At 44.1% G+C, this 60,948-nt stretch overlaps 1 protein-coding gene across 1 annotated transcript; it reads right to left on the reverse strand.

Annotated features, from left to right (window-relative positions):
- Positions 1-2,437: 2,437 nt before the first annotated feature.
- Positions 2,438-57,992, reverse strand: Fam102b (family with sequence similarity 102 member B). The gene is made up of 11 exons (XM_036190563.1): positions 57,538-57,992; positions 34,584-34,704; positions 29,947-29,976; positions 25,417-25,533; positions 20,978-21,024; positions 17,800-17,903; positions 12,891-12,986; positions 11,899-12,088; positions 11,664-11,791; positions 10,850-10,919; positions 2,438-6,846 (listed from the first exon to the last, which is right to left on the reverse strand). Exons 1-11 carry the CDS (start codon positions 57,672-57,674, stop codon positions 6,804-6,806), a joined length of 1,083 nt encoding a protein of 360 aa, XP_036046456.1. The 5' UTR covers positions 57,675-57,992; the 3' UTR covers positions 2,438-6,803.
- Positions 57,993-60,948: the final 2,956 nt, after the last annotated feature.

A 60,948-nucleotide genomic window follows, 5' to 3' on the forward strand; every position in this document is an offset into this window, starting at 1 on the left:
ATCCCCTGGAACTAGGGTTGCAGACAGTTGTGAACCACCATGTGGCTGATGGGAATTGAACCTAGATCCTCTGGGAGAGCAGTTGGCTTTTTTTTTTTTAGACAGGGTTTCTGTGTAGCTTTGCGCCTTTCCTGAATCTCACTCCGTAGACCAGGCTGGCCTCAAATTCACAAAGATCTGTCTAGCTCAGCTTCCCGAGTGCTGGGATTAAAGGCGTGCGCCATCGCCACCTGGCACTCTTAACCATGGAGCCATCCCCTGGGCGACAAGTTCTAAGCACAGTAATTCAAGATGTTTATTCTCTAATGATTAAACTGCCGTGTAGCCCAGGGGATGAAGAATGTGACTTTGTAAGAGGCAGAATTTTACCTAAACATTTGCCCGAATAAGTTCTCGTCGTCACCCAGCAGGGTCCACTTTGACAGACTATATGTGAAACTTGTTACCGACCACGGTCTCCAACTCGGGCTCCCAGTCTGGGCAGCTCTAAAACTTAGCTTTCTGCGATTACAACAAAACAGTTGGCCAGAAGTGGACCGTCAGAAGCCAAAAAGCAAGATTAGTACATTTAGAGACTTTCCCAGGACTCTGGCCTGTGATGGATTAGGTCTTTGTTTTTGTTTTGGCCGGTGGTACTGTCCATGTGCTGAGTTTTCCATCATGGAGTCAGTTGTGCTAAGATCTGGAGGCCTGTTACACCTGCCGAATTGTGTATACATTTTTGCCTGTAATTATCTTTTTTCCTGTCCATTTCATTCTGTATTCTGTGATTCAGGCTGGCATTAGCCGAATTATTTAAATCAGTTTCTTTGCTCCTAGAAACACCACAGCCTAGACCTACACCTTCACCTTGACCCACTGGACTGTGGGTGTTCCCCGAATGACCCTTGTGTTTCCACTGTGACGTCTGTGTCCTGGCCTGGCTCTGTGGGTGCTTTACCGTGGTTTTCATTCAGTGCTTCCTGCTGGGTCTCCTCATGGACCTGCACTTTCAGAACCTTTCATTAATCCCACACCAAAGCAAACATTTCCTTATTTAAGCAGCACGGGGAAAAGACTTCACACATATTTCTGGCAGATATTTTAAATTATTTAAAATTACTATTGAAAAAATATCCAATGTGACTCCCCCGCCACCTGGTTTTATTCTGTGGAATATATGTGCAGAGAATCACTGGGGAGTCACTGAAGGTCAATGCCACGAGGTGGCGCACTTTTCCTCAAGTAACGCATACACTGAAGCTTTGACTGGAATTATAGCTAAGATACAATGCAAAGCAAAACCAACACCAAACCAAGCAAAACACCCGCCTCGGCTACCAGCTCAAGAAGACATCTCAGTTTAGCAGAGTTGTAATCACATAGGAATGTGTCTGAAGCAGTTCCTACAGGAATACCTCTGACTGACATTTCCTAGTTACAGGGTTTCACAGAGACAGACAGATATCACAGCTCCAGGCAATGTCTAAATTTGGCCCTGTCCAGTTTGCTTTCTAACTGTTACACAAACAATTAGATTAAGCTGACCAAGGATTTTCTACCTCACCCACATGGAATCTTTCAATGACATAGTGCTATGACTAGATAAGCAGTGTCTTAGCCTGCTTTCTCTGTTGCTGTAATAAAGGGTTTCTTGGGCTCCTATGTCCACAGCACAGGGCATCATCATCAAGGAATACATGGCAGGAGCTGAAGCAGAGGCCATGGAGGGACGCTGCTTCCTGGCTCGCTCCCCATGGCTTGCTCAGCCTGCTTTCTTACACAACTCAGGACCACCTCTCTCCAGGACTGGGCTCTCCCAACTCCGAACACGAATCAAGTAAACATGCTGCAGACTAATCTGGCAGAGGTGTTTTCTCAAGTCCCTCTTTCCAGGCGACTTGAGCGTGTGTCAAGTTGAGTACAAACTAGCTGGAACACAGGTTGAAATGGGTGGAGGAAAGAAAAGGAGAAAGGCCAGGAGACAGGAAAACCACCAGATGCTGAGAAAAATGGGAACTCCAGGCTGGAGACACAGCAGAGAGGGAGGTCAGAGGCCCTGCCTGGTTTTGCTATGATCTAGCACCAAGTTATCCTGTGTCGTGGGGATGGGTTTGGAGACTCTTCCCTATAGTGTCAATATTGTATCCCCTCCCACCACCAAGAAAGATGCTTAGTGGTCAAACCTTTTATGAGCTGCACTGTCTAGGGGCCCAAATGATGGGCAAAAGGATCTTTACTAACTTTATTAACTTTCAGTTGCTGTTTCAGCATCAAGAGAGGGGAGGGCTGGCATTGCATTTCCTCCTATGCCGTCGTTCTAACCAATGGTCAGGTCTGTACAAGCATATGGGTGACTTGATGTAATTTTTTAAAAACCTAATTCTTGACATGCACAAACCCCCATACACATAGATGAAAATAATAAAAATAAAGTCTTAAAAAGATTAAGAGCATCTAGACTTTAGAGATACTGCTTTTTATTGAACGTGTATAAGGTCCACTTTTACATTATTACAAACATTTTACAAACAAGATTTGATTTTGTTATAAAACATTTCCTGGATTTTTATCACTGTATAGTTAAAACATAAGACAGAAAATATATAACTATGAAGGTCATTCTCCAAGTATTAGAATACTGACGGAATCACTTCACTTTCTTTGTTGAGTGTTAAGGACCAATCCCAGGTCTTGCACATGCTGGAATGTTCCTTACCACTGAGCTATTCCTCAGCTATTAATAACACTCTTCATAAACACTGTGTAAACTTCCAAATGATTGAAATAATACAGAGGAAGGTAATCCTCAAGACATATTGTCAAAATTAATCAAATCCTTCTGTAGACTGTCTTTCCTTACATTGATGTGGTCAATGAATATTGGTGAAAGAATTATGTAAGATAAACACATTTGAAAATACAGAACACATTGTAAATCAAAATGTTTATCAGCTTTGCTGTATGGGGAGACCACCCCTACTACCATTTAAAATAGTTTGTGTCTACATTTTCTGATGGAAATCACATGGAGAAGGGAATACGGCCTTATTTCCAGGGTAGTCTTAACTTAGGCTTACAACAGGAATATTTCATTCTTACAGTCAACTACTAACATTATGCACAGTACCTAACTAAGCCAATATGTACAGCTACCCTACTTGATATTCACAGGATGTACCATCTAAGAGAACTGAATTTCTAAGACGCCCACATGAAAGACTTGTGAAGAAAACAATACAATCCCGTCATACGAGCCCACTGCATCTCTCAGAGATTTGTTATAAACACGGAAGCCTACAGTTTCAGAAGTGCTTCAGTGAAATGTTTAGTGAAACTGTCAGTTTATACTTCAAAAGTGGTTTATTTAACATGGAAATCTGAGAGTCTGGAATTGCTTCTGGATGCTTTGACATCAAAATTACCTGATTTGAAAAAAAAAATGTTTTTTGAGTAAGGGTCTTATTTTGGGCTCATGATTACCACGGAGCCCAGATTGCCCTTGAACTCAAGTATATCAGTTAGCCCAGACTGCCCTTGAACTCAAGTAGATCAGTTAGCCTAGACTGCCTTTGAACTCAAGTAGATTAGTTAACCCAGGCTATCCTTGAACTCAGAGCTCTTCCTGCCTCAACCTCCCAAGTGCTGGGATTACAGGGGTGAGCTGGGATTTGAATCTGTTTAGAATAGAGATTAGTTGAAGATATTTTTTTTCCTTATAGTAACAAAGGAGTTAAGTGGTCAACTTCTGTGGCTCACAGTTTTATACAAAAAGAACAACAACAAACAACTAAAAAAACAAAAACATACACAGAAGAATCTAGTTTGGATATTATTCTCATGGACTTATGCTGGAATGAGATGGTGGAATTTAGGGTTGTTGGTCAAACCTTTAATATTGAAAGTGTTAATCTACATTAGTTGTTTGCACTCAGAAACCTTTAATACCACCACAAAAGGGAGTCCACATTCAAGTGTAAACCAATGGCTCAGGGCCTTCTCTGCCTTTTCCTCCGCTGCACATCCTGTACGGTCTTGTCACCAGCCTGTCGCAGGAGAAGCTCTCTTGTGCATTCTTCTGAACAAGGTATGTTAGATGCTTCCTTCTCATCACAAACACTAGCGCTAAAGAGTGCAGGTAGACTTTTCTCTAGCACAGAGGAAGAAAACAATTCATCCCTACAAAATTCTCCAAGATTGGACTTGAAAATTTGACCTGAATAGTAAAAAAATAATTTGTTAGGACTCCACTTTTCCAAGTCTATTGCTTTCTAAACTCAAGGCAGAATTAAAAGTAGACTTGGCACTCAGTAGACAGCAGAGCCTTGTGGCTGAGAGCTTGACACTAGATGCCCTGCAGAGAGTAAAGATTAGACAGGCAGACACTGTGGCAACCCTTCACATTCTGATCGGACTGTGCTGAAATAGGAATGCAGGACAGACCCCAGAACACCAGGGCAGGAGAGTCCAGATTTCTGCTGACTATAGAGTCACAGCCAGCCTTTCCCCTTCCAACTCAATGCTTCTACTTATTAAGTGATTTTTTTTATTACTTAACAATACGTAAATCAAGATTATTTAGTAGCTGCTAAAATAAAAAAAGGTATAATTTTCTACAATTTTCAAGATCTCTTCACATTTTTACTTTTCCTTTTTGAGATAGGGTATCATACAGCCTCATTTGGCCCTCAACTCCCTGTGGAGCCAAGAATGTTCTTAAACATCTGGTCCTCTTGTCTCCAGCTCCCAAGTGCTGGGGTTGCAGATATGCACCACCATGCACAGTTTATGTACTGGGGATTTAACCCAGGGCTTTGTGTAGTCTAGGCAAATTCTCTACCAACTTAGCTATATCCCCAGGCTCACACATTTTATTTTTCTAAAAGAAAAAAAAAAAAAAGATTCTGTATCGTTTAAAATACCAAGACCTAATCTTGTGTAAAGACAGAGGGCCAAGAGCGGTAGCAACTCTTTCCTGATTACAGCACCTTGTGTGTGTCTGACAAGCAGCCTTCGTGAACCAAGCTCACAATCCAGTTATTATCACCTTTAGAATCCAAACTCATTTGCAGAAGTGCCAATAAAAATATAGCCTAGAAATTATTTTTAAAATAGAAAAATATGCTTTTAAAATTGTCAGAATAAACTTCTCTAAATAATATCTCCATTATCTGCAGTTGAAACTTTCTTTGATCTTTTTGTAACATACAATGGATCTTCTCACTTGAAAACAGCATGTCCTCATCTATTTCGACAGCATCTTCCCTGATAAAGATGTTCATGCCAATGTCCCAACCTCCGAGTATGTCTTAACATGATTCAGAAAATCCTTTCTCTTAGTATTCAAAATATTCTAAAACAGGGTGTCATCTTTTTAAAAAAGTCAGCATGTACTTGTAAAAATAGTTTTGGATTAATGTAGACTACTTAATTCTTGAGATATTAAAGTAAAAATTCTAACAGGAACAATTCCACTTTTTTCCAAACTTCCCAATCTGGATATTCAAACATTGTATAACTCTATCCTTCTTTTGTTCAACATAAAAAGGTCTTGGCCAGAGTAATTCTGTGCTGACCCACTGTGTTTCTCAGACATGATTGTGTAGGTGAGGTCTGGGCATTGCTGGCCCTGTACCCACCTCATGTTTCTCTTCAGCAAAGGGAAGTTTAGCTCTTTCCACAGGATTACCGTCAAAACCAGAAAAACTGCAGCTTGTGTGCTGGGCTGTTAACATGGATCCAGGCTAGATATTTGTACCCTAAAAGCTGCATTAGAGGTACATCACCGTCTACCCTGGCTTCAAACAGCGACATTCTGACACAGTAAAGAAAACAGGCTCAGGCCAAAGGGCTAAAACAGAAAAGCGCCAGTTCCCATGGCATCAGTGACATCCAGCAGCCATTCAGACGTCTATCCATTAACACTGCGTCAGTCACGGAAGTCCGGCTTCCTTAGGAAGGGTGCCATTTTTCTGATCACCTTACAGTCTTCCTTCTGATCTGACTGCTGAGACCAGTGAGTCTTAGTACTGAATGGATAATATATCAGCTTTTCTCCTAGCTTGTCCCTGGTAGCCTAACAGACTGATTATTAAGCTTACTTGACTCTTACAGAGTGTTACTGGGGCTTTTGCAGTTTATCTAATATTAATGACAAGGAACAATATATATGGAATATTCAAAGCTTTCTTTCCGCCCAACCATCTCAGACTTGGACACACCTATCATTTGACTTATGTCTGAATACGTTTAGAATTATGAAGTATTTAAAATGTTTAAGTTGTAACATTTTCCCAAAGCACGGATACTTTCTGTCAATTATTGCATAAAAGGAGTTAATACACTTAGTTCAATGCTATATGTAGTAGGACATGGAAGATTTACTTAATAGGAATTCTAATTATTTTGATAGCATTTATGGGTTTAAATTGATTTCACATACTGTCTCCTAAACGTAAAATTTAAAAACAGAGCCCAGACCTGTTGAGCACCCCTGCCTTGCATTTTTACGCTGGAATACCAGAATCACTCTCAGATGTGTCCAATGTTGTTTTCCTCTGAGGTGCCTGGAACATACAAGCAGACTGGGTGCTGACCTGGGCCAGGCCTTCAGCCTCCATTCACATGCTCCCTCAGTGGGTGAGTGGCTTGGAATGATGGTGGGGGTGCTTTGAGAAGGAATCGGCACTGCTTTCCTCTTCACAGATGAACTTCACTTTGAAAACAGGTTCATTGTTTTTCTTACATGCTTGACCTAAACACTGTGAAACACTGGTTGTCCACACCTCGCGTACACAGGAAGCTTCTGTCTGCTGGCGTCACCTCTAGCGTTTGATCACAACCTGCTCATAGGCTCCAGATCCTACCCTGAAACAGCAGTGAGGGGATACTTTCAGAACTTGAACTGTAAAGGTGGCAACTTAGGAATACATTTTCTCCCAGGTACATACACTAGGTGGTTCTCCCCATCTCTTTCTCTCTCTCTCTCTCTCCCTCCCTCCCTCCCTCCCTCCCTTTCTCCTCCTCCTCCTCTTCCTCCCTCTCCTCTCTGTTTTAGAGACAGGGTTTCTCCCTGCAGCCCTGGCTGTCTTGGAAGACCAGGCTGGTCTTGAACTCAGAGATCCATCTGCCACCATCTAAAGTGCTGGGTTTAAAGGTATGTGATGCCACAGGGTGGCTCCAGGTGGTTTTCTATTGAGTTTATTCTACAAGGGTTAAATGTTTCACACACAAGACAATCCTAAAATCAGTCTCAGCTAGGGCAGTACATAGGCTTTTCATGAAATTAACGATGAGAGTCTTTAGTTATAATACTGTAGGCCTTAATATCTTTCTAGAAAGTGGAAAGCTTTTCTTTCTGTTCTCTCTCCCTCTGTTTCTCGACTTTCTCTTTTTCAGACAGGGTTTCAAGTAGCCTAGGCTGGCCTATCCCTCTCTATGTAGCCAAGGATGGCTTTGAAATACAGTTGTTCTTGCCTCAGCCTTGAAAGTGCTGGGATTCTGAGTGACAGGGCTCAGGGTGCCTTTAGTCAATATGCAGATGGCTCTCTGTACGGCCAGCATTGTGAATCCACATGTGATGGAGATGGAAAGGGGAAGTCTTGAAGAGAAGGGTTTTTTCTCTAGCATCTCGGTGTAGAAGACTGTTGGCTGTCCCCCACCTCCACCTCTTCTCTTCTGCATAGCTTAGCTGGAGACTCTTTCCTCAACTCCTCTGTGGGTAGGTGTGGCCACGTGATTAAGTTTTCCTACTGGAACCACCAATGAAGAGCTATAGTAACTTCTGTCTCTCTAGCACACAAGGAATCCTTACCCTGGGTTGGTAGCTACCCCAGCAGTCCAGGAAGATGAAATATCATTGGCCTGGCCATTGCATTCTTGGGTTTCTGTGCTACAGCCTTTACTGTAATATGCCAGGTACAAACTGACCTCTAACAACGAAATAGACTAAGTAACTTAATTTGCAAGCTTTGTGAATAAGCCCATTCTGAGATGGCTTATGTAAGTAATGTCCTCATCAACAGGAGACTTAGGAGACTTTCTGTGGCTGTTGTTAAGATGGATGCACTTAGGACCTTAGTTCCGTGAAGTCAAAGAAGGAGCAAGCCTCTTCCTGCTGTTGTTTCTTGGTCTGGCAGAAGATAGGTTCGCACCAGGTCTTTTAGATGGCAGTTAGCTTTAAGCTTTTTTTTTTAAAACTCATGTTCACACAAACTCTTTTTTTTTAAAGGTTTATTTATTTATTATGTAAATAATAATAATGCAGTGTTCTGCTGCATGCATGCCTGCAGGCCAGAAGAGGGCACCAGATCTTATTACGGATGGTTTTGAGCCACCATGTGGTTGCTGGGAATTGAACTCAGGACCTCTGGAAGAGCAGCCATTGCTTGTAACTGCTGAGCCATCTCTCCAGCCCCCTGCTTTAAGCTTTTGAATGGGTCATAATTCTGTCTTTTCTCAGAAGCATTTTGGGTGATCAGGGGAACTTTAGTGGCAGTGCTGCATGGAGCTGAGGGTCTCACTGCTAAAAGTTAGCAGTAGGTACCTATTTCATTTGTCAAGGTATCAGAAATCCTCTCTCCCTATACCCAATGCTTCACTTGGAGTGTACAGAATTTAACAATCCTGGAAGCAACCATGATGGCTGGACTCCTCCCTTGGAGGCCTCCTATGAGGTGTTTGTGGTATGCCTTTTTCCTCCAGGTATACCACAACTACCTCATTTCTTCCTATCACGCAGCAGGGATACCCCTGGCACTGTAGTCATGGCAATGAAATAAGCTGATACAGTGACAACAAGATCTATGGGAGTGAGAATGGGCTTGGGCTTTCAATACATGCTTGTAGAAGGAAGGAAGGGAGGGTCACAAGACTCTCCTGGGACCACCCACCATTCCCTCCTGTGTGTGCTCTTGGAAGATGCTCGGGTGTGTAGGGGCTAGCTGAAGCTGGGCTCCTGGGGGGCTGTCAGCCATGATGGAGTACATTTTCTTGGTGATGGAGCTGTCATGAGTCACCCTTGCTTTTGTAAGGCTGGGAAGCTCACCAGCTCACCAAACGGGATGTGGGCAAAATTGTTAGTTTGCTCTATTGCACTTTATCTTAGCATAGAGAAGATGAGAATTGGCATTTGAATGTCAGGGTACCAGAAGGAAGGATGTATGTGTGGGAAATAATGGCTGGAGAATTTTCAAATCTGATGAAATCTATAGGCATGGATATCCAAGAAGTTCAGTGAAATCAAAACAGAATAAACACAGAGAAACACCCAGTCACATCTCACTCCAATGTCTAAGAAACCAGTGACAAAGAGAAAAATCTTTCCAGGTGTGGTGGCACCTGCTTCAACCCTAACACTCAGGGAGCAGAAGCAGGTGGATTTTTGTGGGTTTGAGGCTATCCTGGTCTACATAGTGAATTCCAGGCCAGTCAGGGATATACATTGAGACCCTGCCTCAAAAAATAAAAAAAATAAAAAAATCTTAAAAAAATATCCAGATAGAGGCTGGGGAGATGGCTCAGCAGTTAAGAGCCATTCCTGCCCTTCTAGAGGACCTGAGTCCAATTTCCATGATTTACACTGGTGTCTTGCAACTGTAACTGCAGCAGGATATCCAATGCTCTCTCCTGGCCTCTGTGGATTTCCCCTCTCCCCTGCCTCGGCCAACCCACCCCCCCCCCCACAGCATACATTACATGCAAATATACATAAAAAATAAATCTTTAAAACAGCCAGATATACAAATTACATAGGGAAAATTAAAACTAGAAATGGACGCAGACTTCTTGTTTGAGGAAAGTGAAATGTCCCTAAGGTCAAGAAAGGTTAAAAGCAGCTTTGCTGTGAGTGGGTGCACAGCTGTTCCCAGAGGTAAGGGCACTGGCTGGAAATGCTTGCTCTGTTCTGTCTAAAACAGTAGGCTAAAGTCCTTTTCTAAATAGGCTTTTTATGGTACAATTGTCAGTGCTCTATTTGTCCAATACATTCTAAAAATACATTTAAATAAAGTAACAAACTAACATAGAATATAATGTTGAAGACATGCAGGAAAGGAAAGAGGATTCCAGTAATAACCAACTCTTCTCAAGGGTGTACAAGTGTTGGTCCTATTTCAGCCATGGCACAATGAAAGCTGTAACCTTCGTCCTTTACTTGAGATTTTTTTCCCCACAGATCCAGGGCTGGCATCAGACTCTCTATGTAGCCCAGGATGACCCTGAACTCTTGAACTTTCTGCTTTCACTTCCCAGGTGCTGGTATTTTACGAGGAAGCTACCAGGCTTGTTTAGGTCACTCTTGAAGCTGACTGGAGGGCTTTGCTCTTGCTAGGCAAACCTTCTAACAACTAGTGACATTGCCTCTCCTGTGGATTAGGATGGTCTGTATTTTTTGTTTGTTTGTTTTTGGTTTTTTGAGACATGGTTTCTCTGTGTAGCTTTGTGCCTTTCCTGGAACTCACTCTGTAGCCTAGGCTGGCCTCAAATTCAAAGAGATCTGCCTGCCTCTGCTTCCTGAGGGTGCATGCCTTAATCCCAGTACTTGGGGAGGCAGAGCCAGGTGGAACCTGGTCTACACAGCGAGATCTAGGAGAGCCACCAAAAATACATGGAGAAACCCTGTCTCAAAAAAACAAAAACAAAAACAAAACAAAACAAAAACCCAAAAAACAAAAACAAAACCCCCCAAAAACAAAAAATAAAACAAAAAAAGGGGGTTGGGACTTTAGCTCAGTGGTAGAGCGCTTGCCTAGCAAGTGCAAGGCCCTGGGTTCAGTCCTCAGCTCCAGGAAAAACAAAAAACAAAGACAACAAGCAAACCAACAAAAGGATGGTCTGTATTTTAGCAGGATGTTAACTGTGGATGACATACCTGTTCGGAAGGTGATGGCTGCCAAAGGTTGTACTTCCTCCAGGCCCCACAAATAACCTCAGGCCTTCTTCTGCAACACATAATTGGAATGCTTGTTAAGCATACGGTCAGAAGACTACCAAGCAATATGCACATTGTAGTAGTCCACATTTTACATTGATTAAATGTATCAAAGCTCTGAAAGAGACCACCGGAGCGGCAGTCTACAGCTCCTTCTCACCAGCTTCCCAAAGCTCTTTTTCTTTGAACAGGAATGACAGCTCTTTCTATAAATTTTCATGCGGTTTAATTATTTCTATTTCCAGCCAGTTACACAACAAAACAGTCAACTGCTAAGTGTTCTCTTTTCCACCAGCTTCAGTAATTGCACCTTTCAAGTTGGTGGCATATAAATTCTCAGTTTCTGTGGAAAATTAGAGGAGACTGCAGGATTCTATTCACTACTGTTTGAAGACCACCACCCCAGCCCTCCAAACTGGGTCAGGGACCTGACACTCATAAAGTGTATGGACATGGAAGCTTTCTTTAAAACTGATCTGTTTCTCCTTTTCCCCAACCCTCAGTTCTGGGGATTGAACCCAGGGCCTCGTACATCCTAGGAACTGGCTGTACTACTGAACTACATCTCCTCCAGCTGATTTCTTCACTCGTTTGTTCCTTTTCCAGCGTCACCAGCCTTCGTCAAGACAAGCTACGGAACTATCTTTGCTTTGGTGGACAGGGAATGATTCTACACGCGGGCAGTGGCAGCCCGATTGTGTGGGTTGACGCAGCTGTGGACCACAGCACCCGTCTGCATCCGTTCTCCACACACCTTCTGCACTGGAGTCGAGGCTGAAGTCCTGACTCTGCAGGATTTTCTCCACAATGTCATCCGCATCCACTCTGGTGTCGTCAACCCGCTTCAGCTGAGACTCGACAGAATCCTGCTTCACCGGGCACCTTTGAAAAGAAGCACAGTTTGTTTCCACCTTTTGTGTTGATGTGTTGTGTTGTGTAAGAACATAAAGATGTTTTACACATAGCAGTGTCACCGTGTGGGAGGGTACCTGGTGAGCTTCTCAGAAGCGTCTTCTTCCTTGTCAGCTGGGTCAGGGTTTGGTTCAGCTGTGGTTGGCTCCATTTCATCACATGGCTCCAGAATGCTTTCAATTCCTGTTGATGTGCTGCCCACGGAGGTATTTCTCCTGTGGCAGAACTCGGAGAAGCTGGACGACCGGGAGTGACATGTGCTATACCCTGCCAGAGGAAAAAGCACTTTGGCTATATTAACACTATCAGACACACTACAATCTAACTTTGTCTTTCTGAATGTGTACACACATGTTGAGATGGGTGCATGCACATGTGTGTGCAGATGCACATATGTGAACGTGTGTAGAGAGGCCAGTAGTTGATCGGGTATCCTCTGTCACTGGCCACCTTACTTTTGAGACAGGATCTCTCACTGAGCTTAGAACTTGCTGATTTGGCTATCATGGTCCCAGAAATCCTTCTGTTTTTGTCTCCCCAGGGCTTAGATTATAGGTATGAACTGTCATGTCTGACTTTCCTGTGAGTGACTGAGCTCAGGTTCTCAGGCCTGAATGACAAGCACTTTACATCTATCATCTCCGAGGTGCAATTTTTTTCACCCCACGTTAGAGTAACTTCAAGTTTATTATTGAATTTTATTTTGTTTGGGACAGGCACCTGCTGCTATACAGCAAGCAGAGGCTGGTCTTGAACTTGCCATCCTTCTCTCCCAGCCTCTTCACTGCTAGGATAACAGGTGTGGACCATCACACTTGGCTTCAAAGCCCTTACGAAGAGTGATTCTCAACCTGTGCCTCACAATCCCTTTGGCAGACATCTATCTCCGAAAATATTCACATGACAGTTCACAACAGTCGCAAAATCACACTTATGTAGCATCGAAAATAATTTGATGGTTGGGGGTCACCACCACTCGTGGAACTGTGTTAAAGGGTCACAGCATTAGGGAGGTTGAGAACCAGTGATCCAGAACAATAAGGAGTCGAATCCCACTGGGGGCCTCTACCTGATACTTTGGACTGCTGGCTTGCATAGCTTGATGTTCTAGAATGTCCCCAGGCACCAAGTTCATCTGGAACAGAGGCACTCTTTGCTGAAAGATCTGTAACAAGTCACATGATGTTACTTTAACAAGTCAGTGTCCAATTTGTACTTTAACCTGCAGATTTTATTAATTCACAAGTTCACAATCAAGGAAAATGCATTGTAAAGTGATAGATTCCTTCAGATTGGTACAATGAAAACAACTACATCACAAGAAATGAAAGAATACGTAAATAGCTTAGTTCATTGGAAAGTTAGAGAGTACTTTCGTAATGTTTACTAGCAGTGTGTCTTAAAACCGTTAGTTGTGTGTGTGTGTTCAACATTTTTCTTATAAGTCAGTCTTATTCTTACAAATTCTCATGCAACTTCTGGATTTTGGTGGTTTTTTTCCCTTTATTTATTTGACAGGGTCTCATATAACCCCAGTTATCCTTAAGCCCACTCAGTAGTTGAGGCTGGCTCTCCTTGATGTCCTGAGTGCTGGGATCACAGGTGTGCAGCACCATGCCCTGACCCTTTAGTGTTTTTGTGTTTAGGTGGTGTTGAGGAGATCGCCCGTCTTCAGAATTCACATCAGCAGTGAATCAAATGTCTTTAGTCTTCAATGTCAGCCTTCCTGTGTGCTAGGCTCCACAGGGGACAATGCTGTGACCTTCATCAACACAGCATAGGGTGGAGTACCCAGGATGAAAGTTCTTTAGAAACTGGTTATGAGGCTGGAGATGGCGCAGCTGTTTACAGCCCTGGCTGCTCTTCCAGAGAACATGGGTTCAGCTCCCAGCATCCACATGGCAGCTCACAACCACCTGTAACTCCAATTCCACTGGAACCAATACCCTCTTCTGGCCTCTATAGGCACTGCATGCACATGGTGCACATACATACATACATACAGACAAAACACCCATACAGTAAAAATACAATCAATAAAATCTCAGAAATAGAGTAAAAAACAGAAACTGATGATAGTACATAGCTTGAAAGTAAATAGACAAAGCAGTCCCTACTCATGCTCATAGACTAGATAGCAATTACGTATTTGTAGACCCAGCCTTCCTGCACAGGAGACAGAACTGTGACTATTGAACACTAGTGGAAACCACTTGGAAACCAGAACTCTTGTTAACCTAGGAGCAGAAGAAAGGCAGTTGAGTGTGAAAGTTACCACAGCGGTAGGTCTCTAAATGAGCTAGAAGGGGACAGAGTCGGGCCAACAAATGCTGCCAAGCGTGCAAGCTACTGGTCCTCTGCAAAGACTGCTCATGTCCAGACAGACTGCAAGGCTCCCAAGTATCTACCTACATCAGCCCTAAACCCAAAGGTTAGCTCCAATAAAACCCTCACCAGGAGACAGTTCATAGAGATTCCTGGACACCCAAAAGTCTACTCCAGTGTTTGGCTCAGAACTCAGCCACCTGTCTCCTGGTTTCCAAAGTGCATTCAATCCATATAAAAGTTTATTAAGCTCTTATCAAATCAGTGTCTGTGGTATAGATGAAACGGAGGCATTGGGGACACAAAGTAAATGAGATAAATCATGCTCAGAATTCGGAGATAGAAGCAAAGAGAATACAGTGTGTCCAGCATTAACCAACGGAGGTATTAAGAACTCCAAAGGCCAGTGCACACAATACTACAGGGGAGGAGACCTCAGAGAGAAGGATCTGCCAGTGTAGGAGTCTTTTAGCTCGCTGAGGAGGGAGGAGCATAGGGCACAACAAGCTTGTAGATCAGCAAATGGTTTGGTGAAGTCGGCACACAGAGCAGTGGGGAGATGACCAATGGGAAAAGAGACTGAGAACTTGAGCACAGGCCAGCTGATGAAGACCTTTCTGGGAGCTGAACGAAAGGTACTTTCAGTGATACTTCAGTGACTTTACGCCAGGGCATGCCACTGCAGGCTATACTGTGTGAAGATCACTTTAGTAAAGGGAGGAGCAGGTTGGGGTGAAGAGCAAAGGTTTCCATTACAAGCCAGCTGAGAGCGGGGGATGTTTAGCACAATTGGCGGAATTCAACCACTGAGCAGAAGTTTGTGCCAGGATACCCCAACAGTGGGAGAAAGAACTGGGCAAATCCGTACTGAGTATGTGAAGTTGACAATCAATAGTCATCACATTCTGGCCTGCCCCTGGTCTCTGGGATATCAAGACCCGATCACAAAGAACCTAAAGTCCGTCTGGGGAGAAAGATGAGCTTATAGATTTCAGTAACGATGTGTGGCGTGAAGTGGACCTTCCCCAAAACATTTGGAAACACATATTTGTGAATGGAAAGTATTTAACACACATTTATACAACCGTATTACATTTATGAGACTGTTAAATACAGGGGTGTAGATGACATTGCCCAGAAAACTAAGTAGACGGGACCAGACCCCTGTGGAATAGCAACCCTGGAAAGGGTGGGGGTGTTTTTATGCCTTAGTTTCTGTTTTTGAAGGACTAGGGACTAGATCCAGGGCTCAAGCACACAGGCAAGTGTTCTGTATCACAGCTACAGCTCCGGCACTTTAGGAAGGTTCTTTTTAATTTTTTTGTTATTATTTGAGAATTTCATGCATGCATATAATGTGTTTTGGTCCGATTCACCATCTATCCCTCCTCTCCAATTCCTCTTGTACTTCTCGATCACTTTTCCCTACCAACTTAATGGGCTCTGTTCTTAAATTCAACGAATCCACTTGTGCTGTTTCTATGTGCATGAGCTTAGGACCATCTATTGGAGCATGGGTAGCCTCTGAGGGGCCACGCCCCCGAAGAAAACTTACCTGCCCTCCCCCAGCAGCAATCAATTACTAACAGATTCTAGGCTTAAAAAAAACCCCAAAAACCCTCATTACATTGATTTACCTACTTATTTAAGTGTGTGTGCATGTATGTGTGCACATGTGCATACACACGCATACATGTGTGTCACACAGTATACACGTGGAGGCCAGGCCAGATGACAACTAACTAACTAGCTGGTGGCAAACATCTGCTTCTACCAGTGGGTCCTGGGGATGGAACGCGGGTCATCAGGATTGGCAGCAAGCATCTTTACTCACTGAACCACCTTGCTTGCTCAAGAAATCCCTGAGAAGCAGAAGAGGAAAGGTCAGGAAGGTAGGCGTCAAAGGAAGAGAAGGCTTCAGCGAGGAGTTAGTGGCTGAATCAGATGGGAGCAGGAAAAAGGCCCACAGGAGATGGCAACCACGTAACTGTAGACATCAAGACAGGACACAAAGCAGATGGCAAAGGAATTTAACAATAAACGGGCACTGTGATGGCTAACTCTCACTGTCAATCAAGTCATCTAAGGGACCCGTATCTGGCTGTGGCTGTGAGGGTGTTTCCAGAGAGGGCTAACCGAAGGCTGAAAACCTACCCTGAATGTGAGCAGAGCCATTCCCTGAGCTGAGGTCCCGGACTGAAGGAGAAAGGGAAAGAGGAAGTAGCTGGACATGAGCGGTTCTCTTTCTCTGTCTCCTGACTGTGGGCGCGATGTGACCAGATACCTCCCACCCCACCGTTACTTCCCCACAGTGACGGACTGCATCCTGGAACTGTGAGCCCAAACATCCTTCAAGTTCTTCCGTCACAGCAAGCCAGTGATGAATCCAAGCAGTATTGCTTTCTAGAAGTTTGTCTGCATAACTGATGCATGCCTCAATTACGTATTCTCTTGATGATACTTCTCCATGTCTGTGTGCCTGCTTGCCTGTCTGTCTATCTATCCGAAACTGGACTGCTTGAGTCTAGAGGACAGCAGAAGATAGGAAGACAGATATTAACCTATGAGAAGGATGATAGGTCTACTTTATATTTTCTCAGCATAGACAGCAGCTCGAGGGAGGAGTTAATGGAAAGATTAACAGTATCCATAAGACCAGCTGATCCTAAATCAAGAAATCCATACTCACAATTACTTAGGAGAAACCCTCTCGCTGCACATTTGAGAAGGTGGTGAAAGTGTTAATCCTAGCGTGTCACCTTTCTTTCCAACAATACACCCTGTTCCCATCATTTGGGAGCTAGAAGGAAACTCTTTGGTCCCTTCCCTGCAGCCAGGTTGGCACGCTGCCTCCCCTGCTTTTAGCAACCACAGTTGATTCTGCCTCGGCTGGAAGACTGTCTAGGGAAGTGGATCTCAAAGTGTGCTCGGATCAGCAGCAGCAGCAATAGAGGAGCTGAGCTGCTGTGTAGTCCCAGGGCCTCATGAGGATCCACCGAGTCCAAGACCGGCTGCCGGTGCTAGCGGGGTGTTTTAGCACCCTCCACCCCCAGGTGAATCAAATGCACAGCGAGGCTTGAGAAGGAGCAAGAAGGGAAAGAGGAGCAGCAGCAGCAGCAGCAGCAGCAGCAGCAGCAGCAGCAGCAGCAGCAGCAGCAAAGAGCTGGTGGGGGAATGGGCCCAGCCTGAGGGAGGAGTGGGGAAAATCAGAGGTTCTCGTGTTTGTGAGGAGTGGATGCAGCCAGCGAGAGGCAGGGTTACACAACATTCAGCGATCCCTGTCAGTGCACATGACCCTAGACAAGGTAGTCCTGGTTGGAGCACCATACTAACCGGTCCATTTCAAGTCATGAGTGCACACAAATTTACATGTGGGTGGTTGTAGGATTTTTTTTTTAACATTCATTTTTGTGTATGTGTGTGTGGACATGCATGTTCCACAGCCACAGAATGCGTGTGGAGGTCAGAGGATAGCTTGTTCTCTCCTTAAACTGTGTGGATTCCAAGGGTTAAACACTGGTCATCAGGCTTGGTGGCAAGCACCTTGACCTGCTGAGCCATCCTGCCAGCCCCTCAGGGTTTAGGAATCTATTAGGAAATTAAATAGTATTATTTTCCAGAAAGTAAAGGGCCAGGAAGCTATATACCCATACCTGCTATTCCGAGATGCACCTTGAGGGTCTCCCCGCCTTTCCTATCCTCTTCCAGAGACTCAGATTCCCCAGCGATGGGTATTGACATGGACGTGGAGGGAGGCCTGTAAACAGACAGTCTACGGATCAGATCTTGAATCATGTGTGAGCCTGCAGGTTTGAACTAGTGTTAGAGAGTCATCGTGTGGTCAGTGCCTGGCTTGAGAAAGCTGTTTATTAGAGTTATTAGCCTTGTGAGGATGAAATAAAAACCATTAAATAATCCATAAGCATCTTTTAGAGCACTAAAAACCTGAATGATAAATGTGGGAGAGATTTTCATATAAAGGTTTTATTTTTATCTATGTACAAGTGTGTGCATGCACACATGTGCAGGTGTCTGCAGAGACTGAAAGAGGGGGGTGGACCCCATGGAGCTAGAGTTACAGATGATTGTGAGCCACCTGACGTGGGTGCTGGGGACTGAACTCTGGTCCTCTGCAAGAGCAGCAGGTGCTCTTAACCACTTAGTCACCTCTCCTGCCTGTGGAAAAAGGCTTTTTATACAACAAAATACTGGGAACAGAAAGAGTCTCATGGAGGTCTGGAGAGAGAAGAGAGAGAGAGGAAGAGAGAGAGAGAGAGAGAGAGAGAGAGAGAGAGAGAGAGAGAGAGAGAGAGAGAGAGAGATCGAGATCCAATGAGGTGTCATAGTCCTATAATTTCAATAATTTCAGCACTCAGGAGGTCAAGGCAGGAGGACCAGAAGTTCAAGATCATCCTTGGGCACATAGCAAGCTGTATACTAACCTGGGCAACATAAGCCTATCTATCTTACAGCCAAGGCAAACCCTTTAAAAGTACCTTTGGGACAAAGCTTCAGCTCCTCACATGACTCCCAAGGCTTTTCACAGTCTGTTTTAGACCAACCTCTTTAATTACCAATAGTTGTATTTTGACTTTTGTTGTGATATTTTTGGGGATGTATATATGTTTTTTGAGACAGGATTTCTCTGTGTAGTTCTGGGGCCTGTCTTGGATCTTGCTCTGTAGACCAGGCTGGCCTCGAACTCACAGAGATCCGCCTGGCTCTGTTTCCCGAGTGCTGGGATTAAAGGCATGCACTACCGCCGCCCAGCTGGGGTGGGGGCATATATTTCTGAGACGTGATCTCGCTCTGTAGTCCTGGCTGGCTTGGTAATCTGTATGTAGCCCAGACTGGCCTTGAACTCATGAAGAACCTCCTGTCACAGTTTTTTAAGTGCTAGGATTACAGGCTTGTACCACCAGGCCTAGCTGAGTTATGTGTCTAAATAACATAAAAAAAACTTGGTTAAAAAACCAAACCAAACCAAAACTCCATTGACTATTTCACAGTAAAAACACATGAAAGATTCATGTAAAGAATGGAGTCTATATAACAGTCATAAATCACCGGTGACTGGCCTGTGTCTGCAAACCTCAATTCTTAACTGCCAGACTTCTTCCCTTCTACAGGTGATTCCAGGCACAACATATCCAATTTGGCACTTCCGTCCTGCTGTCTCAGAGAACCGGAGTCACTCCTGCTGAGTGCTCCAAGACAGGGGCAGCCAGCTTTCAGACAGAACAAGCTGACCACAGGCTGTTAGTGCAGCACACTTAGAATCTGAACTCTTAACCAGGCTGCTGCACTTCTGTTACCCTGGGCAGCACAGTTCATGACTAACCCCTGAGGGCCCACTGTGTGCTGGCTCTGTTCTATTACTCCTTTTGTTAAAAAACGTATAATATTCGTAGTCAGGATCCCTTGATACAGCACAGTTGCAGATGAAAGAAATGGGGATTATTTTAATTTTAAAGTAATGCTCGGAGTCTGTGAAAAATGACTTCCTAAAAGACATCATTATCCCGTGCACCCCAACAATGCCCTGTGTGTGTGCAAATGGTTTTCTCTTCCTGGAATGTCTCTACTTGCCTTCCATGCTTAGTACATTCTTATTCATCATCACGACTTACCCCAGTCCCACCCCCTCAGTGAGGACTTTCTGGCTTTCAAGGAACGGTGGTGATAGAGGCCCTCTGCTCTCTGCCCTGTCACATCGTGTGCTGTGTGCACACCTCCCACGTCCACAGGCATCCAGGAGAGCAGGCATGCATCTGTAGCTGTTTACTGTGGGTTCCACCCAGACATACTTGGCCAAGGCGACTGCTCTGCCTCAGTTTCCTCATTTGTAAGGTAAGAATTTGGATCCCACCAGAATGCTTTACAAATTCTTTTTTTAGACGTGGGTTTTGTTGTGTCTTACAACTGGGCTCTGAACTGCAACTCTTGTGAGTTCTCAGGAGAGAAACATTAACTAATGGAACCATCACACAATCTACCTCTTCTATCCTGTTCCCGTCACGGCTCCCCCAGGGATGTCTCTTTTCTACCTTGCATAATAAGAGCATTTACTTTTCACCTGAAAGTGCTGTAGCCTTTTATCTTACTCAGAAGGTAAGTGGAGTCCTTATTCTAATGGCCCATGAGATGACCATCTGACCTCATCTCCTATTACTAAGCTCCTCACTCCCTCTGCTTTAGATATGTGGGTCTCCAGGCAGTTACTTGAGCACGCTGGGAACAGGACCCTCTCCAGGCTTTGTTCCATATTCCCTCCACCTAATACTCTTTCCCCAAATATCCATGTGGCTTCAAGTCTCTACTCAAATGTCATCTTAAGCAGGGAGGCCTCCCCTGATACTCGACATAAAACAGCAAAGCTCTTTACGGCATCACCCGGTCCCCTGCCACTCCGCATCAGAGCATCTATTCCCAGGCTCCTTTTCTGTTTATCATGACTTGGTTGTTTCTTACGGCATAAGCCCTAGGGTGGTAGAAAGTAGTGTCTTCAGCTCACTGCTGTTTCTGAAGTTAAAATGCAGTCCCACACACTCTAAGACACCTACTGTTAAAGAAGTGAATAAGGAAATAGCAAATTAAAATGTTATTTGTACAATGTCACCTTAAACCTGAAAACCCAAAGACAGCAAACACTCCATAGCTTGCATCATTTTGAGAGCAGAAAGCTCACTTGGCAATAGGAAACAGTTACTTCTACAACGCTCAGGTCAGTCCACCATGAAAGGAACTGTCTGCCTACAAATCTGCTTCAATTTGTATCATACTTGCAGATAAATAATCCATACTGCAGATAAATAAAAAATCTCAACTTACGTTTTAAAACATGGGTCACCAGACATCAGCTGCATACTGATCAAAACCTAAGCAAAAGAGCAACAAATGCCACAATTATAAAGATTTCTTGAGAAGCCAGCTTTTGCTAATCTGTATTTCCCCCGTTACAATTAGTCTTATTTATATTTTCTATCTAGAAAGCATTATGTGAAATGAATGTTTAATGAGGGTGTGCCCAATATTCAATGACTACTTTATGCAGACAGGATTAAAAATCATCTTTAATGTTCAAAACCTTGTGGAAAAGATAAAAATAAAAAGTAAGCACTTCCCCAGTAATATCCCTTCCTTGGCAGTGTCTGTTTACTCCAGATTCCTGTGGGGTGTAAATATTTGATAACCAGGCCTCCAGCTCCACAGGCTGAGGCTCCATGGGGTATCTTCCCGGAGCTCTAAAGGGCAGAGCCTCTGCACCAGCTTTGGTTGTTTCCCTCTAAGATGGTGACAGTCCCTGGTTGCTAAGGAACTTTAAAGAATCCACCACAGGACAGACAATCCCACTTTTTTTCCCCCTGAGGGAGTCTGGCCTCAAATTCACTGTGTGTCACGGGGTGGTCTTAAACTTTGCCCTTTCCCCCTTCCTGAGTGCTGCAATTACAGGCATGTGCCACCATACCCTTTATGTGGTGCTGGGGATTGAACCCAGGGCTCTGTGTATGCTAGGCAGGCTTCCTACCAACCAGGCAATATTCCCAGCCCCAAATTCACATTCTTATGGAAAAATTAATAATAATGGCATTCACAATGATAGTGTCTTGATAATTTATTTTGTTTTGGCTCTTTGAGAAAATCTCAGTATCCCAGGCTACCCTCAAACTTGCTTTGTAGCCAAGGATAACCTCAAACTTAAGATCTTCCTGCCTCAGACTCCTAAGTGCTGGGATTATACACATTAAGCCCCCACTTGGCTGGATTTGGGAACTTATGTTCCAGACATAAACACGTGTTCTATACACATCATCTCATTATACACATGCACCACCACACTTGGCTGGATTTGGGAAGTTATATTCCAGATATAAGCTACATGTTCTATACACATCATCTCATTATACACATGCACCACCACACTTGGCTGGATTTGGGAACTTATGTTCCAGATATAAACTACATGTCCTATCCACACCATCTCACTCACTTCATCTTTAACACTCCCATGGGAGAGTAACATTCTCCTTTTGAGACCACAGAGATTGGGGGATAGTTTCTGAATCACAGCTGGCATAGGGCAGAACCCAGGACCATGCTTACCGAGTGCATAGTCTTAATGACCCACAGGACACACACAGCTAACGTGTGACAGGCATCTTTTAAACCTTGTTCATTCATACCTCTTACCCAGGACCTCCACTGTCGTCTCTTTTTTACTTTATGTTTTACTTAACTCTCAGACCTATCCTGTTGTGCTGGTTCTCTTACTGCTTCCTTTCACGCAATCCTCCAATCTGGTTTCTATCTCTCCAGGACAGCACTTGGGACTATCTGAATGTCTTGGGTTGGAAGAAATTGTGTAGTGAGGCGGGACAGAGAAGTGGGACAGAGATGAGAGGTGGGAGGCTGAGCTCTGTTCTTAAGATATGGGGACACTGTAGCTGTTTCTTTGGATGCTGACAAGGATGGTTCATTAAAGGGAGAGATGACCAAGAGCAGATGATCCAAGAGAAAAATCTTTGATTATGCCTGTGAGGATTCTAGAGCCCAAGAGGAAGGACTCACTTCTCACAGGAAGAGAGGCATGTCTTCCCTGTAACCACAGGCAAGGCAGCAGCCATGCACTGTAATAATACAGGGGAGACAAGCAGAATTGTAAGTTCTATGCTGGGGTGGTGAGGGGATGTGAGTTTAATGAGTTCTATTTCTTCAATAAAGGAGAAGCTTCGCCGAGGTAAAACGGGGTATGAAAATACATTGAGAAAAAAGGCAGGAAGGCCACTATCTAAATTGGGACAGGAGGCAGAATACGGCCGCCAGTTGGAGGAGAGCCTGATTTCAGTAATGCCCACTCATCTGTGTGTCCTCCAGCAATGTCCAGCTCAGGACACAGACTCAGGGAGGACACAGAGTCAAGCCAAGTGGGACTGGAGATCTTCAGGGACAGCAACAGGCAAAGGGACCCGGAGTATTAATTCAAGCAGGATAATCATGAACTGTGCATGCTAAGCTACGTAAGGGGGAGGCGGAAGCAAGTGAGGCCTGGCAGATCAGGGGGAAGGGGTAGGGTTGAAGACAGCTGTGTGAGATGACAGAGGGGGCTGGGAACATAGGAGATGGTGGTAGGAGAGGGGGAACCACCTAAAATTAAAAACTATTTCAGGGAAAGATGACTTGATGGGTAAAGCATTTGTCTCAAAGAAGAACACACACACACACACACACACACACACACACACACACACACACACAGTGGGTTTGGAGAATGGGGTTAGAGGGCACGCTAATGAGAAAAGGCCACTGAACAGCAGATATGCATGCTGGTCTCAGCTCTGTCATTCACTACTTCTGTTACAAAAAGCACCTAGCCTTCTGAGACTCACCTTCCCCATTATAAAACAGGGATTTTTATCTGTGGTGGCCCCCATAGACTCCCACAGGAAATGGCACTATTAGGTGTGGCCTTGCTGGAGGGAGTGTGTCACTGTGAAGGCAGGCTCTGAGGTCTTATAAGCTCAAGTCTGGCCAGTGTGACAGTCTCCTTCTGCTGTCCGCCAGTCAAGATGGAGAACTCTCAGCTCCTCCTCCAGCACCATGTCTGCCTACATGCTACCATGTCCCACCATGATGGTAATGGACTAACCCTCTGAAACTGTAAGCCAGCCCCAATTAAATGTTTTTCCTTTATAAGAGTGGCCGTGGTCATGGTGTCTCTTCACAGCAATAGAAACCCTAACTAAGACACCATCTATCTAGACCTGCCAATCTCATGGTAGGGGGATATGTGCAAGTGCCCTGAGATATTTTCAGATATATAACAACAAAATCAAATAAACTTGAAGTTCATAGGATGATGCTCTTTTAATTTTCTCCCTTGATTTGTTTGTTTTGGTTTTTTGAGACACAGTTTCACTGTGTAGCTCTGGCTGTCCTGGATTTCACTCAGGAGACCAGGCTGGCCTTGAACTCACAGAGATCTGCCTACCTCTGTCTCCTGAGTGCTGGGATTAAGGGAGAGTGCCATCACTGCCTGGCTCCTACCTTGATTTTCGAGACAGGGTCTCTTGTATCTAAGGCTGGCCTTGAGCCTCTGATCATCCCTGCTTCCATCTCCAAAGTGCTATAATTATAGGTGTGTACCACCATACCTGACATTTCCTCATCTTCTTTATCATTTTGCTCTCCACATCAAGTGCCCATCCCATCTTTCTTTAAAGCTGCTGATGTGTGCAAGGGATGTCTGCCTCTAAGAACCAGTTCATAAACTTCTATATCTCCAGAGCTAAATGTTCACTGAAAACAAAGTTTAAGCTTCAGTTATAAAGTAATTCTTCACTTTCCTAACTTTGGAATAAAAACCATTTGGTTTTTAAATATCTGTCTTTCTTCTTATTAGGTAACTTACTAATTAAGTAAAATGTAGCAAAGATTCACCGAGATACTTTCTGAATATTTTCCCAATGGGTGTCATTTAATATTTCCATCAGCTTCATGAAGCATACATTCTCTGTGATGACCTGAACACATGGCCCCTCATGAGATTTGGAGAAATAAGCCCCATGAGTGGGTCTGCCTGCCACTTCACTAGTTACAAGAGAAGCCAGTGACTCCTACATACACATCACAGCTTCTTTGGAAGTTCTCCTGAGAGGTGTGTGTGTGCACGTGTGTGCGTGTGCGTGTACATGCACGCCATGTGCATGTGGGCAAATGCATGTGTCAGCGTACATACCCATGCACACACAACACCCAGAGGAGGACATCAGAAGTCCTATAATTTTCAGCCTTATTCCTTTGTGGCAGGGTCTCTCCCTGAGCCCGGAGCTTGCATTTCATAGCTGGGTTGACAGCCAGCAAGCACTAGCGAACTTTCTGTCTCCACATCACTGGGGTTACAAGCATGAGCATGTACTGGGATCCAAACTCAGCTCTTCAGGGTTGTACAGCAAGTGCTCCTAACTACTAAGCCAGCTTTCTAGCCCCATAGCTGTATGGATTTTAAGCCACATATCTAATCATCATGCCCCCTCTCCCGCTCTGTTGCAGTGGTGGTGTATTTATTCACAGCACCGATGACAAACACACTGGACCATAAAGATGATCATTATTTTTCACTGCTCCTATGGCTTGGAAGGGTCTTTCCCGGGTGCTGTGGAGGCTCATGACCTCAGTATGGAGTCCCATTGTGTCTATGGTAGCAGACACCTGTGCTTAGCTGGAGGCAGAAGTTCTCTTTTATTGGCATGAAAGTCTTGAAGAGTGCTTACTTTGAGAATGGAGTTGTCCTGTCTTGTATTTTTGGTATCATAGCCTTCCAGTAAACAGCGACGGGTGGTATTTCCTGATCCAGCAAACTCCGCCAGGTTTAGATCCGCAAAGCCCAGCTATGAAAAGAAAGAGAATCATATTAATAGACCATCTAGCAGGCTCTATCACATCTCCTTAAAATAGACATTCGACCGTGAGTTTTCTCAAAGCTTACTTCTACCTGCTTTACCATTTGCTTTGTAATAAAAATCTACCCCTTACCTCACCTCTGATCATGGATTTGATGGGCTGTGCTGAATACATTTCTGTACGCGTTAAAGTCAACATATGTCCGTGCTAGTAAAACTAAGGCACACCCAAAAGCAAAGTCATTCACATAACACCTACACTCCCATGGCATTGTGGGAAGACGAGCCGTTGTGCCCATGTGCAGCGGTACAGACTCTCTCCGCTACTCTGGATCCTCCCTGTGCCGAGTTAGCCACGGGGGACTGCAGATCCTGACAGGTTAGGTTCTCATTCTCCCCGCACTCATAAGAGGACTCAAGTGAGCCTCCTGGCTTCTTTAGTGGGGGCCCCTCTTCCTCTCTCTGCCAATCCGCCTTCAGCCGAGTCTCTCCATGGAAGCCGCTTCCCTTGCTCACGGTTCCGCTTCCCTTGCTCACGGTTCCGTCTCACACCTACCCTCTCTGCTGCTACCCAGAAGTTCAGTTTAAACTTGTCCCTCTTCCACATTACTACCCAGGAAGGCCATTTCCTGCCGGTATCCAAGCTAGCTCTGGTTATTCCTCTGATGCTGCTTACCCCAGATGCCCTGTTCCAGTGTACCCCTTACATCACTGTCATTTTGGCAGTCTACTCCTACGTAACTGTACAATTTTTATGAACAAAAAAAGTGAATTAAGCAATCTCTATGAACATTAATAAACTGTATAATATGTTTCAAACATTGCTGAGGTTGTTTGCTTCAAGGTTTTTTTTTTTTGTGTGTATAATGTATGTGTATGGATGTGCATACCTATGTATACACATCCAACAGCAAATGTGCAGAGGTCAGAGGACAAGCTCAGGCTTTGGTCCTCACCTTCCACCATGTTTGAGGCACAGGGTCTCTTTGTTGTTTCCACTATACTGTACCTGCCAGGCTAGCTGGCCTGCAGGGATTCTCTTGTCTTCACGTCCCATCTCACTGTAGCACGGATATTCCGGGTTTACACATTCTGAGGATCTAAACTCAGGTTTTTACACTTGTGTGGCAAGCACTATCCCCATGAGCCATCTCTCTAGACCCACTTTCAGGGGCATGCAAGAGGATGGTTTTAATTGCAGACTGGAGCATTATTTCAATAGGTTTTTTAAAATTAATTGTTTTGATTTTACATCCCAATCGCAGTTCCCCCTCCCTCCAATCCTCCCAGTCATCCCCCTCCCCATCTCCTCCTCCTCCTCCTCCTCCTCCTCCTCCTCCTCCTCCTCCTCCTCCTCCACTTCTCTTCAGAAAAGGGCAGGCCTCCCATGGACATCAACCAAACATGGTATATCAAGTTGCAGTGAGACTAGGTGCCTCCTCTCCTATTAAGGCTGGACGAGGTGACCTGGTAGGAGGAAAGGGTTCCCAAAGCAGGCAACAGAGTCAGAGACAGCCCCTGCTCCTACTATTTCAGTAGTGTTAACTGGTATGAAAGAATAAAGAGAATGGCTCAGAGAATTACATAAGCCCAGTGTAGTAAGTCAGGCACACAGCAAGACACAGGCAACAGCTGCCTAGCTTTCAGTTAGTCTGGCCTTACTGCCTTTTAGTGGAGCAGCACAGGACGGGGCCAGGATAGGTCCATGCAAAGACACGTTTGAGTGAGCATGTGAAGACTTACTTGATCATCTACTATCAACACATGCCATTCCATACAGTCTCCCCTTTAAAGCTCCAGCACTTCTTCCTGCTTCGTCCCCCTGCTAATGGCCTTGCTGCCTGTTTCATTCAGGGAGTAAGGGCGGTCAAGAGCACTTAATTTCCATAAGCTCTCCTGGCTCCCTGCACCTGGGTCTGTACTGCCTTCCCACTCCCATACTGTGGTGGTACGCCTGTGTTCCTGTGGCCTCTTGCCTACCATGTGTATGCTGTAGTTTCCCCCCTGTCTGGCACTTGGATTTACCCCTTCTCTACTAGCCCATTCCCACAAGCACACAAACATGCTGGATTTTCTCCTGTCAGAAGGAACCAACCAAACCTGTCCCACGGCTCTCCAGATTATTGGATTATTTTATTTTCACCAAAACAAAAACAAAGGAAAAAAAAAAAAAAACTCACAGAACAACCCTTCTTTAAAGAGTTGTCTATGCTGTCTCTGATCATCTGACCAAATTAACTTTTTCCTTCCTAGTTCATCCCTTAACTCTGCTAACCATAGCCAAGGTCAACTCAAGGACACTAATGCTCTTGAACTCACTTTCTTAGACAATCTCGTACTTTTCAGTTCTATTCATATCAAGGTTCAAATGCTAATAAAGGAGTCTTAATTAAAGGCTAGCTGCCCATTAACTTAGCCCCTACTGTTGCAATACTAGTTTTATACTGTTGCTAGGGATCTCTGGTATGGATTGCATGCTTCTGCTCCTCCAGAATTCATATGTTGAAAATCTAGCACCCAATAGGATGGTATGGAGTGGTGGGGGCTTTGAAATGGAGGTAATCAGGCCTTGAGACTGAAAGACCTCATGAATGGATTATGCATCTCTCCCCTTTTGTCACTGGGGACAAAACCCAGGGTCTTGCACATGTCTCAGTATGTGCTCTACTGCTGAGCTGTACCCTGAGGTCTGGACGAATGCACTTTTAACATAGGAGAGAACTTGCACCCTCTCTCTGCAATCTGCCACATGGTGACATATTGAGAAGTCTGTCAACTGCAAACCAGAAAGTAGGCTCCCCAGACACAGGATCTGTTGGTATCATGACTTTAGACTTCTCAGCATCTGGAATACTGACAACTGAATGTATTTTGTTTATATCATATAGTCTGTTGTACTACTTTGGTATAGTAGCAAAAAAACAAAACAAAACAAAAAAACCCAAATAAGACAGTCCCTGTTAAGAAAGTGACATACCAATGTACCTTTTATGTGCCAGACTCTTACGCAGACCCAGGAGAACAATGAGGAACAGGAAACATGCTCTGTCTTCAAAGAACTCATATTACAGACTTTATAGCATGGTGCCAGAGAGTCCATATTTCCTTAAGACTTTCTTTGGCTTCACCAAGATAACTGTCACATGAATATCTAGATGTGTATGTGTTTCATATATGTGTCTCATAAATATGTCATACATAGATACCACATTTGTGGCAGACATTAACTTACTCAGAAGATAATTTTTAACATTTGTATTCCAGGTAACATTAAGCATTCATTAGGAATAAAGAATGTATTTCCTTTTTTGGTGCTGTGGATGGAACCTAGGGCCTATTTCCTGCTCTGCCTTGAGCTACCCTTGGGTCCTTTAGTCTTATTTTCATAGTTGAATGTGGGAAAACAGAAAGCCAGTTCCTACAGTATTGCCTGAAAGTGCTGTGGTAAAGGAAGACACAAATATAAGAGTGGAGAAGTCCGCAGCGGGAAGGCAGGACTAAGCTGCGTCGTTAACGACACAGGAGTGGAAAGGACAGGGGAGAGAGGGATACATGCATGGTGCCAAGTCCCCAGGCTAGGAAGCTAAAATAGCATGAGATATTCTAGGAAGTGTGTGATGGCCCTCGACCCCGTAAGAATGAGGGCTGGGAGAGAGAAGAGAGAAACAGAGAGAACTCAGATGGCAGGCAGAGGAGATGAGGCGGCAGAAACCATTTGTGGACAAAATGGATCGTATTTATTAGCTTATAGAATTCCCAATTTCCTCTGTAGTCAACGTGTAACTACTGAAGGCCTAAGAGTGGGGAATGATAGCATCATGTTTGAGTTTAGAAAGATCACTCTGGAAGGTCTAAGGAAGATAGGGTTAGAAAATAGGGAACAGACTAAGCGGGAGGCCAGAAGGGCTGTCAACAGAAAATAATGTGGGCATAAGGAAGGAAGCAGTCTCACAAAAGGTGAGAGGCCATGGTTTTAAGACAAAAAGGTAACCGCCCCTAACAAGCTCCCAGAATACTCTTTTTTTTTTTTAAAAGAGATTCATTTGTTTTTCTTCTGCGTGTGGTTCTTTTGTCTGCATGTATGTCTGTGTACCATGAGCATGCAGTGCCGGAAGATGCCAGAAGAGGGGGTTGGGTTCTCTGGAACGGGAGTTACAGAGTTACAGTCACATCTGTGTGCTAGAAAAGAACCTGGGTCCTTTGGAAGAACTGCCAATGTTCCTCACCACTGAGCCATTCTCCAGCCCCCCCAAAAGAATGTTGCAAAACTTTATTGTCCCAATTATTCAATCTCCAATTTGCTTTACTTAAAACGAGTCAAGTTTGAGTAACAATTAAAAGCCTACCGACTGCAATAACAACATTATGAATTACAAAATGAGTTAGAGAACATCTACTTACCTTCGCATAAGCTTTCCCGCCTTTTAATTCCTGCAAACACAGAAAACACTATGAGGACATTACATGATGAAGGATTTAAGATTAAATGTAAGTTAAAGGATTCTAAAGCAGACATTTACTGTCACAGACAATAAAAATAGGCCGATTTTAAATCCAACTATTCAAATCAATAACAGCATCCTAAAAAATGACCAAAATTTTTACTTTGCTTCCAATTTTATTTCTTTAGTCAGTTTTTGACATGGAGCCTCTTCACATTGTGCGGATTGGCCTTGACCTCCTAGAGCCCTCAGCCAGGGCTCTGGGCCACATTTCTGAATTTAGGACATTTGCAAGGACTATGTGTGAAGCACTGAGAACAGCGTGTGCCCACACTGTGAACTCGGCTTCCTTCTATTCTCATGGACAGAGTTCCTTTCTCTAAGGCCACTTTAAAAACATCCTTACTGAGAGAACTGTTGCTTCTTTTTGCAAGTCTGATACTGGAGCGTTATCCACCACTTCTACCTCGCACACAGTCTCCAGGAGCTCTGTTATACTTATGAACGCCGGCTGCCCTTTCCCGCCGCCATTCCCATTCCACATGAATTATCAGAACGTCTTCTTCACTGGGTCACTTCACATCCCTTAACAGTGCCGTTCTTAAACCCACGGAAAGTCCTTGAGGTGTTCCTTCCTTCCTCAACGTGATTATTTCCATTGCTGTTCCTCTACGGTCAAAATTCAAAAGACTTCTGATCGCTGGGGACTTCGAGGAGTGGAGGGAAGGGAAACTGAGGTCCAGATGTAATGTATGACAGAAGAATTGAGGAAAAAAAAACATTCAAAAGACTTCAACCTCTACTGGCTGCATTCTCTTCTAGTCAACCCTCTCCAACTGGATTGGTTTGTGTTTCCCCTCTCTAGTAGCTCAAGAGCCCTAACGATCTTTATTTTTGTTAAAGCTAAAAGCTCCCTGTCTCCATCCTAGCCTCTCATCAGTGTGTGATGGGCTTTCCCACTTGCCTCCTTTCTCCCATCACATCCCTCTTTAGACCTTCCTGATGCCACATCTGCCTCGTTTCCTTCTGCTTCCCTGGCTGCTGTTCCTCCCGTCCCCCCTCTCCTGCATCTACTCCTTTATTTAGCTTCTGCAGAAAGAATGCTAGCTGTGCCTTAAGGATCTGCTCTTGCTCCCCAAGTAACAGAATCCTGTACTTTTAAGTTGGGTATCTGGCTGCCCAAAAGAATGACCATCTCTGTGTAAAACTACTACCCCCAAACCTAAGCATTTCTACTTTGAGATATTAAAACCAACTTTTCCACCATAGCAGCAGCAGCATGGTCTTATAAAAGATCATATCCCTTATTAAAATCTCCCAATGAATTGTCCATGGTGGTATAGTACCTATACTCTCTGCACTTGGGAGGTAGAGGCAGGAAGATCATGAGGCCCCCAGTCCTAAAAACTAACCAACCAAGCAACCAACCGAAAGTGTGTTGGGGAGACAGCTGAGTTGGAAAGAGTGCTTGTTATACGAGGATGAGGACCCTACACAGTTGAGATGCTCAGCACCATTTAAAAAGCTAGGTGTGGCCACATGTGCCTGTCACCCCAATACTGGGGTGGGAGCAAAGAGCAGAGATGTCTCCTCAATTTTCTAAGCCAATCGCTCTTTCCTAAATTATTTTGTTCCCCCATAGTTTTTTATGGGTGACATTTATCAGTACTACACTAAGTCTAATTTGATAAACTCCTGCTTTCTGAAGGTGAAATGTAAGAGGTCTGAACTCTGTTCCAGTTCACTCATCTTCACAGACTCCAGAGCAGTGGCACATGGATGGCACTAACAGAATTATTGATTAGTGACTGCTTCCCTGTGTCTAGGCAACAGGGTTCACTACCAAACTGGTCTTTATCAGATCTGTAGATAAAAATGGTGTCTGTCTGTAGTTTTAATTTGCCTAATATTGGGTATATTGTATGTCTAAAATACTTTCTTTTCAGGGGGACATATTGTCAGCTGACAACTTCTCCTAAGTGCTGTTGATTCTTTTACACTGTGTAGAGGTGCTCTTTCTATATTAATTAGTTTTTTTGACATGATTCACGAGTAGTTTCCCCTAATTTGTCTCCGCCCCCGGATTGGTCAACATGTTTAAATAGATGAGATCTCTGATCTTTCCATTATACAATACTTAGGGAAGGTGAGGTAGAATAGACTTACATAATATGCTGCCTTGCATACTAAGTACACCAGAAGACTACTGGTGATTTATCAGCCTCTCTTCTGACATGTTAGAACCTACTGGCCACCCAACTATGGCCTTTCAGTGTGGTGTGGCCACACAACTAAGTTTTAACCAGAGGGATGTGTGCAAAAGACACAGGCACCACTTTTGTATCATGTCTGCCCCTATGTCACTAGTCAAGAGAGAACAAGACTGGAGCTGCCCCCTTAGATCTAAAGATGGAACCATATGTTAAAGATGGCGGAGCTACTATCTTTATCTCAGGTTCCGAAGCAACTTCTATACCATTTTGTTTAAGCCTTTGACTTCTGGGGTCATACATATTTTGTGCTGGTTAGTTTTTCAACTGGGAAAATACCTCCATCAGATTGCCTGTAGACAGGCCTATGGGGGCATTTTCTTGATTAATGAATGATTGATGTATGTGTGTGGGGAAGGGGGGCATGGCTCAGCTCACTGTGGGTGGTGCCACCCCTGGGCTGAGGTGTATAAGGAAGCAGGCTGAGCAAGCCACAGGGAGCAAGCTGGTAAGCAGAGTTCCTCCATGGCTTCTGCTTCAGTTCCTGCCTCTAGTTCCTGCCCTGACTTCTCTTCATGCTGTACTCTGTAAGACTAAACCTGCTCCCCAAGTTGGTTTGGCCGTGGTGTTATCACTGCAAACGGAAGCACACGTGTCCTATGGGGTATACCAGAGCCCTATACAATGAGAAAGGTGGGTTTGAGGTGTGACCTAGCATAACTGGCACCTACAGTTTCTGTTGGCTTTCCTGGAGTTTGAGCTCATTTAATTTGTAGTCAGGCTTTACTCGAAGCTGGTTCTATGTTTTTTTTTTTTCCCCTTACAATCCAAAGACTAGCTCACTGTCCTTCAAGCATCATGATTGGAACTCCATTCAGAAGGGTTTCAATGGGAGGGCAGCAGCAGTAAGAGCAGCAAGGTGAAGTTGGCCTCATCACGAAGAATCAGGGAAGAACGCCTTATTTGGATGTAGAGATTTAGAGTCATAATTGCCTAAGGTCTCACAGTCGGTAAGGGGCATGCTTGGGGCTCAAAGGCAGGCTGGTATAACTGCATGTCTGCCCTTGCTGTACCACACTTCCTCTGCAGAAGCTTCCACTCAGTTACTATTGCTCCAAACAACTAGTTTCATAAAGTCTTAAAAATTGTAAAACCATTTCTGTACACATGTATTTATTATATTCTGAGTGTATTAAGCAATATAAAAAAAGGTTAGAATAGAGCCATGCACATCATACTGCTATCAATTCATTCAAAACACGGGATAACAAATCCAAGAATATAGCTTTTTAATCGGATACAGAAAGATGCGGGACCAGAGTGGGAAAGAGCGAAGAGACTTACATTTCTCATTCTAAGGCTTTGTCTTTGCCAACATATACATGTACTCTGATAACTTAAATATATATACATATAATATATATAATATATATACATATACATGTACTCTGATAACTTAAATATATAATATATATATATATATATACATATACATGTACTCTGATAACTTAAATATATATATATATTTATATATAAATGTATAAAGCTGGGCAAGTGGCATGCCTGTAATCCCAATACTTGGGAGATAGAAGTAAGGAGGATCATGAGTTTGAGACAAGTCCAGGCTACATGTGAGTTCCAGGCTGGCTTGAGCTACAAAATGAGCCCGTTTCAGAAAGAATCAGGAAAAAAAAAAGTGTATAAAATGTAAAATGCACAGTTGGGTTTTTATTTTTCAAGGCAGGGTCATGTGACATAGCCTAGACTGACCCTAATTTGCCCTTGAAGGGGGGAGTGGGGAAAAAAACTCCAACTGCTAGCTGACTAGTTGGGGAGAGACTGGCATTTGACAGCTGCTGGGAGAGGGGCAGTCAGTTTTCTTTAATGATGCACCACACTCCAGGGCAGGCCCCATTCCCCAGAGCAGTTGGCCAGTACAAACTGAACTGGACTGAAAAAATAAATAAAAAGAAAACTCAAAGTCAGGAGGGTAGGGCAGTGAAGGTGGAAAGGGTGTGTGCAGCAGAGTCAGGGGAGGCGTATGAGTACGCTCAAAATACATCGTATGAAATTTTCAAAGAATTTGATGAAAATATTATTTTATAAAAGTTAAAAGAGTTAAGAGTAGGGATTGATAGATGACAGGCTACAGGCATGGACACTCCCAAACTACTCCAAATGTACAGTATTTCTGAGAAGAAAGATTTGTTTTTGATTCTTGAGTAACAACTTCAGGTTTGCCACCAGATTTTCCACAGAAATTTAATTTATTGCTATAAGTGTGGAGTTACAGTTCTACCGTTAAAGCAGATATAAATAAAGTGAGTCAGTGACTGTAGCTAATTATGGTTTCTGAAAGCGGAGGAATAATAGGCTATTTTTGTACCTTCCGTACAGATACTCTGTAGACACAAGGATCCAGGACGCCGGTGGAGGCACTGGCACTCATTTTACACATAAATGAGAACTTCTTTCTCCAGCGAACACAGTTTGCTTGCACCACCTCCCTGGATAGGGAAAAACAAAAACCGAAAGCCAATTAATTACTATGTTGAAAGCGCTCTCAATTTCCCTCACGTCTACAACACAGTTATACAGCTATCAGTATTCGCAGGGGCCAAGGATGGCCAGCGAGGAAAGTGACCACTTTGCAACAGGGCTGTGGTTTGGACCAAGTGAAAGTCAGGTGCCTGCAATCCCACCATTGGAGAGACAGGGACTCCCTGGGGGAAGCTGACTAGCCAAACTAGCCAAAAAACGGCAGGCTCTGGGTTCAGCTAGAGAGCCTGACTCTACACACCAGGAACTGAGCATCTCAGGTGCCACCTGCCATCATGTTGGGTTTCCACACTGAGCATCTCAGGTACCACCTGCCATCATGTTGGGTTTCCACACTGAGCATCTCAGGGCACCACCTGCCATCATGTTGGGCTTCCACACTCAAGCACACACAGGAATACATATCAATTCAACAAGCCAGTATTTGTAAGCAGTGGAACAGGAATAATTGGCCATTAGAAATGCAAAGAAGTTAACTTACTTGTCAATCAGTTTAAAGTGACTCTTCACCACTCATTCTGTTCTGTGTGTTGGGTACATGTCTAAATGTTTAAAATACAAGATGAAAGGCAGAATTCCTAACCTTGTCGGACTTCATGCAAGGGACAGAAATACACACAGGTACTCTTAAGTTTCTCTCTGTTTTAGCAACATGAATTACCATTTCAGACTTCACAACATGATGCTTTAATCTCACACCAACTCAAAAATGTAGCTGGCTTTTCCCTCAAGGCACATGCCAGGAATTTAAGCTCAGGAGGGGAGTTAAAGTCAAGGTGATTTAGGTGGTGAGTGCAGGGATCACACGCAAGCCAAACCCATTTAACTCTGAAGCCCTTTGTCCACAGCCCCCAATCTGCTGTTTTTCCAACAACTTTCCTCTTTCAAGTTTCCTGACTTTTGTACAAGCTCTTCTCTTTACTGTTCTGTGTAGGTCCAAGGGACTTAGCCTTAGGAAGCAAAAATAATTATTCTACTTACAGAAGAAGAGAGACAACGGATGGGGGGGGTGGGAGTGGGGGTGGGGTCATAAACAGTGCAAAATGGATGAAGCAAAAGAATGAATGTTCTCTAGATTTACTTATTAGTCCACTTAATAGAGGCAACAGAGCTTTTTTTTTTTTTTTGAGACAGGGTCTTATTATATAGTTCTGCTGGCTAGAACTCACTATGTAGACAAGGTTGGCCTTGAATTCCAAGAGATCAACTTGCCTCCTAAGCACCATCACACCTGGCCTCAATATTTGTATTAATTCTTGAGAATTTCATACATACATATAAAATGTATATTGATCATATTCACTCCCCCCCAACTCCTCCCACACCCATCACATCTATTCCTACCTCCCAACTTCATGTCTTTTTTTTTTTTTTTTTTTTTTTTTAAATAACCAACTGAATCCAGATTGTGCAGCTCATACACTCATGGGTGTAGGCTCATAAGGAAGCACAAATGACCTACCAGGAACCATAGCCTTAAAGTCAACAAACACCCCATTTCCCAGAAGTGGCACCCCTGGCTCCTCAGGGGATCTTGAGTCCTTCCCCACTCCATGCTGGGATGTTGACTGGCTTGACTGTGTACAGGCAAACACAGCTGCTGGGAGCTCAAGATTGCAGTCCTGTTTCTGCCCAGCCCAGCCCTCCCCAGCCTCTGACTTAAATCCCCTCATCTTCCCACCCCTCCTCTGTGATGGTCCCCGGAGCACAGATGTGATGAGGCTGATTTTCTTAAGAAAGCACACAGCTGGATCACTTCTCTGGAGTAACAGAGACTAATGAGTGAGATAAACAATTTAGATAAAGGTTGGAGAAAAGGAAAAATGGGGTGAATGCAGTTGCTGCCTCTGCAAATAAACGAATGTGTATTAAAATCACTGAGTTTGGTTTTATAAATAAACTTTTAAAACGCCCAGAAAAAAATCATGAAAATAATAATAATAAAAAAGAACCCATAGGATTTTTAATTATTCTTTCCTTCCCAGCATCACTTGGTCGAGACTTGAAGGCATCAGCCATGTGCCTGGAGCTCCCAGGAAAGGCATGCAGATACACTGGTGACCTGGGACCTTCAGGAATTCGTGATTGTTCCTATCACTAACACCACTGGTGTAGGATCAGCTATCAAGAACAATATTTTTTGTTTGGTTTGGTTTTTTTGAGACAGGGTTTCTCTGTATAGTTCTGCCTGTCCTGGAACTTGCTCTCTAGATCAGGCTGGTTTTGAACTTAGATCTGCCTACTTTTTCCTCCAGGGTGCTGGCACTAAAGGTGTGTGCCACCACTGCCCAAAAAATATTGTTCTAAATATTTTTTAAAAAGCACGCTAGTTTATTGTCCTTAGAAAATATAAACTTCTAGCTAAAGATAGCTTTAACTTTCTCTCCCAAACTTACCAAGTTTTTTGTTTTTGTTTTAAAGCATCACCTCAGAGGAAGACAAAACAAGTATTAAGGGACAGACAAGAGGTAGTTAATTTAGCAACCAAAGAAATCTGAACCTGATGCTGTTGACGTTGAAAGCCAAGAGTGGAATTTTAAATCGGTTCTGAAATAAAATGAAGGAAGGACCAAAGGTAGAGGGCCCATTGAAAGCTGTTTTAGCAGCAGCCAGCCCCCCCCCCCCCCCTCCTGCAGGAAGCTCAGCTTTGTGCTCCTCACCGGGGAGCAGATGATTCTCTGGCCTGGGTGACCCCAGGGCAGGTCTCAGTGGCGTGACAGCACAGTGAGCAGAGGAGAGGCAGATGAATCAATCCTTCTCTAGCTAGCTCGGGCAACTCGGGAAATGTGCACGAATTCATCGGGACAATTCTAATGAGACAGACACTAAGGGCTCCCAACAAAACGGTCCAGGCCATCTCAGCTGTAGTAAAAACCCAAGGTGCCAAGCACCCTCCATCTGTGCAGAGCTTTACCAGCTTCAGAGCTGCTGTTGTATCTTAGCTGGCCCCAGAGGAGAAGCTCTTACCAGGAAAAACAGATCAAAATGAACAGCCAAAAATAAAAAAAAAAAAAAAGCAACTTCAAGCAAACTTTCAGTTGGTGCTGGAAGAAGAGACGTTTTCAGATGAAAAGGAATGATGGGCTGGAGTGATGGCTCACCCCCCCAGCTGTCCTTTGCCATTCATTTTCACACTCAGGCACATGCATGCACACGCACACACGTACACGCACAAATACATGTAATAAGAAAAAGAAATCACATCAACTCCACAGGACTAAGATGGTATTTAAAAACAACAAGATCACAGGCCCCTAAAACATGTTAATGGAAACCAAATGACTGGGCTGGTTTTTGTTTGTGAAATATCAGTAATTTCCCAACTAAACTAATTAGAAACACACAGTAGTTTTTTTCTTTTTAATCTAGTTTAAAATAACCTTACAATGTGGCATCTTTATAATGATTTCATGTACCAAATCTCACATGCTATCATTTGCAGAAACAGAGAGCAGCTTCGGCCTGAGTAAAGACATTAAAGATACCAAGTGCACTGGGCATGTACCTGTTGTCCTTAGAAAACAATTACGTGGGAAGTATTTCATATTCATCTAGTTTATCTAGAGGGTGGGAAACCAACAGGAAGTCTGGCAGACTTGGGAGAAACCAGGTTAGGAACAGCAGTGTAAATATGGGCAGGATTGTAGCATGTGAGGAATGGGTTTTAATGAAGATGTTAGATCTTCCAGAGGGAAACATACTTCTCCACCTCCACCTGCTGACTTCCCCTTCAGTGAAAATGTCCACAGCAGTTGCCGAGTGCTTTCAATATGCCAGACCCTACACATTTTATACACTGTAACACAGTAGCAAAGGAACTGAGAGAAACTGTCCAACTTCGCTAAGCTAAAAAGAACCCGAAGGGATCATGTCTAGACCAACTACCAATTCCTGCCCATCCCTTTCTAACTATCTAGAAATTACTTCCTTTCCTGCCTCTAAGCATCACCATCCTAACTGAGACTCTTAGCATCATCTCCTTGAATTATCTTAAGAGCCTCCTAATGGTCCTCTGCTTCCCCCAGAACTCTACCTGAGACTGTGGTTCACACCTGCAATCCCAGTATTTGGGAAACCAAGGCAGGGAAAAAACAAAACAAAAAACTTAAGTGAGTTTGTTTGAGGCCAGCCTGGGCTACAGAGACCCTGTCTCAAAAACAAACAAACAACCAAAAAAAAAAATACCCCATAAAACCCCCAAAACAAAAAAAAGTGTATTTGTGTTCCTAAGGCGATTACTCAGATTTTTCTCTGGTCATCTTTCCTGTGTACACACAGACCTTGGGAAAAAGCTGTCCAAACTAAACAAATCCAAAAAGCTGCAAAGTTAGTGTGTGACATTTGTTATACTGATGGGTTACCACGGAAACCCACGCAAACTCCTTGGCAACTGAGACAAAAGTCACATTAGTAACTGCTTTCTGTTAGGTGAGTCATTAACTTCCTATGAATGTGACGGTTGCTCAACCACTGTCTAGAGAGAAAGCAAAGGAATGTGATTTGTGTGGCCACCGTGGAAAACCAAACATTTCAAAGATACCACGATAAAGCTGCTGAAACGAACATGGAATAAGCAGAGGACTCAGGAGAAGAGCAGGCTGCTACGGCCATGGTTTATGTTTCAAAGAATCAGAGGAAATGGGGAATGTTGTTGAAAACTCCAACATAAACTGCAATGGAAGTGGATGGAGCCAATCTCTGTGACTAACTATTATTCCAGTGTCATCCTCTTTCTTCAGTAACCAGCAAATGGGGACTCCAGGCACATGTTTAGAATGACCCTGTGTCCTGACTATTCAAGGCATTTTACACCTTTCAGCAACGGTGATAGAAAACAATGGGCTAATGAGGAATGCCCGCCCTTGGTTAGGCAGTACAGCCTGGAGGTTAGCCGCTTACCCAGCGCTGGGTTGTGTGGATTCTAACCCCACCTCAGCTGTCACTCTGGCACATTCTCCCATTGCTCATATTTACAGTGCTTTCTCTGAGATCGGTACCTACCCCCCATGGGAACCCAGGGAAAGCAAATACATTATTACACACTGTTCCAAACAGCGCCTGGGGTACAGTGTAGCTCGATAATAAATGTCAGAGGCTGTCATTTTCAAAGACACATGTACTTCTAAGTCCACTCAAATTTGCCCGCCGAAGTGAAATGATGGCCAAGTTTATAGAGATTTTTTTCTTGATTTAATGAGGACCTATCTATTTTAAAAGACACATAGGTTCTGACAAAGAATGAGCTTTTGTGAACCAAGTATTTTAAGACTGTGAGGATCAGTTAGATCTGTAAAACTGATGTTTAACTGCAACACTAAAGATCCACGGATCGGTCAACTCCAGCAGCATTTTTGGCTTGAGCAGTAACAGCATCAGGACAAACGGAACAGAAGGAGGTCTAGCTTTATTTACTCATTCACTGATTCACTTTACTAGTGGGCAAGGCAGGGAGGGAGATGACAACCCAGTCCCAGAGTCTCCTTCTTGGAAACTCTGGGTAGGCAGACATAGAGAGAACTCAGGAGAAAGGATTGGAATCATGAATGGGAGTCTTCACCATGGGACAGGATGAGGCCATCTGGGGAGAGTGCCAAGGAGGAAGGGTCAAGGACAGCCTGCAAGGACACCAATATCAGAGCAGGAGAGAGGCAGGAGAGGCCATGGAGTGTCTACAGGAGGAGAAAGGGCACTAGAGCATCAGCAAAGGCAACCGGAAACTGTTTTAAGAAGCTCTGCTCAGCAATGTCATGTGGCAGAGAGGTCAGATGCAGAGAGGTCAGATGCGATACAGGGCGAAAAGGAGTCACCCATAATGCTGGCGACTGAAGTTTTGGAGACAAAGTGGGATTGAAGTAGATTACTATGGGGAACAGATCCAGAGATGTGGGCAACTCATTTCAAATCCGCTAGGAATGAAGTGAGTGGAGAGATTTACGGCTGCATCCAACTGAAGACATGACATGGGGAAGATTTCACTTAAACATGTAGGAAAGTTAAGCGCACTTCAGTATGGATGGGGAAAATAGTGTAGGGACCAAACTGACCATTTGGGTGGATATGAGTGATGGTGCCAGAGAAGACTGATCCCTGAGAATGTCAGAAACAATAGAGCCCAGACCATAATTAGGGATTGGACCTGGACAGAATGGATCACCTCCCATCATGAGGTAAAGAATGAAACTGAATGTAAACAAAGATGTCAGCTGACAATTCTTTATTGCCCTGAATTGTTCCAAGGAGAATTTCATATAAAATGCAGCATTCCTTGGCACATAGTATGTACTCAAATAAGTGTTAGCTGAATACTTGCTTATTTAAAATCTGCTATAAATATTACAAAAAGCCTCTACAGCTTCATGTAAGAAAAGAAAAGAGCTGCATCCAATGACTGACAGATATCCTGATGAAGACATACATGTATTTAATACATGTGAAATGTGTACACATGCCCACACAGCACATACACATGAGATAATGCATTCCTTATATGGAATGGAAGAAAATTTATAAACTAGGCATATAATCAGGGGCTAATATCCAAAACATATAAAGAACTCACAACTCAATAATAGCAACATTAAAAAAAAAATCTTGATTAAAAATGGGCCAAAGACTTAAATAATCATTTCTCAAAAATGTTTGTGCAACTGGCTAACAAGTTTATGAAGAGGTGCTTACCACTAATATCAGAGAATCATACACATACCCAAATGAAATGATACCCATACTAACTAAAGTGGCTGTTATTAAATAATTAAAATAGAACAAATGCTGATAAGGTTGTAGAAAAAAGAGAACTCTGGTATATATATGGTTTTGGTAGAGCCATTATAAAAAATGAGTATGGAGGTTCCTCAAAAAATTAAAAATAGAACCATGACATGACCCAGCAACCATACATGTCTTTGGGTATGTATCCAAAGCAGACGTAAGCAGGCTCTTCGGTTTGGTGTGTCAGTTGTTTGGTGTCTGAAGTTAGGGTCTTGCTGTGTAGCCCAGGCTGGGCCTTGAACTCATAATCCTCTTGTCTCAGGTTTCCAAGTGCTGGGATTATGGGCAAGTGCCGTCACAATGGCTTGAAATTAGTATTTTTAAGAGACACCTGCAATCCATGTTTGTTTCAGCATTGTTCACAATAGCCAAGATTTGAAAACAACCTACATGTCCATCAACAGATGAAAGAATAAAGAAAATGTCACAGACACACAGCCATAGACAGATAGACAGACAGACAGACAGACAGACAGACAGACACACACACACACATCCCCCACACACTGCATTTTCTTTTAAAGGAAGGATATTTACCTATTAGTAATGTGGCCTAGAGGATATTATGCTAAGTGAAAAATATCAACAAGAAAGAAAAATATTGTACATTACTTATATGTGCAATTGAAAAACTGTCAAATTCATTCAAGAAAATGAATTCATTTTTCTGTAACTATGAGTTCCATTTAGCATCACTTCCATACTTTCTAGACAGAACAATATAGGTATATATGATGCATAAAAATGCAATAGGAAAAAAAAATCCAGAATAATCTAAGGAAAGGTCCCACACTGGAAATTTGGGAATATATATCACAGTCTAGGAAAACTTAATAAAAGAAAAATTAAACAAAAAAAATCCCAAATTCAGTAAGGTAAAAACCATGGAAGGATATAGGAAATGAAAATCTACTTATGGGCTACGTCATTCTGAGAAAGGGAAAAGCATGCAGATCATGAAGGGACCAGTGGCTGGAGGGAAGGAGAAAGTGGGGAACAGTTGGGCACAAGGCTACTGAAGCAGTGAACTATTCCACAGGGGCTATAGTGGATGGCACTGCACATGTAAAAATCCAAAGGACGGACTCCACCAACCGTGAATCCCAATGTAAACAATGGACTGTGCACCAGTTAGGATGAGTGTAATGTATTCTGGAGGGAACACAGAGCATGCTCTGTCCTGTGGCGACTAGATGCCACATGATGAATGTCTGTGCCTTCTGCTCCTTTGCTGGGAAACTGAAAAATGATGAGGTGCAAGGGTGACGTCAAGAGGCCCTGGCACGTGCTAATCAAAGGGGGAAGTGCACCCCTCTACTTTACCACTCGTGCAAGGGGACCCCAGGCTCTGGGCAGCTGGAGGCTGCTTTGTTTTCTGCTGGAAAGACTGTTTAATGAAAACTTCTTCATCAAAGTGTGTAAAAACAAAGGATTACTCCATCTTTTTTTTTTTTTTTTGAGCTGAGGATTGAACCCAGGGCCTTGCCTAGCACTCTACCACTGAGCTAAATCCCCAACCCGGATTACTCCATCTTAAAACAAAACAAAAAAGAATAGTTTTTTTTTTTAATTTTTTTTATTTAAAGGAAGAGAACTGTGATGGGTTTATGATAACATGAAGAGACTTTATATGCACTAAGTGAAAGATGCTAATATAGAGGGCTTGTACCCAAAATATCATGCACCCTAATAAACTTATCTGGGGTCAGAGAACAGAACAGCCACTAGACATACAGAGGTCAGAAAATGGTGGCACACACACCTTTAATCCCATCATTTGGTAGGCAAAGATCCATCCAGATCTCTGTGAGTTCAAGGCCACACTGGAAACAGCTAGGCATGGTGACTCACGTCTTTAATCCCAGGAAGTGATGGCAGAAAACACAAAGGTATATAAGGCGTGAAAACCAGGAACTAGAGCTGGTTAAGCTTTTAGGTTCTTGAGCAGCAGTTCAGCTGAGATTCATTCTGAATGAAGACTCAGAGGCTTCCAGTCTGAGGAAACAGGATCAGCTGAGGAATTGACGAGGTGAGGTGGCTGTGGCTTGTTCTGCTTCTCTGATCTTCCAGCATTCACCCCAATACCTGGCTTCAGGTTTGTTTTTATTAAAAAGACCTTTTAAGATTCTTGCTACATCATCAGAGAGAAAAGAGCCTCAGTTGAGGAAATGCGTCTATGAGATCCATTTTCTCAATTAGTGATAAATGGGGGAGGGCCCAATCAATGGTGGGTGGTGCTATGTCTGGGATGGAGGTCCTGGGTTCTTATAGAAGCAGGCTGAGCAAGCCAGGGGAAGCAAGACAGTAAGCAACATCCTCCATGGCCTCTGCATCAGCTCCTGCCTCCAGGATCCTGCCCTGCTTGAGTTCCTGTCCTGACTTCCTTCAGTGATGAACAACACTGTGGAAGTGTAAGCCAAATAAACCCTTTCCTCCCCAACTTGTTTTTTGGTCATGGTGTTTCTTTTCTTTTCTTTTTCCAGAGCTGAGGACAGAACCCAAGGCCTTGCAAGGGCTCTACCACTGAGCTAAATCCCCAACCCTGGTCATGGTGTTTCATCACAGCAATAGAAACCCAAGACATGGCTATATACTGTAAGTCCAGCTAGGTACATGCTTGAAAGAGCAAAATTAGGAAGAAAGTAAGCATATTAGTGGTTGAAGTAAGATGGATGAATAAGGCAGAGTTGACAACATTTTTAAAGCAGTGAAACTATCCTGTAGGTTACTAAAATGGTGGGTCCATGTTATCGTATACTATACAACACCAACGTGAATGCTGATGGACTATGAACCTTGGATGACAATGGTGTGTAAATGCAGACCCCTGATTCTCAGTAACAAATGTACCACTGTGCTGGGTGCTAACAGCGGAAAAGCTATGTGAGCAAGGGACAGGGGGTATATGGGAACTTTGTACTTTCTATTCAAGCTTGCTCTAAAAATAAAATCTATTAATGAAATGGCTATAAGTAAGACCCTCGGAAAATTCATAAAGGAAATCTGAGAACTGAGAGGTTAAAAATGGGGAGCAGGTTCCACAGAGGCCCAAACAGTCAAGTTTCAAGAAGTTAGTAATTACCACAGCTCTGGTTAGGGTACAAATGAGAACACACTGAGTATGTTAATGATTGTTATTAGGAAAGTCAGTTTCAGTCATGTGGTGGGACAGACCTGGACACTACAGGGTTGAGAGGAGAAAAGGAATGAGAAAGGCCATGTAGATTATTTTCTTTTCTACAAAGTTTGGGTTGGCATTGTATACAGTAGAGAAGCAGGGAGTTGGGTGCGGGTAGAGGGAGGTACCGGGAAGTGGGAAGGGATAGGAGGAGGCACATTCCTTCCTCTGAAGTGAGTTAAAAGACTTCTGCTGCTGATGGTTCAGTCTGAGAGCCAAGTGTGAGACCAAGAAAGAAGCTCAAATAACAAAACGCAAGACCTCCTCGGAAGTAGACAAGGCCTATGTGGCCTCCCTCTGCAGCTCCAGAGGGAACTGGAGGGGACTGCCTTGTATGTTGTGGGCCTGAGGTAGGATACACAGAAGCGTTTCATTTCCACTGGGAATCTTAGGGACTACAGCTCTGACATACCATTCATCCATATAAGTCCCAGAAAGAGACAGTGAAAGTCTGCATCACCTTTTCTGCTGGTCCTTCTCAGTGTCTATTCGCTTGGTGCTGTTCTCCTTCCCAACTTACTCTGCCATTTAACCTCCACCACCACCAGGGATAGACAAGCTCTCACATTCCCAACCTCCTGACCCCACTCATTGGCTGACCGAAACCCCACAGCTTCCTGATGACACTGTTGGCATTGTGCACCTACAGGGAGGTGATGTACATTCCCTCTCCTCCCCGTCTTCCTCTGGTTAAGAAGCAGCTTGTTCCTAAATCCCTTGCCACTTGCAAGCTCTAAGTCTTTTTTCAAGCCAGGCTTAAGAGCTGGAGGCATGCGGTGCCTGGCTATGTTACACTCTTCTAGCTCACATCACAGAAATCCCTTTCCACCCCAACCTCTGTGTCCATTCTGCCTACTTCAACACCATGAGAAGAACCTCATACCCTAGGTTCAGAGTTCTTTGCCCTACTCAACCTTCACACATTTCAGCAACACTTATATCCTGGACCAAGCCAACTTTTGACTATGGTTCTACTGAAGTAACCTCAAGTGTTAATGTTCTGTTCTCTAACTGAGTATGATGGCTCATGCCTGTGATTCCTGTACTTAGGAGATGGGTGCAAAAGAATTAGGAGTTTGAGGTCAAGCTGGACTTCTTAAGACCCTGTGGCAGTTTGAATAAGAATGCCACCTCCCCACCCCATAGGCTCAGACATTTGAAAGCTTAGCCATTAGGAAGTGGTGTTATTTGAAAGGATTAGGAGGTAGGTATGGAGTAGGTATGGACTTGTTGGAGGAAATGTGTCATGGGGGGTAGGCTTTGAGTTTCAAGGAGCCAAGCCAGGCCTAGTGTCTCTCTTGTCCTGCTGCCTGCAGGTCAGGATGTAGAACTGTCAGCTACTTCTCCAGCACCATGTCTGCCTGCATGCTGCCATGCTCCCTGCCATGAGGATAATGGACGAACCCTCCGAAACTGTAAGCCAGCCCCAATTAAATGCTTTCTTTTATAAGAGTTGCCATGGTCATGGTGTCTCTTCAACAATAGAACACTGACTAAGACAGACCCCATCTCAAACAATCAAAAATAAAAATAAAACGGTATTCCACTCTCTGAGCACAACCTTTGGCCCTTCTTCAAGGACTACACATCATTCTTTGTCCACGTTTTCCTTGGAGACCACTGAAGCCTCCATTCTGCAACCTTTCTCGTTACCTGATTTACCTTTCTGGCCTGACTTCCTTCCTTATACATGCAGAATTCTGAGACTAAATTCTAAATCCTGCGCTTGCCTCTTGATTTCTCCATCTATCCATAAACTTCTAAACTTGAACCACCCCTTTCCACCCATTCTCTCCTAGTTCACATGTGCTGCTGGAGAAAACCACATGAATATGTGTGTTATTATTGTTGAAATTCATATTTGAAATTGCGGGCAGGCCTTTTGGACTTGGCCAGCTTCCTCTCCTATTCCTTGTGGAAATTTTTCTAACCTTTTATTATTATAGCCATCCTCTCTCTCCTCCTCTCTCTCCGTCCATCATCTATCCTTCCATCCATCCATCCATCCACCCATCCATCCATCCATCCATCCATCCATCCATCCATCCACCCACCTATCCACCCACCTATCCATCCATCCATCCATCCATCCACCCACCCACCCACCTACCTACCTACCTACCTATCTATCATTTATCACTGTACTTTTACTTTTTTTTTTTTTTTGAACAAGGTCTCATTATGTAGCCCCAGCTGGCCTTGAACTCATGATTCTGCTGCGTCTGCCTCTGCCGGAATTATGTGGCTGTGCTACCACATGCTGCTTCCTCTCTAGATTACTATTGAAAAACTAAGGAGGTCCTTCAGACAAGCACTCTTTTCCATTTCAGCCCCAAACCAACCTCCTGCTCCGCCTACGTCATTCCTCCGCTTCTGGCTCCCCGGGATGCAGAGCAGACTCAGGTCTATACCCCTCAATATGACTATTTCTTTTCCCTCTTCATGCCACAGCAGTGACACACTGGACAGCGGCTGGACTTGAAGAAAAAACTTTAAAAACAAGGCCTGGTGGTGGACACCTGTAACCCCAATGTGGGAAGGTTGAGGCAACAGTATCAAAGGTTCAAGGTCATTCCTGGCTACACAGCAAGTCTGAGGCCAGCCTGGGCTATTGAAGACTGCCTGGGAGGGGGCAGAGAAGAGGAGAAGCAAAAAGGAAGAAAAACCAAGAAAAGGTAAGAACTTTGCTGAGGATTTTTCTTTCACGACATTGTCCTTGACTCTTTCCCCAACTTCCAAAAGAAAAAGTCAGTAAATACTTCCTCCTCCCTGCTTGTTCCTGCATCTATTTTTATTATTGCAAAACTGACCCTGTGTGTCAATGTCTCAAAAAGGCAATTAAAGGATCCAACGGTGGCCAATGACTGGTTCAGACAAAAACCTTTAGGAATTCTGTGAGAAGAGATCATAGTGCGATAGTGGTGGAAGGCTTTTATTCTTACAACAAATAACCAACGCGTTCAGGGCAGAGTTGATACAGGAGCGTTAGAGAGAAACAAGGAGAGGGCTGTGGGCTGTGATGGGTGTAAAACGGGGCAGCCTTGGACCTAGACTGTGAAGGACGGCTGGAGTTTCGCTCAAATGATGTGGGAAAGGACAGCATACCAAGGACACCGAATGCACGACTATTTGGCTACTACAATCACGTGAAAGGATGGTGTAGGAAGAAGAGGGATGAGAAACAAAGTCAAAAGCGTAACCACAGACTCTTGGAGTTGCCAGAGTCTAAGGAATCATGGAGTCTGACAATCGTCTTTAAAAAGACTCCTTCCTGGGGCCAGAGAGATGGCTCTGCAATTAGGAGTGTGACTGTCCCCCCAGAGGACGTGAGGTTGGTTCCCAGCACCCAAACAGGGTGGCTCACAGCTGACTGTAACTCTACCTTCAGGAGATCTGACACCTTTGGCTCCCATGGGCTCTTGTACTCATGAGCTACCCACAGACATACACATAACTTAAAATAAATCAATGCTGGGGAGATAGCTCAGCAATTAAGAGCACTTGCTGCTCTTCCAGAGGACCCATGTCTGGTTCTCAGCACCCACATGGCAGCTCACAACTGTCTGTAACTCCAGTTCCAGGGAGCTGATGCTTTTCCCCACTCTGGCCTCTGCAGGTAAAATGCTAACACATGGGGCACATAAAGAGCACATATGTACATGCAAGCAAAACGCTCATACACATAAGATAGAAAAAATACATATTTTAAAAAATTAATCTTAAAAAATAAAAACACCAATCTTGACAAATGGACAAGGCCATTGAACTGTCAGCAGTACTGGGGTAGCTTTCCTTCTGTTGCACTCTTTTAGGTGTTGAAAATTTCTCATCCCTTGATGTCTGCCCTCCTATTTATTTATCTTACTTGAGTTATTTATTGCTAGGTACAGGGATATCCATCAAAGACGCCATTTCCCAGCTTCCCCAGCAATCAGACATGTTTAAGCTCAGGTCTATGGACTGTGAACGGAAGGGTCCTCTCCTGTTTCCTCTTTCTCATGGCTGGGATTGGGATGCAGGGTGAGCCAGTCTCCAGGGATGTGATTTTACCGAGAGCAGCAATATAAATGAGTCCAGGTACCTGGCAGGTTGACAGGGCTGAACCACAGGAGCACCCAGACTTTGCATGAGAGAGAAACCTGTTTTGTATAAGCCACTCATCTATAAAACTCTGCATTACAGCACCTGGCGTGTCCTGAGCCAAGAGGAGCACAGACTTCCCGTTTCTATCAAAGTAGTTTTGCAAGAATGAAACAAAAACAAGAGAGTAAAATATACACAAGTACACATCCAGCATTTTAGTTTTTGAAGATACTAACTTTAAGACTAACCCAAGACCTTGATAATTAGCAATATTCCAGATCCCTCAGAATCCAGTATCTTCTCTGGGTGTCTGCTTAGTAGTGTCCTCTGAAGGCCAATGCCCTAAAATGAACCTGATTGGTTTTGAGACAGGGGCTTGCTGTGCAGAGTAGGCTGCCTCGGTTGGTGATCACCTCACCTTTTATATAGCCCACATAGACTTGAGGTCATGCAGTGTTTGTTTTTCTGCTCTTGGTTTTTCTAATTTAGCATGATGTCTTCCAGGCTCATCTGCCCTGTCACAAACAACAGAATTTCTTTGTTTTTGAAGATGGAATAAAAATCCATCAATATGCCACATTTCTTTTATTCAGTCACCTGTTTGTAGGCACTTAGGTTGTTTCAATGTCTTGGCTTCTAAGTACAGGTATCTGTTTAACATATTGCTTTCATTACATTGGGATATATCCTCAGAAGAGGGACTGTTGGGTTCAGGTCATAAAAAATCTCTAACTTCTAGTCGGATAGCATTTGAAAATATTGGTTACTTTTGGTTACTTTGTGTAGTGGTTTGAAAGAAAATGGCCCCCAAAGGGAGTGGCACTATTAGGAGGTGTGGCCTTCTTGAAGTGGGCATGGTTTTGTTGGAGGAAGTGTGTTACTGTGGAGGTGGGCTTTGATGTCTCATATATGCTCAAGATACCACCCAGTATCTCAGTTTACTTCCTGTTGCCTGCAAGATATAGAACTATCAGCTACTTCTCCAGAATTACGTCTTCCTGCATGCTGACATGCCCCACCATGATGATAATGAACTAAACCTCTGAAACTGTAAGCCATTCCATGAAATGTTTCATTGATAAGAGTTGCTGTGGTCCTGGTGTCTCTTCGCAGCAATAAAAAACCCAAGACCGAAGTTAGTACCAGGAGTGGGATATTGGTGTGATAGGCCTGACCATGTTTGAGTTTGGAGGAATTTGTACTTTGGTGCTTTGGCTTAGGAAAGCAATAGAATGCTTTAAGCACTGCTTAATGGGCCAGACTAGTAGGAGCGTGGAAGACAGTGGTGCTGAGGGTGATTTGAACTGTGGAGGCCTCAAGAGGTTCCAGAGGAAAAGAATTTTAGTATGTTTCCTAGAGACCATTCTTGTGATACTGGTGAAGAAAGTGGCTGCTTTTTTGACCTTGTCCAGAGTCTGCCCAAGGCTAAAGTGAAGAGATTTGGATTAATTCTGTTGGCAGAGGGAATCTCAAAACAGTCTAGTATAGCTTCTGTTTTGTGGTTACTACTATTGATGCTTATGAAGATTTATAATGAAAAGGAGCAAGCTGAGCAAGGAAAAAGGATCACTAAGAAGTAGAATAGAGCTAAACCCTATGTTCAAGGAGATAAAGGATTAAGAAATGGAATAAGGGGAGTGGTGACCTCAGGGCAAGATCCCATCCAGCTGAGCTTCCAACTTGTAAAAAGGAATTAAAGAAAGGCTTAGAACTGGGTATGGTGGTGCACACCTTTAATTCTAGCACTCAGAAGGCAGAGGCTGGCAGATCTCTGAGTTTGAGGCCAGCCTGGTCTAAAGATCAAGTTCAAGGACAGCCAAGCTCAGGCAGTGAAGTAACAATCAAAAGACAGAAAGCTGGTGACGATGTAACTGAAGGAGAGGGCCATGTTACAGCCCCAGCAAGCAGCAGAACTTGGCAGCTTCGGCCATGTGGTTTTGGCTTTAGAGTCAAAGAGTGACTAAGCAAAGCCACTGAAGCCAGGCATGTGTCAGGGGTGTCCCTGAATGGAAGCCTAGAGAGGTCATTGTGTGATGCTGTGAAGGTGAAGCCTGGATTGCCTTGGAGACCCTAAGATGTTAGAGATGCCAGAGCCATGGGATACCTGCCAAGGAGAGCTGCTAACAGGGAGTGGAACCAGCCCAAGAGAACAAAGCTAAAAGGAGCTGGAGATCTGAAGAGCATTTTGACATCAGCCGTGGAGATGCAGAGTTTGAAGTTTTCCCAGCTGGGTTTTTGGTCTTGCTTTGGTCAAGTATTTCCTTACTATACTCTGTTACCTATGTTTTGGAATGGTAATGTATATCCTGAGCCATTATATTTTGGAAATATGTGATCTGCTTTTTGATTTTGCAGGGGATTACAGTTAAGAGGATGCGTGAATCTCAGAAGAGACTTTGAACTTTGGACTTTAAAACATTGTTGAGACTGTGATAGATGAAGGGGACTTTTGAAGTTGGACTGAATGCATTTTTGCATTATGATATGGCTACAAGCTTTTGGGGGCCAGGGAGTGGAATGTGGTGGTTTGAAAGAAAATGATCCCCAAGGGGAGTGGCACTATTAGGAGGTGTGGCCTTCTTGGAGGAAGTATGTCACTGTAGAGGCAGGCTTTGAGGGTTCATATATGCTCAAGATACCACTCAGTGTCTCAGTTCACTTCCTGTTGCCCTACACGATGTATGGCTCTCAGCTACTTCTCCAGTATCAGGTCTGCCTGCACACTGACATGTTCCACTATGATGATAATGGACTAAATCTCTGAAAATGTAAGCCACTCCATTAAATGTTTTCTTTTATAAGAGTTGCTGTGGTCATGGTGTCTCTTCACAGCAGTTGAACCCTAACGAAGACACTTTGTGATCTCAGTGTGGAAGAGGAGTCTGAAAATAAAACAAAACGTTAACCATATTTGGTGGTGCACACCTTTAATCCCAATACTTGGGAGGCAGAGGCAGGGGGATCTCTGTGATTTCCAGGCCAGGCTAGTCTATATAGTGAGTTCCAAGCCAGTCAGAACTACATCGTGAGACCCTATCTCAAAAAACAAAACAAAACAAACAATAAATATTGGCTATTTTAAAATATTTGCTGCGTTTTCTCACCTTAAAAGTCAGTTTAATGCAATGAAAGGAAGGTTGGTAATATTTGTCAAAGACCTTAAAAGCTTGTGAAATTCAATAACGCCATATCTAAATAACAATTCTTAAATAATAACAGATGTGTACTATATTAGTTACAAAGATGTTTACAATAGTTTATAAAGTTATTAATAAAAAGGAAAGAAGAAAATTACTTCAGAGGGGTTTAATTCAATCACTGCAATTAATATAATAGAATAATATGTAGCTATTTGAAATATTTTGTAGTTGAATATTTAATGACTGAAAGATTAACTGAAAATATATTAGATACAGCATGATCTCACTTTGGTTCAAAAAGATGGGTGGCCAGGCCTTTAAATACAGCATTTGGGAGGCAGAGGCATCCTGGAGGCCAGCCTGGTCTACACATTGTGTTCCAGGCCAGTCAGAAATACAAGGTGAGACCCTTCCTATAAATAAACAAGTAAATAAATACTGTGATCATTATGGAGGGGATAGTGTGTGTGCATGCGCGTGTGCATGCATGTGTAAGAGCCAATGGAGGCTAGGTTATATACCAAAATATTAATAATGGTGGTACGCCTTGCATGGTTTATTTATGGGCAATATTTGCTATTTCTGCTTCTCTAAGTTTTCCAGTATGAAAACATTTTCACTTTTTCAGTAAGGCAAAAATTAACTAAAAAGAAGTTCACAATGTGCAGTGAATTAAAACCTTGAAAACAAAGATGTTCTCTGGCAAAAAGAAAAAAGAAGTCCCTTTAGCTTGTTTACAAAGTCAGAGATCCAATACACAGATGTGCTCATTAGCTTCCTGGACACTCCCTGAGTTCACATGGGTTTTTTCCACAAACTCATGTGAAACTTGGAAACTTACTTAGTTACCAACACAAACATACATAACACACATACACACATATGAAGACATAGCAAACTGGGAAATCATAGGTATGTAGAGAAATTTCCTTCCCATCATTCCTTTGTTTAAAAAGACCAGATTTAAACATGTCCTCACAACCCCAATAAGTTTTAAAAGTGATTTACATGCTTTATTAAGGAGTGTTCTGGAAAGATTCAAATAATACAGTGTTCTGTTTTTGTGGAATGTCTTCAAAAATAATTTACTAGGCAGCGACTTGGCTTCAGTTGAGTGGACCGCTGTAATAGTGCACTGTATTTTCAAATGCTTTGCTAACTGTGGTGAGACCTAACCATTTGCCTTAATCATTTTTAGTATCACCTATTCAAGAAAAAGACCTTTATATTTTTCTTAACTTTTTACTGATTAAACCTTCACAGGAGAATCTAGATCTTTCAAAAATCCATTTTTCACTAACCATCTATAAATAGACAAAACAGTGTATGGAAATTCTTTGTACAGCCCCAAGAATATAAGAAATTCACACACCAAAATAACTGTGTCTTTGATCGATTGTGAGGCTCACTTCACAACTTAACTCTTCACATCTTCTATAGCAGTGGTTCCCAACCTTCCTAATGCTGCCACCCTTTAATACAGTTCCTCATGTTGCGGGGATCCCCAACCGTAACATTATTTCATTGCTACTTCATAACTGTAATTTTGCTACTGTCATGAATCATAATGTAAATATCTGATATTCAGGATATCTGATATGTGATCCCTGGGGGGGGGGTGTCAAGACCCACAGGCTAAGAACTGCTGCTCTATAGCCATGAACAATGCCCCCTCCAAATCAAAAGGGCATTTCCTCAACTTCCTTACTTCTGTCAATGGCGCAAGGCATCAGCCACTGCATCACCCATCACCTATCCGTTACTGACATGTAAAGCCTGCGTTCAGGGTCTCACTAGACCAGGTTATTTTCACAGCCTCTCATTGTCTCCCTGTCTCTAGCTATCGGCACTTGAATCCAAACAGCAGCAAGCTGCTAGCCTGCTTAAATTCCACTTTAATTGCATTACAATGCAGTGCAAGAATCCTGGACTGAATTCTACCCTTCGGGCAGGGAAATCAAACCCTAGAATGTCTCTCAAAGCCCCTTTCTAATATTATCTTCTGCTTCTGTTCATGTGAACTCTCTGCCATCAGGCTGAGGTAGCACCAACTCTATTAATGGCTTGCTCAAGCTGCCCTCCCACCTCACTTTCTCCTCAGTGCAAATTCACCCTCCTGGCATGTGCAGCTGAACCACTAGTGCAGACTTCAGCAAACATCACAGCTGTAAATAAAAGCCCCTTTCTTTCCGAAACTCACACAGCGGCTGACCCATTGATTAAGCAGTTAGCCATATGTCTCCTACTGTCCAGCAAGCAAACACTATGATCTAATTTCGTTAATTAGAGGTAATTCCCTCATGGATCCTTGTATTTGCTTTGCTTTTCACATCCCTAGACAGAGAGCTAGAAATCTGCTAAGTGCTTAAGTGATATTTGGGGAGCAATGAGTCATCTGCACGTTTAGGTTTTGAACAAAGCCAAGCTCTCTCTCTCTCTCTCTCTCTCTCTCTCTCTCTCTCTCTCTCGTGTGTGTGTGTGTGTGTGTGTGTGTGTGTGTGTGTGTGTGTGTGTTGGCTGTGTAACCTTCTGCGAGTCCACCAAGACTCTTTTCTGACAGTACAGATATTATTAGAGCATGCTTAGAGGTTGGGGATTCCTTAGAATGCTACGGACTCATCATAATCTGTAGTCCTTGCTGAAGACGTCATAGTTCCTGGGTGCAGCGCAGAATCAGCTCACAGCCTCTCTAGCATCAGATTGTGGTGATATGCCTTCTAACAGGGAAGCTCATTGGGTGTAATGGGGACTGGTGGCTTAGGCAACTGTCCTCTGCTTAGTGGGACTAAAACTCCAGGCTCTCAGAGGCATTCAGCGTGAACCACGTGTTTTGTACCAACAGTCTGAGCACAGTAAGCCATGCTCATCATCCAGGCAAGAAGATCAGGGGACACTAATCAAAGGCAATCTTGTCAGCAGGCCTTTCAAGGTGGTGGGTCTTGAGCCTGCTTTAACCCTTCTACACAGAAGTCATTTCATAGTGCTATGGGAGAAATGTTAGTGCCAATCATTTCTGCTTCATAAAGGCCCCCTAGAATAATTTTTCAAATTAAAATATAACATTTAGAGATGTGTTGTCTACACTGGCATGTGCTATTTAGGTGCCACATAATTCTGACATTTCAGGTTTTCTATTTCTCCCTGTGAAGGAAGGTACCTTTTTTTAAATTGATGTGAGTGTGTGTGTGTGTGTGTGTGTGTGTGTGTGTGTGTGTGTTTTAAGGCTGTCTCATGTGGTCCAGGTTAGCCTCCTTCTGCTTCTATCTCAAGTTCAGGGACTGAGGTCTGCACCACTGTAGCGGGCTCAAGGAATCAATCTTAAGCCAACACTTTGGTAGTTGGGATAAAGGAATTGGTAGAACGTCTAAGTAAACAGAACTTCTTCTTCCAAAGTACCGCAGTGTTTCGGGGCAATGTCCTATGAAACCCTCAAGACAACCCCAAATCACTGACTACTTCAGTTTTTCAGATTTTAGCTGCAACCACCTAAGCAAGCCCATGAAGTTTACCACAGCAGAACTGAGATTTACTTAGACCCACCTCATTCCAAGCCCTTGCTCTCAGCTTTACACACCACCTCACACAGCTTCAAAAGCACATGTTCCTTATCACAAACATTCCCTTCAGAATACACTTTTTTTTGGGGGGGGGGCTAGGTAGAGCACTATTTACCTTATTTCTCTTGATAATGCCCAATTTTAGCTGGAGCAAGGGTTTGTTTAACCCCAGGCTACTTGGCTTTTTTTTTTTTTTTTTGCTGTTTTTTGTTTTTGTTTTTCCCTGCTGATGAAAAATCCAATTATAGCCCTTGCATCTTAAATGATTAGAAGCTGCCTTCAGAAACTCTTCAACAGCACACAGCTTTTCCCTTTGTCTGGCATCATTCTGTTTGGAGCTGGATCTGGACCAGAATCTTGGCATTAGTTACGAGACAGGAGGGGATCTCTGGAAGGTGTGCTTCCCAAGACTCCATCCACCTACTTGCAAAATAAGAACCTCCACCTCACAGCCCCGCTTAGGGTAGTAAACAAGAAAGTGTGTTTAAAAGACCCAGTGGACTAGTTTACTAGGAAAAATAAAAAAAAAAAAGTCTGCTTTTGATGACTAACTGGCTTGGGAGAAAAAGCAAGCCAAATCAACAAACACTCCAGGCAGAAAAGGAGGCAGAGGAGAAAGAAGGTGTAGACCCGTGTTCTGACCACCAGGTGTCAGCACTGGGCCAGAAGCCCAAGTTAACCGCTCCACGTTGGGGGAGGGGGACAAGAACCATGCAGGAAAACTTGGTCTGGGCCTCAGGGCGAGGCCGTCACTTGACCCCGACATGACGTTCAGGGTTGGCTTAGGCTTTTCCACCCCAAGAGCTAGTACTATATATATTGTTTTTGCACAGTTCATTTCTCTGACAGGAGTGTTGAAATGGCTGTAATACAATCAGGTAGCTGTATGCCTACAGGTTTGTCATCATAGTTTAATATTAAAAATTAACCTTAGTGGACTTTTTTTGGGGGGGAGATTTTTGTAACAGCACTTCACACATCTGTTCATTAGGCAATGAGGCGTTTTCTGGCTTCCACAGATTTCATTATTGCCACAGGGGGCAATTTTCTGGCTTCCACCCCACAACCCATTGACATTACTTCCTTTAGATTATTAATGGGACAGCAGATAGCAGGAATAGTTTTACTGTAAAAATTAAGTATATACAGATGAAATATAGACATTGACTATTAGTCTTTCTCCTTGACTTTAAGAACTTAAAAGTTCATTCCAAAACTTCTTCCAATTTTCTGTCTTCTTGTAGAGAAAAATACTGAAGGATGAATCTATCACCCTGTGAACTGCCTTTAAAGTACCCAAGGAATCCTGCCCCACACGGCTGCATTCGGTCACCGCTGAAGGATTCTCCCACAGTGCCTAGGGGCTCGTTTCAAAATGAGGACAGGGTCTGGGCTCTCTTAGTTCTAAGTCCTCCACTCTGAAACGCACCAGTGGCCACTAGAAGATGGGTAATTGAGAAGATCGGCGCATCAAACCGAGACGAAGCTCTGAGGCGAGCCAAAGCCTACATCCCTGTCTGCCAGCAGCACTTGACTCCAGTCAAGCCCGACCAAGACGTATCCCAAGCCCCATGCTGGCCTGGCCACCCCAAGTCAGAGTAGAGTCACAGGAACTAATGTCAGCCACAGACGGTTCCGAGTGGGCGCTCTTGCAACGGGAACCGTTTGGGTCATTTTTGCTTCTCAAAGCTTTACATTCTAGTTCGTATTTTGCAAATATGGGAATGTCTTCCGAGAAACCAGAAGCATCCTCTCTCCCATGGTCTCCATCACTCTCATTCCCGGAGAACTGGGAGGAAAGCAGACACCAGGGGCCACCTGGCGTCCGGAGCGCCGGAGTCAAGGCCAACCAGACCAAACCCAGGGTGAACCACTTGGTGCGGCTCGTTCGATGCCCTGACCGATTTCAGACTCGTCCCCGGAGGACGATGAGCTCACAGGGCTGGCAGCTCGGCAGAGCAAAGGGGCCAAGCAAGGAGAGGGATGCTGGCGGTGCAACAAGCCCCTGCCGGCGGGAGGGCGCGGGCGAGCCGCTCGAGAGACCCCGCTTACCTGGAGGACTCGGCGGTGAAGCTGCCGCCGTCCAGCAGCCGCATCTTGCAGAAGAGGACCCCGTTGACGAAGGGCACCGAGGAGAGCTCCTCCAGCTCGAAGTCCACCTTAAACTTAAACTTCTTCTTCTTCATCATCGTGAGGGCCAGGAGGCGGCGGCGGCGGCGAGCGGGCTGCACGGACGGGCGCCGCCGCCTCAGCTCGGCCGAGCCTCGGATCCGCCCAGCCCCATGGTCGGGGCCGCGAGCAGCGCGTGGGGGGGCGGCCGGGGGGCGCCGCGAGCCGGCGGGAGCCGGGGCCGCCTGTCGCGGCAGCCCGGGCCGGAGCGCACCGGCGGCTGCAGCGCGGACCCCGGCCGCCCGCGAGGAGCGGTCGCCTTGCAGCTCGGCCGCCCGCGGAGGGAGTGGGCGTCCTCTCGGTGCCGCCGCCACCGCCCGTCTGATTGCGAGCAGGGAGAGGCGCCTCTGGAAGAACGGTCGCCGCCGCCGCCGCCTCCCCGCCCCAGGCGCCCCTAGCGGCCGCGGCCGGCAGCGCACTCCGCGCGGAAGCGAGCAGGCGGGCGGGCGGAGGGCGGAGAAACTCCGGGCGGGCGGGCGGGCGGGCGCACGCCCGGCGGGCGGGGGAAGCTGGGGAAGCTAACACGCGACGGCAGTAAGCTGGTCACGCCTCCCGCGGGTTAAAAAAAGACAAACCCAGCCGAAAAAGCTTCCTTCTGCAGCTTCCTCTGCGCCTTTCCTTTCTGGGTTTGGCACCGCCCCCTTTCTTCCCCTCCCCCTCCAGGGATTTCACGGCCTCTGAGTTTTGAAGATCCAGACCAATAGAATCCCAAACCTGAAATGGCCGGTAGGGATTCGAAGTTCACTAGCCCTTAAACATTAGGCGAAAATCAGGTAGGGGAAAGGACAGGATTAAGCTGTGTTGTGGCCGCATCAACCGCCCAAGCACGGGGCTGGGCCATGTGTTTCCTTTCATGGATGCCTTGTTTACTTCATTCTTGTCACCCAGGAAAGAAAAAGGACCAGAGGAGTTAACATACTAACCCCTTTAAAATCTGTCCATTCTGTGAACACATGAAGTCAGATCCTGAAGGCATGCTTAATAAAATGCTCCTTAGATGAATAACACACACACACACACACACACACACACACACACACACACACACACAATCTATTGTTAAAATCTATGCTATTAACTTAGCTATGTAATGTTTTCAGGAAGGTTGTTTGTTGTTTCCTTGTTTTGTTTTTCAGAGTCTCTAGCTCAGGCTGGCTTCAAACTCCCGATGTAGCCAAAGATGATGATGAACTTGTGATCCTCGTATTGGGGTAATAGGGATGTGCTGCCATGCCAGGTTTATGCGGTTCTAGGAATTGGACCCAGGGCTTTCATGCATGCTAGCAAGCGACCTCACAACTGAGCTACATCTCCAGCCTGGGATCTGTTCTTTTTCATCTTTGAAAAGTATAATTGAAAAAATTCTTCTTCCTAGATGACTCATTTAGTTACTTTTTAAAAAAATTCAATTTATGTATCTGGGTGTCTTGCTTGCGTACATGCCTGTGTATGCCTGTGTGTGCCTGATACCAGCAGAGGCCAGAAAAGAGTGTCAGCTACTCTTAAACTGGAGTCACAGACAGATGTGAGCTGCAATTTGGATTTGGGTATTAAACCAGGGTCCTTTGGAACTGCTGAACCATCTCTGCAGCCCACTCGTTTATTTATTCATATAAATATTCTAATTACCTAAACCATCAGTTACTAGCTAGACTCCATGATCAAAACCCAAAAAACTGCCCTTAGGAATTTTACAGTCCTGGGCTGGCTAAGACAGATCAGCGGGTAAAGGACCTGGCAGACACTTCTACGACATGAGTTTGATTCCTGAACTCCTGTGATGGAAACAGCTACCTAATCCCACAGGTTGGCTTCTGACCTCCACGGGTTCACTGTGAGGCATGCACACCTACAAATACACTCACATTAAATAAATACTAAGTAAATATGTTTTAAAACTTTTAAAGACAAAACTGGGATGCGGTGAGATGTCGGTGGGTGAGGCACCTTTGGTCCTAAGAACCCATGTAAAAGTGGAATGAGAAGCAGCTTCACAAAGTTGCCCTTTGAGTCCCAAACACCACCATGACATGCACGATTCCACATACCCCCCCCCCTCTCTCACACACACACACACACACAAGAATAATAATACATAACGATTTTTAAAAAACAAAGCCCAAGACGGAGGAAAAAAAAATAGAACTAAATTCAAACAGCATAATTGAGAAGAGAAAGTGTTAATCAGCTTTATGAACTTTAAAGAATAGCCAGGATTTGGGAAAAAGTAGGAGGTAATCTTGGTGAAGAAGTACAGACTCAGACAGGGCTTAACATTTGGGCATGAGGATTTGGTAGTGGAGGCTTGCTGCCTTCTGGGACAGAAAGAGACAGGGGAAGAGTGGGTTCTGATGTTTGTAGTTTGCAGAAAGCATGGCAGGTAGGAGGGCAGCCTGGGAAGAGAGGAAATAATGAGGATCTGGGCAGTTTGCAGGGAGCGAGGCTGAGCCTTAGAGTGCCTGTGGAAGGTTAAGGTTGAAACTATGCATGTGGGAATTGTGGTATTCACTGATGGCGGAAACCCAACAGTCGGGTAAGAATGAGCTGCTCTGGAGAATATTTAATGGGCAGATGGCCGAGAAGGTGATTGTGAAGGTTTCCAAGAACAAACAGCCTGAGAAAGAGATTAAGAGAGATGGCCTGAAATCCAAGAAAGAGTTTGAACCTTAGAACATTAGTTATTAATATCTACTGGGGTGTTACATGCAGAGATGGGAGGATTCCTGGGGTCTGCTGGCCCGCCAGTCTAACCAACCAGCAAGCTCTAGCTTCAGTCAGAGACTTTGTCTCAAAAAGCTACCCGAGAACGATTGGTATAAATACCTGATGTGGCCCTCTGGTCTACACACTCACACACACACACACACACACACACACACACACACACACACACACAGAGAGAGAGAGAGAGAGAGAGAGAGAGAGAGAGAGAGAGAGAGAGGCTTGCACACACGTGCACTGCAAATCCTAGAGGATTTGGATTGAAAAGCAGCTGCAGAACTGAAGAGCTAAAGGGTCATTAGTTACCTTAGCAAGAGAATTTTCCATACCAGATGTTGGCAAAGTGATATTAAAATGGTTTCGCAAGTGAGTAGAAGGTAGTTATGAGGAAGGATGACTAAAAGGGTTTTGTTTTGTGTTGTTTTTGTTTTCCTGACTTTTGTCATTGAATGAGAGGTGGCATTAGTCCAAGGAGGGTTCAAACCTTTCAGCAGTATTCAGGAACTTTCCGGCACTTAGTGGGTTCCTATTATGTGTCAAGCACTTTATAGATCTGAGATGTATCACAGATGC

The sequence above is a fragment of the Onychomys torridus genome, chromosome 6 (assembly GCF_903995425.1).
Source record: "Onychomys torridus chromosome 6, mOncTor1.1, whole genome shotgun sequence".
NCBI classification, from domain to species: Eukaryota; Metazoa; Chordata; class Mammalia; order Rodentia; family Cricetidae; genus Onychomys; species Onychomys torridus.

Coding starts and splice junctions, on each gene's coding strand:
- Fam102b (XM_036190563.1), bottom strand. CDS start 57,674: ATGATGAAGAAGAAGAAGTTTAAGTTTAAGGTGGACTTCGAGCTGGAG. Junction 25,534..29,946: donor GCGGGAAAGCTTATGCGAAG/GTAAGTAGATGT, acceptor TTCTTTTCATAG/CTGGGCTTTGCGGATCTAAA. Junction 17,904..20,977: donor GGTGACCCATGTTTTAAAAC/GTAAGTTGAGAT, acceptor GTCTGTTTACAG/GCCTCCCTCCACGTCCATGT.